General features: G+C 48.6%; 1 protein-coding gene across 2 annotated transcripts; it reads right to left on the minus strand.

The window, feature by feature from the left end:
- Positions 1–18,198: 18,198 nt before the first annotated feature.
- LOC138808459 (calcium-binding protein 1) lies at positions 18,199–48,036 on the minus strand. 2 transcript variants are annotated; one of them, XM_069994716.1, is made up of 7 exons: positions 35,338–35,683; positions 29,460–29,636; positions 24,499–24,529; positions 24,095–24,238; positions 21,982–22,091; positions 21,614–21,761; positions 18,199–18,656 (listed from the first exon to the last, which is right to left on the minus strand). In XM_069994716.1, exons 1-7 carry the CDS (start codon positions 35,380–35,382, stop codon positions 18,631–18,633), a joined length of 681 nt encoding a protein of 226 aa, XP_069850817.1. In that variant the 5' UTR covers positions 35,383–35,683; the 3' UTR covers positions 18,199–18,630. The 2 variants fall into 2 exon arrangements, with proteins under 2 accessions (XP_069850817.1, XP_069850816.1); XM_069994715.1 differs by lacking the exons at positions 29,460–29,636; positions 35,338–35,683 and adding an exon at positions 47,398–48,036.
- Positions 48,037–70,797: the final 22,761 nt, after the last annotated feature.

Raw genomic sequence — 70,797 nt, forward strand, 5'->3', positions numbered from 1 at the left:
AGCGGTTCGATGCGGAAGTGGCGGGTGCAGCGTCCAGGCGGCCCCGGAATCACACAGCTGAATGGGAAAGCTGGCAAAGAGGAGGGGGTAGATAAAAGGAAGGTGGGGGGGGAAGGAAGCGTGGGGGAAGATTTAGGAAAGGGCGCACGGACACGTCGCCAGCATTTCCGGTGCTCCAGTTCTAGCGACCGAATAGGCTCCGAAGGGGGCGTTACTGTCTTTCCCGCCCCCTCTTTTTTCCCACACTCCCAAGAGAGACTTGAGTATAAGCTTATGCAGGAGAAGCAATGGAGACTCTCCCGATCGAAGAGATGCAGTCTTTTTCCCTCAGATGAGGCAGAGAACCTAGCCTATTCCGGACAGGCCAATAAGCACACGTCCGGAGAGCACGAGTCCCTCGAGGACGAGGTCCCGCCCCCACCCCTTAGTGGGGTTCCGGGCGGGGGTGGTAGCGTCCAGGCGGCCGTCCAATCAGGAGGCTCCAACGCAGCGGAAACGCGTGGCTCTGTGTAGGAGGGGCTCCAGGCTGCTCGCGTTTCCACGGTGACAGCCTCTGGCCGGCCTGAGCGCGGTTGGGGCGAGGGAGGGGCTCCCTGGGCCTGGGTGAGTGCGGTGCGGGCGAAGGCCAGCCTGGGCACCCGGGCTGCCAGGCGGTGGCACAGTTCTCTCCCTGCTCCTTGGCGGTTCTCCCAGCGCTCCCCTACCCTAGCCGTCGCAGTACTCAGAACGCTGCCTCGTCTCCCCATTTTTCCAGTGGGAACGCAGACTAAGAAAGGCTGAGTGTTTCCCAAACCGCATCCCCGTAAGTTTAGAGCCCAGGCCAGGCGTGTGCGTGTGTGTGTGTGTCATTCTACAAATACTTATCCAGCCCTTTCTATTTGATTTATCAGATTTATCTGGTAAAATACTGGAAGCACCAAGGGATGGTGGCTCACGCTTGTCAGCTACTCAGGAGGCTGAGATCTGAGGATTGCGGTTCAAAGCCGGCCCAGCTGGGAAGTTGGAGAGACTCTTACCTCCAATAAGCTACTCAGAAAAAAGCCGGAAGTGGTGCTGTAGCTCAAGTGCTAGCCTTGAGCAAAAGCATCTCAGGGACAGAACCCAGGCCCTGAGTTCAAGCCCCAGGTCCGGCAATAAATAAATAAATATACAGAAAGCCCAACTGAAGTTCAGTTTGAGGCAAACAAATGGAACAAGCCGGACACCGGTGGCTCACTCAAGCCTGTAATCCTAGCTGTTCAGGAGGCTGAGATCTGAGGATGGTGGTTCAAAGCCAGCCAGAGCCAGAAGTGGAGTTGTGGCTCAAGTGGTAGAATGCTAGCTAGCCCTGAGCAAAAGTGCTCTGGGACACTGCCTAGGTCCTGAGCTCAAGTATCAGGACCACCACCACCAACACACACACAGTTATTGCTTAGCACATAAGTAGAGCTATGAAAATTCAAGTCAAGTTTGAATTTTAAACTGCCTGTGGTGGTGTTTTTTTGTTTTGTTTTTGCTAATTAATTGGAGATAAGATGGGCTGGGAAGGTGGCTCAGTGGTAGAGTGCTTGCCTTGCATGCATGAGGCCCTGGGTTCAATTCCTCAGCACCACATAAGCAGAAAAAGCCAGAAAGGGCGCTATGGCTCCTGTGGTAGAGCACTAGCCTTGAGCTGAAGAGGTGAGGGACGGTGCCCTGGCCCTGAGTTCAGGCCCCATGACTGGCCAAAACAACAAACAAACAAAAAAGACTCTTTTTTGTTGTTGGTCGTGGGGCTTGAACTCTGGGCCTGGGCGCTATCCCTCAGCTCTTAAAAACCTCCCTGCCTTGGTTGGCTTCTAGCACCAAGATCCTCAGATCTCAACCTCCTGAGTAGGTAGAATTACAGGTGGGAGCCACCAACACTTGGCTAAGCAGTAACTTTTTTTTTTTTTTTTCCTGGGGCTTGGGTACTGTCCCTGAGCCTCTTGGAGCTCAAGGCTTGTGCTCTACTACTTGAGCTACAGTGCCACTTTTTTTTTTTTCGGGGGGGGGGGGTCTGATCATGGGGCCTGAACTCTGGGCCTGGGCGCTATCCCTCAGTTCTTCAGCTCAAGGCTAGCACGCTAGCCATAGCACCACTTCTGGCTTTTTTTTTCTGCTTATGTGGTGCTGAGGAATCGAACCCAGGGCCTCATGCATGCAAGGCAAGTGCTCTACCACTGAGCCACCTTCCCAGCCCTACAGTGCCACTTTTAAGCAGTAACTTTTGTTATCCCTGAGCAAAAACACACCTTAGGCACCCCTGCCACCTATTCACACCAGAGTCATAGATTTTGAGCAATGTGTGACCTAATTACTTATTTAGGACAGTGGCAAATGCCATAAAGAAAAATGGAGAATAGTAGGAACTAAAATGCAGCAGAATTCCTTCCCCCATGGAAGTAGTTCTGATTCCCTATTAAGTATGAATTCTCTGCCAGGGTTCAATCTCCGGAACCACAAAGAAAAAGAAAAACAACTTTATTCTCCAGGCCCTACAGGGATAATATTTGGAGGCTTCCCTTCTTGCTTTCCCCCGGTTTTGGAAGCCTCTGCTCTTCTTTTCTCCCATAGATTCTGTGGCTCCCAAGGGCATCTGCTCCTGCACCTGGGGTTTAATTGCTATACTCCACTCCCTGAAAACTCAATTTTAGAGGACCCTGTCAACATGGAGGCTTAAACAGCTCAGGGGCATGGTGCAAATGGAGAACAGAGGCACAGAAAAGCACTGGGGTTTTGTCTTTTCCAGGCAGGTGGCTGAAGAGTCCACACTCTAATCACCTGACTATCCTAGCTGCAGCAACTCAAAAGTTACATTATTTCAGTCTAGAAGAAATAATTCGAAAAATGAATTAAGCCTAGCTAGGCATGGTGGCACATGCCTGTAATCCCAGTCTTCAGGAGGCTGAGGCAGAAGAAGGATTGAAAGTCTGAGGCTACATAATAAGACTAGTCCTGGATTTTATTTTTTTTTTTTTGGGGGGGGGGTCCAGTCATGGGGCCTGAACTCTGGGCCTGGGCGCTGTCCCTCAGCTCTTCAGCTCAAGGCTAGCGCTCTACCACTCTACCCACAGCGCCACTTCTGGCTTTTTTCTTTTTGCTTATCAAACCCAGGGCCTCATGCATGCAAGGCAAGCGCTCTACCACTGAGCCACCTTCCCAGCCCTGGTCCTGGATTTTAAAATAGAGCCAGGGCACTGTCCTTGAACTTCTTTTGCTCAAGGCTAGTGTTCTACCATTTGAGCCACAGCTCTACTTTCAGCTTTTTTTCTTTAAAATTCTGTTTTTGGACTTTATTGGGGAGAAGGGTCTCACAGACTTTCCTGTTTGGGCTGGCTTTGAACCATGATCCTCAGCTCTCAGCCTCTTGAGTAGCTAGGTTTATAGGCTGAGCAACTGGCACCCAGACACTTTTTTTTTTTTTTTTTTGGTCGGTCATGGGGCTTAAACTCTGAGCTTGGGCACTGTTCCTGCCCTCTTCAGCTCAAGGCAAGCGCTCCACTGCTTGAGCCACAGCTCCACTTCTGGTTTTCTAGTGGTTTATTGGAGATAAGAGTCTCCCAGACTTTCTGCCCCAGCTGGCTTTGAACCGTGATTCTCAGATCTCAGCCTCCTGAGTAGCTAGGATTACAGGTGTGAGCCACCAGCACCCAGCCAGACACAATTTTTTTTTAATAAAATTTTTGAAAAATTAAGCCAGCCTTATTTTCCCATTTTGTGCTGGTTATATTTGAGACAGGAGATAGGGTCTTGTTTCCTTTCTTTCTTTCTTTCTGTGTGTGTGTGTGTGTGTGTGTGTGTGTGTGTGTGTGTGTGTGTGTGTGTGTGTGTGTGTGTGTGTGTGTGTGTGTGTGTGTGTGTGTGTGTGTGTGTGTAGAGAGAGAGATACACACACGTATATATATATACATGCTTCATTCTATGGCCAGGATGACAGTCATGCCACCATGCCTGGTTTCTTCTGTTGAGGTTCTGAGTCTGTCAGACTTTTCGATACTGGCTGGCCTAAAACCTTAATCTCGTATCAAACTCCCATATAGTTCGGTATAGGAGGTAGGATCGATCCACCAAGCCCAGTTACAACATGATAATTTTTCTACCTCAGCTGGTGTCAATCCATGATCTTCCTGTTTTCAGCCTCTCAAGTAGCTAGTATTACAAAAGCCACTGGTACCTTGCTTGATTAAATCTTTTTTTTTTTTTTTTTTTTGCCAGTCATGGGGTCAGAACTCTGGGTCTGGGCACTGTCCCTGAGCTCTTCAGCTCAAGGCTAGCACTCTACCACTTGAGCCACAGTGCCACTTCTGGCCTTTTCTGCTTATGTGGTGCTGAGGAATCGAACCCAGGGCCTCATGCATGTAAGGCAAGTGCTCTACCACTGAGCCACCTTCCCAGCCCCTTGATTAAATCTTTAAGGAAGCCTCAGAAGGCCTAAACTTCCAACTTTCTCTTAGGGCTCCCTACCCCCTCCCCCATATCTTTGTTACTCCAGGAAGTGAGCAAAACACCTGGCTAAGTCCCCAATGAGCTATTCAGATTTCATTCCCATTTGGGCCAATCTTTTTTTTTTTTTTTTGTCAGTTGTGGGCCTGAACTCTGGGCCTGGGCGCTGTCCCTCAGCTCTTCAGCTCAAGGCTAGCACTCTACCCCTTGAGCCACAATGCTTTTTCTTCTTATGTAGTGCTGAGGAATCGAACCCAGAGCCTCATGCATGCAAGGTAAGCGCTCTGCAACTGGGCCACCTTCCCAGACCCTGGGTCAACCTTGAACCAAGGAGCCTGGGTCCCTTTTTTGAGATCCAGGGGTTTGGGATTACAGGCATGTGCCACCATGCCTAGCTAGGCTTAATTCCTTCTCTTCTGTAAAACATAAATTCAGAGACCCTGGAGGCAAGGTGAGCATGGGATATGAGTCAGGTTGCCAGGGTGCTATGTCTAGGTCCACCATTTACCCACTATGTAGCCTAAGTATTGTGAGTTTGTGTCCAGGACCCTGAATTCAAGACTTCATGCCCGCTTGTGACTTGCCCAGACAAGTCACCTTAAACAGCTCTGTTTGCTTCAGCAACAATAGATGACAATCAATTTAGAAAAAAGGTCCAGGGCTGGGAAGGTGGCTCAGTGGTAGAGCGCTTGCCTTGCATGCGTGAGACCCTGGGTTCAATTCCTCAGCACCACATAAGCAAAAAGAAAAAAGCTGGAATTGGTGCTGTGGCTCAAGTGGTAGAGTGCTAGCCTTGAGCTGAAGAGCTGAGGGACAGTGCCCAGGCCCAGAGTTCAGGCCCCATGACCGGACCCAAAAAATAAAATAAAATAAAATAAATAAAAAAGAAAAAAAAAAGAAAAAAGGTCCAAATAATCCCTCTCTTGTGTTTTATAAATTGTGTGATAACTTGTAAATGGAGACTTCTTGCCAGTGTGCAGTCTCCAGTTCGGTGGACTGTTCTTTTGTATGAATAATAAACTCTTTATTTTCTTTTTTCTTTTTTTTTTTTTTTGCCGGTCATGGGGCCTGAACTCTGGGCCTGGGCACTGTCCCTCAGCTCTTCAGCTCAAGGCTAGTGCTCTACCACTGGAGCCACAGCACCACTTCCGGCTTTTTCTGTTTATGTGGTGTTGAGGAATCGAACCCAGGGCCTCATGCTTGCAAGGCATGCACTCTACCGCTGAGCTACCTTCCCAGCCCCTGAATAATAAACTCTTTAACATTTTTTGTTGTTGTTGTTGTTGTTGTTTTGTCGTTCGTGGGGCCTGAACTCTGGGCCTGGGCACTTTCCCTCAGCTCTTCAGCTTAAGGCTAGTGCTCTACCACTTGAGCCACAGCACCATTTCCACCAGCTTATGTGGTGCTGAGGAATCGAACCCAGGGCCTTATGCATGCAAGCCAAGCACTCTACCACTGAGCCACCTTTCCAGCCCTCTTTAACATTTTTAAGTTCATCTGATTTTAGTTTTGAAGTAGTGCCTTGCACAAGCCAAGCCATCAACCAAGTGTTATCCTGAAATGAAGAGATGTACCCTACTCCCTCCACATACTAAAAGGTTGTTTGGTCTGTAGTTTTAGAAATGGCCTCAGAGCTCAGTGTGCTTTGGTTTCTGTTTGAGATAGGGTCTCCCTACACCAAGCTGTCCTTGAACTGGTGATCCCCTGCCTGCACCTTCTGATGGGATTACAGATGTGTACTGTCATGCTCAGCTCCGAGTTTTCCATTTAAACAAAGAAAAAATACATGCTTCCTTCTCTTTTTCTCTTTGTGCCAGTACTGGGGGCTTGAACTTAGGGCCTGGGTTCTGTCCCTTAGCTTGGGCACTGTCTCTGCACTCTTCAGCTCAAGGCGTGCTCTACTGCCTGAGCCGCAGCCCCACTTCCAGTTTTCTAGTGGTTAATTGGAGATAGGAATCTCACGGACTTTCCTGCTCGGGCTGGCTTTGAACCGTGATCCTCAGATCTCAGCCTCCTGAGTAGCTAGGATTACAGGCATGAGCCACCAGTGCCCAGCTTTGTCCCTTAGCTTTTTGACTCAAGGCTGGCATTTTATTTTTATTTTTTATTTTTTTGCTGGACCTAGGGCTTGAACTCTGGGTCTGGGCACTGTCCCTGAATTTCTTTTGCTCAAGACTAGCACTCTATCACTTGAGCCACATGCCACCTCTGGCCTTTTGTGAGAAGTTTATTGGAGATGAGTCTCACGGAATTTCCTGCCAGGGATGGCTTTAAACCATGATCTTCAGATCTCAGACTTCGGAGTGGCTAGAATTATAGGTGTGAGGCACCAGCACCAAACTGCACACCCCTTTTGGCTGAAGGACTCTATGTCCTTTGTGGGTCTGAGACTATACGCAACTGCTACAGGGGCTAGTGAAATTTGTAGTATATTTAACAAGGGATTTCCTGACCAAGCCCTTTCCCTTTGCTTTCTTCATGAGCTCACAGCATACGTAAACCTCATAATTTACTATCCTAGTTACCTGAGGAAAATTGAATTGCTTGAAGACAGGAGCCAGCTGTTCTCAAATGCCAGGCACTGCTCCTAAGAGCAGACATTTCTTCCTACAGAACAGTCTGGTTGGAGACGTGGCTCAAGTATGAGAGGAGCCCTGAGTTCAAACCCCAGTACTATAAAACCAACAAACCAACATAGGCTCATCGGAGAGAGCCTGGTTTAGAGGGAAACTCCAGGACTAGCCAGGAAAGTCAAATTTCTAGCAGCTGAGGAGCTAATACTGCTCAGGACTGAGATGGGGGTTAGGGAAAGAGTCACAGGGGCTTGGGGAGGTGAAGAAACAGACTCATAGCCTAGCTCTACTTCTTAGAGCCATATTGTTTCTAGAAAGTCATCTCTCCTCTCTGGCCTCGGCTTCTTCATCTGTTACTGGATATAACAAAAAGACCCAATATGAAGGGTTATGGGAGCCCTTCACTGAGTGTCTGGAAAAGCTTTTCAAGCACAGTAGCTATTCAAGCCATAAGGAGGAATAATTCTACCTGGCAATCTGATAGTAGAAAATTCCACCATGAAGAACTCAGGCTAAGGAGTCGGGAAAAACCCTGGAACTCAGGGGGAGGGCAATGCCCCCCAAAGGAACCAGAGTTCAAAAGTAGAAGATGGAACAGCTGTTTATGAGCCCCTGGAGGCAATTTCGCCTTGATCCACAACACTGGAAAAGAAGTGTGTCTTCCTGTTACAGATAAAGATCTGAAGAACAAAGCATGCTATTAAATCTTGCCTATTTTAAGTTAATGGGATATCCCTCCCCCGCAAGGATCAGTTCACAATAAAAGTTCAAAAGGTAAACACGGAGAAGTGGGTGGGGACCAGCCTAGCCTTCTGCTTGGCTGGTGTGTATTCCTGGGATGCTGAGGTAGGTGGTCCAGTCCCAGAGCCAATTGTCCTCACCTTGAGCCTCTGGGAGTCAGACCACAGGGGAATCAGAGCCATCCCGAGAGGCAGGGAGCCTGCCCGAGGTGTCTCTAACCTTGGCCCCCCTTGGGCAACTTGAACTCGGTAATCTAGCCAGGTTTCCAACTTCAGGGGAAAGAGAATGGACTTGGCATATGTTTGTTTCCCCCAGGAGGATGTGAGTCACAGAGAAGAAGGCAGCCATGTATAGCATGGCTAAGGACACAGGCAGAAAACACAAGCCCTTTCCCAGCCAGGTGCTCTTGGGAAAATCATTTCCTCCTGCATGGCCTGGGTTTTCTCCCCTGTGAACAAGGCACATTCATCTTCCACCCAGGCAGTAAAACTCTTCATGTTGAAAGTATTCTCAGGACATCAGCTGGGAGGTTTTTTTGGGGTTTGAATTCAAGTCTTACACTCTTTTTTTGCCAGTCATGGGGCCTGAACTCTGGGCCTGGGCGCTGTCCCTCAGCTCTTCAGCTCAAGGCTAGTGCTCTACCACTGGAGCCAAGCACCACTTCCAGCTTTTTCTGCTTATGTGGTGCTGAGGAATTGAACCCAGGGCCTCATGCATGCAAGGCAAGCACTCTACCACTGAGCCACCTTCCCAGCCCAAGTCTTACACTCTTGTTTAGCTATCTTGCTCAAGGCTGGCATTCTACCACTTGAGTCACATCTCTACTTTCTGGCTTTTTGCTGATTATTTGGAGATAAGAGTCACATGGGTTTTCCTACCCAGGCTGACTTCAAACTTGGATCCTCAGACCTCAGCCTTATGAGTAATTAGGATTACAGGTGTGAGCCACCAGCATCTAACATAGGTCAGCTGTTTCTGTTATCCCTCCTAGTTTTGTTTTGTTTTTTTTTTTGGCAGGATCTTGCTGCATAGCCCAGGCTGACTTTGAACTTGTGATCCTCCTGTCTCAGTCTTCTGAGAGTGGGATTACAGGTGTATACCTCCACACTTGGCCTTCTTCTACATTTTCTTTGTATTAAGGATATAATTCACTGGAGTTAGGGACACCATGAACAATCTTCATGTATCTTATTTTGGGAGTTGTGGTGCTTGATCTCAGGGCCTGGTAGCTCTCTCTGAGCTTTTTTTTTTTTTTCCTGGTCTTGGGCCTTGAAATCTGGGCCTGGGTACTGTCCCTAAGTCCCTTTTGCTCAAGGCTAGCACTCTGCCACTTGAGCTACAGCACTACTTCTGGCTTCTACTATGATTAATTGGAGGTAAAGGTCTCATGGACTTTCTTGCCCAGGCTGGCTTTGAACCACAATCTTCAGTTTCAGCCTCCTGAGTAGATAGGATTATAGGTGTGAGCCACCAGCACCTGGCTCATTTTTCTTTTTGAGACTTCATCTACGTAGATCAAGATGGCCTGCTACTCTCTCTGTAGTCCCAATTGACCTAGAACTTGTGATCTTCCTGCCTCAGTCTCCCAGGTGCTGATATTACAGGGTTGTGTCACCACATCAGGTTTCAGAGACAATTTTCATCATCTCCTATAATCCTCTCCTATATGCAGCATCTCCTATAGCTTGTGGAGTTCTATCCCCTCTCTCAATCTCAGTTTCTTTATCCATAAAATGGAGTAAGATAATTAATGGCACACTTACCAAGGCTGCACACATAAAGAAAGCAGCTGCTCTATTCTTTCCAGTCTCCTCCCTACAGCTAGGCAAATGAAGGAAGCAACCAGATGGAATATTTACAACTAACATTTGCACTTAGGATACGAAATAGTCGGTTTACTTGTCGGCAGTCCCTCTAGACCAGAACTTCCTGCCGTGGTGGAAAAGTGCTATATCTGTACTACAAGTGCAGTTGGGTTGGCGGGTTTTTTTTTTTTTTTGGTTGCTATTTGTTTTTTCTTTTTTAATTTTGTTTTGTTTTGTGGCTACTAGGGCCTCAGCTTGCTTAAATACCTCCAAGCTGATTTTTTTTATTGGTTAATTGGCGATGGAGTCACACAGACTTTTCTGCCAGGACTGGCCTTTAATTGTGATTCTCCAGGTCTCAGCCTCCATAGTAGGTAGAATTACAGGCTACATGTGGCCATCTAACACAAAAATTGTGGCTGATGTGCCCCATGGTGTGTGAAACTGAAAAGGCTATCAGAAGGAGTGACTGGGTAAGGAAAACAGTTCACAATAGCTATATTATGATACTCTGGTGGGGCTTGAAAATAATAGCAATGCTTTGGTTCTGGTATTCTGCCTTGGTGGCTCCAGCCAGTGCCAATGAAATCTACATTACATTTTAATAGATTTAACTCTTTCTTTTCTTGTGTGGTACTAAGGATTGAACTCAGGACCTCATCCTTGCTAGACAAGTGCTCTACCACTGAGAAAGTTCATGAAGTTAAACTTCTGGGGCCACGTGTGGCCAGTAGCCATTGGACTGGACAAAGTAGTTGAGACTATAAGCTACATGAAAGCAAGGATCAAATCTCTTTTTACCTTGACATCCCAGTACCTACTAGTGGAGCTGGCAAATAGAAAGTGCTCAGTGTGAGCTGGGAATGTGGCTTAGTGGTAGAGTACTTGCTTAGCATGCATGAAGCCCTGGGTTCAATTCCTCAGTACCACACAAACAGAAAAAGCTGGTAATGGTGCTGTGGCTCCAGTGGTACAGTGCTAGCCTTGAACAAAAGAAGCTCAGGGACAGTGCCCAGGCCCTGAGTTCAGCCCCCAGGACTGAAAAAAAAAAGAAAGAAAAGGAAAGAAAGAGAAAAAGAAAAAGTAAGTGCTCAGTGTTTGTGTACCAAAGAAAGACCAACTAGGCCAGCTTCTGGTGGTTCATGCCTATAATTCCAGCTACTCAGAAGGCTGAGATCAGAGGATCCCAGTTTATTTATTTATTTATTTGCTTCTTTTGCTCAAGGCTAGCACTCTACCACTTCATTCACAGCACCAATTCCAGCTTTTTCTGCTTATGTGGTACTGAGGAATTGAACCCAGGGCTTCATGCATGCTAGGCAAGAACTTTACCACTAAACACATACCCAGCCCCCAGTGGATCCCAATTTAAAGCCATCTCAGGTCGACAAATCCAAGCGATTTTTATCACTAATTAACTAGCAAAAAGCCAAAATTGAGGGTATGACTCAGGTGGCAGAGAACCAGCCTTACGTAGAAAAGCTAAGGAAAAGTTTCAGGCCCTGAGTTCAAGCCCCACTACTGGCATAAAAGAGAGTAAATTATGAGAGAGCCTGGTGCGGTGGCTCACGCCTGTAATCCTAGCTACTCAGGAGGCTGAGATCTGAGGATCATGGTTCAAAGCCAGCCTGGGCAGAAAAGTTCATAAAACTCTTAGCTCCAATAAACCACTTAGAAAACTGGAAGTGGCACTGTGGCTCAAGTGGTAGAGCGCTAGCCTTGAGCTGAAGAGCTGAGGGACAATGCCCAGGCCCAGAGTTCAAGTCCTATGACTGACAAAAAAAAGAGAGAGAGAGAGAGAGAGGAAGAGAGAAAGGGAGAAAGAAAGAGGAGAGAGAGAGGAAGAAAAGAAAGAAAAAAAAGGAAGGACGAGCAAGCAGAAGCAGGAACTAAACAAAAATATCCTACAATTATTCCTCCTCTTTCCCTTCAAGTGTCCAACACTTGTCTGTAAAATGGGGAAATTAGTGTTTCCTATATCATAGGGTTCTTAGGAGAATTAACAAGTTAATTAATTAATATGTGTGAAGGGCTTAAGAGAATGCCTGGCTCATAGCTAGTAAGTGCTTGTTAATTAAAAATAAACCTCAGCCAGGCGTGGTGATTCATGCCTATAATCCCAGTACTCAAGAGGATGACGCAGAAGGATTGCAAGTTCAAGAATAGCCTGGACAATATAGTGAGTCTCTGTTTCAAAAAGCCAACCCTCCCTACCCTAAAACATACACACACACACACACACACACACACACACACACACACACACACACACACACACACACACACACACACACACACACAAAACCCCATTTTCATTTAGACTATGAATTCTCCCCCCTTTTTTTTTTTTAAATAAATCCAGTTATATTTAAGCTAGATGGCAAGGATTATATGACCCAGAGCAGGGAAGTCCATAACAGCTTTATCTCCAGTTAACCAGCAAAAAGCCTGAAGTGAGCCAGGCACCGGTGGCTCATGCCTGTAATAATCCTAGCTACTCGGGAGGCTGAGATCTGAGGATTGTAGTTCAAAGCTAGCCAGGGCAGGAAAGTCCTTGAGACTCTTATCTTCAAGAAACCACCAGAAAACCAGAAGTGACCCTGTGGCTCAAGTGGTAGAGCACTAGCCTTGAGCTGAAGAGCTGAGGGATAGCACGAAGACCCAGAGTTCAAGCCCCACAAATAACAACAACAAAAAAGCCAGAAGTGGAAGTATGGTGCAAGGGGTAGAACACCAGCTTTAAACAAAAAACCTAAGGGACACCACCCAGTACCCAGGCCCTGATACCAGCATAAATGAGCACGTGCACGCACACACGCACATGCGCACGCACGCATGCACGCGCGCGCGCACACACACACGGTTGATCAGAGAGTAGACTCTTGGTTTCTCAAGTCCAAATCCTTTGCCTTTTTCCCAATTCCATAGCAATTAGTATATATAAGGAGACCTCCACCACACAAGGAAATGGTCCCAAAGACCCAAGACCAGAAGAGCCAGAATGGGCAGGAGGGGCAAGGCCTAGAGTCCTTCCTGCCCCTGAGATCTGTGTCCATAAATGGCTGTCACCTTCTACATCCCTGACCTCACAGCCATGTAATGTAACAAGGTTTTGTTGTTGTTTTGTCAGTCAGGGGGCTTGAACTCTAGGCTGGGCGCTGTCCCTGAGCTCTTCAAGTCAAGGCTAGCGCTCTACCACTTGAGCCCCAGCACCACTTTTTTCTTTTTGCTTATGTGGTACTGAGGAATCGAACCCAGGGCCTCATGGATGCAAGGCAAGTGCTCTACCACTGAGCCACCTTCCCAGCCCCAAGGCCATATATTTTATGTGCTCTGCAGAATAAAAATGAAATGTGATGGTGTCTTCCTTCCTTTCATCAATTGGTCAGTCAAGAGGGAGAGCGCTAGCCTTGAGCTGAAGAGCTGAGGGACAGCGCCCAGGCCCAGAGTTCAGGCCCCACAACTGGACCCAAAAAAAAAAAAAAAAAAAAAAGAATAGAAGGAGGCTGGACATGGTGGTGCCTGCCTGTCATCCCAGCTACTGAGGATCCAGAAGTAGGAAGATCACAATCAGGCCAGCCAGGGCAAAACTGGAAGACCCTACTGGAAAAACAAACTAAAACACAAAGGACTCTGGGGGGGTGGGGTGGGAGATTGGCTCAAATGGTACCACCTTTGTCCAGCAAGTATAAGGTCTTTAATCCAATCCTTAGTATCAGGGTGAAAAGCATAGTAGATGGAAAAGCATTCCAGGCATAGGAAATAGAATGTATGAAGCACTCAAACCAAGAGCTCTACTAAGCATAATGAGATTTTCCTCACAACCACCAACAGGAAGGTGAAATTATTGTGAATAGAGAGGCTTAAGGTGTTAAGGTAGAAAAGGAATTTTTCTTTTTTTTCTTTTTCTTGTAGGTCATGGGACTTGAACTCTGGGCCTGGGCACAAGGGAGCACTCTACAACTTGAGCCAAAGTGCCACTTCCAGTTTTTTGGTAGTTTATTGGAGATAAGAGTCTCACGGACTTTCCTTCCCAGGTTGACTCTGAACCACAATCCTCAGATCTCAGCCTCCTGAGTAGCTAGGATTACAGGCGTGAGCCACCAGCACCTGGCAGGAATTTTCTTCAACACATATAACCTATACACACATCCTTTACCTTAAGTGGCAGAGATGAGGTCAGAACCAAAGGCCTGTCGGACACCAGTGGCTCACGCCTGTAATGCCAGATCACAGTTTGATGCCAGCCTGGGCAGGAAAGTCTATGAGACCCTTATCTCCAATTAACCACCAGAAAACCAGAAATAGAGCAGGGACTCAAAGTGGTAGAGTGCTAGCCTTGAACAAAAAAGCCCAGGCCCCAAGTTCAAGCCCTACAAATAAACAAAAAAGAACCCAGGACCTTTTTTTTTGGGGGGGGGAGTCCGGTTGTGGGGCCTGAACTCTGGGCCTGGGCGATGTCCCTCAACTCTTCAGCTCAAGGCTAGTGCTCTACCACTTTAAGCCACAGCACCACTTCCGGCTTTTTTTCTTTTTGCTTAAGTGGAGGAATCGAACCCAGGGCCTCATGCACGCAAGGCATGTGCTCTACCACTGAGCCACCTTCCCAGCACCCCCAGGACCTTCTTAACACCAAAGCCCAGGTGTCAATCACGATGCTCAGAGACAGAGGGGTCTCTTTCTAGGAAAGACAGCCAGCCATTAGCTTGAAGGCAGGAGCAGGTAGCAGGTCCCTGGGAGAGGAGAAAGGGTGAGCCAGATGGGCAGAACAGGATCAGGACTGTGGTCTTATAGGACCAGGGCAGTGCAGGTGGCCGTTGCCGGGTCATCAAGAGCCAGATCCCAGATGTAAGCCATGATTATCTCATCACTGTCAATGAGAGATTTGGACGCAGATATTAGTGAGCGCTACGTCCACTCACCAGTCCCTGTTCCGTGAGAGGAAATCACTGAGATAGGCGGGCACATGGAGGCACTGCAAATCACAAAAATCAGAGCAAAAGTTGTAATAATGCTTACTGTATGCCAGGCACAGTCCAAGGGCTTCACATATTACATTCTTATCTCAGTATTCATTGGCGGGGGGAGTTCAAGGACCCCCACAAATACTAAAATTTGAAGGGGCTTAAGTCTCTCATCTAAAATGGCATTGTAAATCTGGTGTTGGTGGCTCACGCCCATAATCCTAGCTGTTCAGGAAGCTGAGATTTGAGGATACTAGTTTGAAACCAGCCTGGGCAGGAAAATACCTGAGATTTTTTTTTTTTTTTTTTGCCAGTCCTAGGGCTTGAATTCAGGGCCTGGGTGTTATCCCTGAGTCTTTGTGCTCAAGGCTAGTGCTCTACCACTTGGGCCACAGCACCACTTCTGGATTTTTCTGAGTGGTTTACATAAGAATCTTACAGACTTTTCTACCTAGGCTGGCAACGAACTGCATCCTCAGATCTCAGCCTCCCTCCCAAGTAGCTAGGATTACAGGCATGAGCCACTGGCACCCAGCTTGCCTGAAACTCTTATCTCCAATTAGCCACCAAAAAGCCAGAAGTACTCAAATCGTAGAGCACCACCTTTGAGGGAAAAAGCTAAGCACAAAACTCTGAGGTCAAGACCCAGTACTGCCATACACAAAAAAGCATTTGCCTAGCATGTATGGTCTTGAGTTCCATCCCTAGCACTGCAAAACAAGTAAGATAAATATCAGCTGAATATCTACATGAATGAGTGAATTCAACTTTAAGTGGCCCAAGGAGGCAAAGACCTTTCTAGCCAGAAAGAGCTTTTTGAGGATGCTCCACAGCATCATAAAGTATTAAATCAGGGGTATGGGACTCTGGGAGAGAACACTCTTGGGACCCAGCTAGTCCCTAACTCCACCCTCTCCTTGTGGTTTCCCAGAGGCCCCTCAATGCCAGCTGCCAGACCTGTCTCCATGGGCCTTCTTTGTACAAATTGCCTTCCGAGCCACTACATTCAGAAATCTGTGGCGATCTAGCGTCTCCCGGGCAGAGCTAAGCTGAGTGGGGTAGGCGGGGGGGGGGGGGGGGGGGGGTGCTACCAGCCCGTATGTCGAGGACCAGAGCCAAGGGCTTAATCTCAGAATTGGATTATTCTAGTGAATTTGGAGCCCCAGTCCTGCTGGGCTGAAGGACACGGGGATTACACAGGTCTCTGGCTGGAGGCCGGGGCCCACAGGGTTTCCCACATTGCCTGCCAGGTCTGAGAACAAGCATCCTCCACGGCTGCAGCAAGAGCCACTGGCTCTATCCCTTAGCCTGGTAGCCTGTCTCAGCTGCCGGGAAGCATGTTTCCTCCCACATATCTGGGACTTAGGATGGAGTTCTGACTATGGCCCATGGACAAGCAGCACTAGCTAATCCTGGGAGCTTGTTAGGGAGGCAAATTCATCAGCCACATCCTAAATAAAGACTAAGAATCATTGGGAATAGGTCTAGATTTGTGGCTTGAAAAAAATAATCCTCCAGGTAAGGCTGGGTGCAGGTGGCTCACATTTGTAATTCTATCTACCCAGAGGCTGAGCTCTGAGGATCATGGTTCAAAGCCAGCCTGGGCAAGAAAGTCATTAAGACTTTATCTTACAATTATTGTTGTTCTTTTGTGCCAGTCCTGGGGTTTGCACTTAGGGTCTGGGCACAGTCCCTGAACTTTTTTGTTGTTGTTCAAGCCTAGCACTCTACCACCTGAGCCACAGCTCTGCTTCCAGTTTTTTTGGTAGCTAATTGGAGATGTCTCACAGATTTTACTGCCCCGACTAGCTTCAAACCACAATCCTCAGATCTCAGGCTCCTGAGTAGTTAGGATTACAGAGGTGACCCACCAGCGCCAAGGTCAATTTAATCACCAAAAAGGCAGGAAGCAGAATTATGACTCAAGTGCTACAGTGCCAGCCTTAAGTAAAAAAGCTAGGGGACAGTGCCAAGGTCCTGAGTTTAAACCCCAATACTAACACACACACACACACACACACACACGCGCACACACACACACACACACGCACGCGCGCACACACACACACACACACACACACACCAGGTGATTTTTTTTTTTTTGTCAGTTATGGGGCTTTTGTCAGGCACTGTGCCTGAGCTCTTCAACTCTACCACTTGAGCCACAGAGCCACTTCCAGTTTTCTGGTGGTTAACTGCAGATAAGAGTCTCAAGGAAGTTGGGCACCAGTGGCTAACACCTGTAATCCTAGCTTCTCAGGAGGCTGAGATCTGAAGATCATGGTTCAAAGCCAGCCTGGGCAGGAAAGTCTGTGAGACTCTTAGTTCCAATAAACCACTCAGAAAACCGGAAGTGGCACTGTGGCTCAAGTGGTAGAGTGTTCGCCTTGAGCTGAAGAGCTCAGGGGCAGTGCCCAGGCCCAGAATTTTAAGCCCCAGGACTGACAAAAAGAAAGTCTCATGGACTTTCCTATCCAAGCTGGCTTTGAACCATGATCCTCAGATCTCAGCCTCCTGAGTAGCTAGGATTATAGGCGTGAGCCACCAGTGCCTGGCCCAGGTGATTCTTATTCATGGTAAAGAACCAGTAAGTTGGCATATACTGGCTACCTTGCGTATCCAAGTATGTCCCGAGCCTACCCACAATTCTCCTGGGCTCCTTCAACTCTTCATTTGCAGAAGTTAATTGCAATGCCTATAGTGGCTCTATTCTATATGGCCCCATTGCATAATCCCAAAGTTGCCCACATCTGGCAGCCCCAGGAGTATACAATTCAACGCCTTGTGTTTACTCTATATTAATCCTTTTATCAACTCTGCCACATGACACTTGAGGTTCAGAGAAGGCACACAACTGGCCCAAAGTCACACAGCAAGCAAACTCAAGGCCTGAGCACTATATATCCGCTTCCCACCTCAGGAGACATAGCAGCTGTTTTGACACCTGTCTCTTCAAACGGTTAGGACTTCCTCCAGGGAAAAGTCCTTGATGTCACTTCCTCAGGAAAGTTCTCCCTAGAGCAATCTGGCCTCCTAATTCTACCCTGCTTGAAGGTCACACCAGATGTGTTTACGTCATGTCTGTCTCCCTAACCAGTATGGAGTAGGAGTGAGTCAGGAAACGGTCCAGCCCTGTGAGATGCTTCCCCAGCACTCCTCCTCCCTAACTACACAATCACCTCTCCCCATCCCCCTCTTAGAGAAGAGCACCAGGTCTTGGAAGTTGCAGGGTTATGTTACTGAGCAGGACACTCAGTAACTGCATGCAGGGTACAGGGAAGACCAGCCAGTTCTGGGAGTGCAGGTGTTAGTTATATCCAGTGCATCATCTAACCAGGCTCAAGAAGCAAAGCAGTGGCTTATACCTGTAACCCTAGCTACTCAGGAAGCTGAGATCTGAGGACTGTGGTTTGAAACCAACCCGGGCAGAAAAGTTGGTGAGACTCTTATTTCCAATTAGACACCAAAAAGCTGGAAGTGGCCCTGCAGCTCAAGTGGGAGAATGCCAGGCTCCAGTGAAAAAATACAAGTGAGAGATCAAGGCCCTGAGTTCTACCCCCCAGGACCATGCCCAGGCACAGGCACAGACACATATCCCCCCTCCCCAGCCCACAGAGAGAGAGAGAGAGACAGAGACAGAGACAGAGAAGCAAAGACCATCCCTGGTTGTCATTCTCTTGGAAACATGTTTATTGGTTCTGAGATCACAGGGCTGAGGCGAGCTGGGACAGGCATAGAGCTAAGGAGGGCAGCGAGAGGCTCTGCCCCTGGGCAGACATGCTGTGTGGGGTCTGCTGGCGGGCTCCCCCGCCCACCCAGCCAGCAGCGGCTGGGCACATGGCACTTGGCGCCTGGCGTGACCTCTGCCGGCTTGGCGCGGTGGCCTCCTCGGCGGCGGGCGCCCCCTTTCCAGTTGCAGGAGTTGTGAGTCTTTCACAGTGCGGAGGGGTGGGGGTCCGGGGCGGGTACCTCCCCGGGGTGCAGGCAGGCCCCTTCCGCCAGTACATCCTGGGCTCTCGGCGGCTACAGCGGGGCGAGGCGAGTTCCTGCTCCTCTTCGCCCCACCTGTGGGGGCTTGGCAGTCCTGGAGGGGCCCTCAAGGCCTCAGCGGGACATCATCCGGACAAACTCTGGGAGGGGACAGGGGGGGACAGGAGGTGGCAGCAGTCAGGGTCGAGCCGCCTTCCCTACCGCCATTAACTCCCAACTGAATGGGGTCCAGTCCCTCAGGTCCATTCTGCCCCTCCAACCCTTCTTCCACCCAGCGGCCAGGGCTTCTTTCTAATCTGCAATCTGACCTCTGCTCAAACATCCCAAGGCTCCCACGGGCGCTGTCCAGTGTCCTGACATTTCCCACTCTCCCCTTCTGTACTACACCCCCATCTGTTCCAGCTTACTCACACCTCATTTTCAACTCGCAAGATGGTTTGCATGCTGTCTCTCCCTCCCTCCCATCTTCTGTCTCCTCTCAGTTTTCCTATAACAGGTCTCCTTTCCCAAAACTCTTATTTTTTCTTTTTCTTTCTTTCTTTCTTTTTTTTTTTGGGGGGGGGGTGGGTGGGGAGTGGTTCTAGGACTTGAACTCAGAGCCTCATACTCTTCCTTGGCTTTTCTACTCATGGCTGAATTTCTACACTTGAACCACACCTCCACTTCCAGATTCTCACTGGTGAACTGGAAGCTCTTGGATTTGTCTACTCAGAATGGCTTTGAACCCAGTTCCTCAGATCTCAGCCTTCTGAGAGCCTCAGATCTCAGCCTTCTGAGAGGCCCAGCTCTCAGACCTTCAAGACTTTATTTATTTATTTTTGACAGTTGTGGGGCTTGAACTCAGGGCCTGGGCACTGTCCGTGAGCTCTTTTTGCTCAAGCCTAGTGCTCTACCACTTTCTGGTGGTTAATTGGAGATGAGCGTCTCACAAGCCGGGCACCAGTGGCTTATGCCTGTTATCCTAGCTACTCAGGAGGCTGATATCTGAGAATTGTGGTTGTGGTTCAAAGCCAGCCTGGACAGGAAAGTCTGAAAGACTCATCTCCAATTAACCACCAGAAAACCAGAAGTGGTGTTTTGGCTTAAGTGGTAGAGTGCTCACCTTGAGCTGAAGAGCTCAGGGGCAGCAGCGCTCAGGCAGAGTTTAAGCCCCACGACCAACAACAACAACAAATAAAGACTCTCACTGATTTTCCTGCTCAGACTAGCTTTGAACCATGATCCTCAGATCTCAGCCTCCTGAGTAGCTAGGATTACAGGAGTGAACCACCAGCTCCCAGTGTTCAAGACCCTTTTTAAGAACAATTTTTGTTTCACAGCAAAACGGACTGAAAAATATGAGATTTTCTGCACCCACACTCACACATGCACAGGCTCCCCACCAGAAAGATCCCACACAGAGTGGCACATTTGATTTGATGAACACAGGTCTGTGCATACTAGGCAAGCACTCTACTACTGAGACCCTTTTATAAGTTGTGCAGGCTGCCTCTGAACTTACAATCCTCTTTCCTCAGTCTCAAGTAGCTGCAATTATAGGCAGGTACCTGCACACCCAGTTTAGAGTTCACTTTTGGTGCTGCATTCTATGAGTTTGGACAAACATATATATGATGATATATCTCCATTAGAGTAGTTTCATTGCCCAAATCTCCTGTGTCTTGGAAACCTCTGATTTTTTTGTTATCTTTTTTGTTGTTGTTTCTGGCTTGAACTCTGGGTCTGGGCACTGTCCTTCAGCTCTTTAGCTCAAGGTGAGTACTCTACCACTTGAACCACAGCACCACTTCTAGTTTTCTGGTAGTTAATTGGAGATAATAGTCTCATGAACTTTCCTGCCCAGGCTGGCTTCGAACACCATCCTTGGATCTCAGCCTCCTGAGTAGCTATGATTACAGGTGTGAGCCACTGGTGCTTGGCTTGTCTATCATTTTTGTCTTTTCCAGAATGTCATATAATTGGAACCATATACTGTATAGCCTTTCAGATTGGCTTCTCAGTAAGATGCATTTATAGTCCTTCCATGTCTTTTCATGGCTCGATAGCTCATTCCTTTTTATTTTGCCAGTCCTGGGGCTTGAACTCTGTCTGGGCTTGAGCACCATCCCTAAGCTTTTGTGTTCAAGGCTAGTGCTCTACTACTTTGAGCTACAACTCCATTTCCAGCTTTTTGAACAGTTAATTAGAGATAAGAGTCTCATGGACTTTCCTGCCTACGCTGGCTGTGAACTGAGATCCTCAGATCTCAGCCTCCTAAGTAGCTAGGATTATAGGCACCGACGCCCAGCCAAGCTCATTCCTTTTTTTAGTGCTGAATAATATTATGTTGTCTGGATATACGACTTTTTTTTGGTACCAGTACTTAGCACTTGAACTCAGGACCTGTGTGTGTCCCTAAACTTTTTTTTCAAGACTAGTGCTCTACCACTTGATCCACAGTTCCACTTTTGATTTTAACTAGCTAATTGGAGATAAGAGTCTTATGGACTTTTCTGCCCAGGCTGGTTTCAAACTGTGATACTCAAATCTCAGCCTCTTTTCTTTTTGGGTCCGGTCATGGGGCCTGAACTCTGGGCCTGGGCGCTGTCCCTCAGCTCTTCAGCTCAAGGCTAGCACTCTACAACTTGAGCCACAGCGCCACTTCTGGCTTTTTTCTTTTTTGCTTATGTGGTGCTGAGGAATGGAACCCAGGGCCTCATGCATGCAAGGCAAGCGCTCTACCACTGAGCCACCTTCCCAGCCCCAAATCTCAGTCTCTTGAGTAGCTGGGATTACAGGTGTGAGCCACCAGCCACACCTTGAACAAAAGAAGCTCAGGGACAGTGCTCAGGACCTGAGTTCAAGCCCCAGGACTGGCAAAAAAAAAATCAGAATAGTAGAAAGGTGGATGGATGGAAGGATGATGGCTGGATGGATGAGTGGATGGGTGCATAGAGGGATGGACAGATTGGCAAGGAATTCAGTAGAGGGGTAAGAGGAAGGAAGGCAAGGGAATACAAAGTTGGGTTGAATTAATCATGTGCTGGATACACCATTGGAGGACTCCGTAGATGGCCACTGCTGGCTTGCCACTCTCTCACTTTCAAATTCCACCTACCTTCAAAGTCCACTCGTCCATCCCCGTTGAGATCCACATCTCGGATAATTTCTTCTATGTCTCGGTGTCCCACTTGATGACCCAGAAGCTTCCTCATAGCCTCTCGCAATTCACTGGTGCTTATCTCCCCATCACCATTGGTGTCAAACTAGAGCAGGAAGGAGAGCAAGGTAGCTACCTCATGGAGACTGTCAGCAGTAGATCCAAGGCTGAGCTTTACTTCAAAAGCCTCCTTTCCCTCAGGTCCCCTCTGGGTTAAAATTCTCTCCCTGGTCTGGGACCCGGGGCTGGGCTTCTTTTCAAGCAGCTATCTGGAGACTGGAACCCTAACAGCCTGCCCCACCCACCTGTGCTTACCTATTACTCACCTCTCGAAAGGCATCCCGCAGTTCCTTTACTCCAATCATATCTGCTGTCTCTGCCAGGAGTTTAGGTCCCATAAGCTCTACAAAGTCATCGAAGTCCACATGGCCACCCACTGAAGCAAGAAGGGCTAGGTCACTCACAACCCATCCTATCTCCACTTCCAGCTAGGTGTTTGTTAGTTGAGGGCTGCCAATCCCTTCTTTATCTCCTTTTTCTAGGTCAAAGGTATTTGGGGGGGGGGGAGGAGGGTCGGGTGAAGCTTGAACTCTGGGCCTGGATGCTGTCTCTCAGCTCTTCAGCTCAAGGTGAGCACTCTATCACTTGAGCCACAGCATCACTTCTGGTTTTCTGGTGGTTAACTGGAGATAAGAGTCTCACGGACTTTCCTGCCTGGGCTGGCTTTGAACTGCAATCCTCAGATTTCAGCCTCCTGAGTAGCTAGGATTACAGGTGTGAGCCACCAGCACCTGGCTTATAAGACTCTTAACTCTGATTAACCATCAAAAAGCCAGAAGTGGTGGTGTGGCTCAAGTAGTAGAATGCCAGTCATAAGCAAAAAAAAAAAAAAAAAAAGGTAAACTAAGGGACAATACCCAGGCCCTGAGTTCACGCTCCAAAATAAATTTTAAAAAATAGCCGGGCGCTGGTGGCTCACGCCTGTAATCCTAGCTACTCAGGAGGCTGAGATCTGAGGATCGCGGTTCAAAGCCAGCCCGGGCAGGAGAGACCGTGAGACTCCTATCTCCAATAAACCACCAGAAAACCGGAAGTGGCGCTGTGGCTCAAGTGGTAGAGCGCTCGCCTTGAGCTGAAGAGCTGAGGGACAGCGCCCAGGCCCAGAGTTCAAGCCCCACGACCGACAAAAAATAAATAAATAAATAAATAAATAAATAAAAATAAAAATAAAAGAAGTTCAGATGGAGAGACCCAGACGCGCTCAGAGAAGGGCAGAAGAGAGATATTGAAGCGTTGGGTGCCTGGCTGTCACAGGCCATGTCCCAAGCTTTACCCTTGCTGTGAAAACACCAACCCAACTTCCAAGTGGCTCTCAGTTGGTGGGAGAGCCAGAGGGTTAGCACCTACCTTCCTACTTATAACGGTTGTCATCCGGGGACTGCTCAGCCAGTAGCAGGGAATAACCCCCTGCTGACAGAATAGGTGGGTAAGAGGGTCCCATATCACCTCCCAGAGCTCCCAGCACACTCACAGGTAGCTGGTTGGAGAGTTTGCCCTAGGTCTGCTCTTTTCCTTTCTTCTCTCACTTCCTACTCCATTCCAATGCTCTCTTTTGTCCCCCCACAAAACAAATGTCTGTATCTAGATCCCTGTCTCAAGAAAATATAGACTAAAATAGAAAACATCAGTACTGCCAAGAAAAAAAAAAAGAGCTAGGCAATGATGGCTCATGCCTGTAATCCATATTCAAGAGGTTGAGATTTAGAAGGATCAAAGCCAGCCCAGGCAGAAAAGTTCATAAGACTCTACCGTCAAAATAACCAGCAAAAAGCCAGGCTAGAAGCTTGGCTGAAGTGATAGAATCAGCCAAGCAAGCAAGCCAAGTGAGCGTAAGACCCTGAATTTAAACCCTGGCACCAGCAAACACACACATACATGCAAAGGAAAAAAACAAACAATGAAACAAAACAACAAAACCCATAGAACATCCTTTTGATCATTTTTTTTCTTTCTTTGAAATCAGGGCCTGGGTACTGTTCTGAGTTCTTTTGGTAAAGGCCAGTGCTCTTCACTTTGAGCTATAGCTCCACTTCCAGTTTTCTGGTGGTTAATTGGAGATAAAGAGCCTCACAGATTTGCCTGCCCAGGCTGGTGATGAACTGTGATCCTCAGATCTTAGCCTCCTGAGTAGCTAGGATTACAAGCATGAACCACCAGTGCCCAGCTCCTTCTGATCATTTCTTACTGTGAGCCAGCTAGCTGTGGGACTGTTAAAAAAAACTACCTCCTAATTAACTCTTGTGCTCCATTCCCCTTTCACAGGTGAGGAAATTGAGAGCACAGAGCTGGAAGTATTTTTTTTTGGGGGGGAGGGCAAGCAACATTGTCCCCCAGGCCTGTCTAACAAGGAAGGAAGGAGGTGTCTGCAGAGGGACTCACGGTTCATGTTGATCTGCTGAGACAGCTCGATGAGTTCCATCTCAGTGGGCATGTAGCCCATAGTACGCATGCAGTTCCCCAGGTCCCGGCAGTTGATATAACCATCTTTGTCCTTGTCAAATTCTCGGAAGGCCTCTCGGAGCTCTGGGGAAGCAAATACAAGCAGATGTAATTGGAAGCAGGACCAGCAGAGCATCTGGGAGCAAAGGCAGCCCAGGGCCAGCCAGTTTGGAGAGATGGTCTCAGGAGATCCCAGGACTCCAGGGCCCCTCATTCACCTCAGGCTCACTCCTTTGATGGCTGGTACCAGTGCAGGGCCCCTGCTCCCTGTAGAGCCCCAAGTGTCTCTGCCTCTCTTCTCAGTTTCCCTCCCACACCTCCCTTTCCCAAGGGCCAAATTTTACCTTCGATCTCCTCTGGCCGAAGTGATCTGTCCTGAAACAAAAGAACATGTCCTATTAGCCACAGCGGTGGGGGAACTGGAAGTCACAAAATTCTGTCAACGGGGACACTGGATGGAAGGTGATGGGAATGGAGCGGAGGTTTGTCTGGATGGTGTCCTTGAAGGGAGATGGTGTGGCTCCTTAGGCCACAGAGACACTCCCCTGCTTGTTTTGAATCCCAAGGACCCAGCCACTTCCCCAAGCCACAGCCTTATTTCAGACACAAGAATGGGTCAGGCAGAGCTGGTCCAGAAGCAAAATCTGTAAAGAAAACAGGACTGGAAGAGGTCACCACAGAGAGAAGAGAATGTAGGAGGAGCCAAGCAGCAGAAGCCTGCAAGATAATGGGAGGAGATGGGATTGCAGGGGGAGGGGAGGCAGGGACCACATAGGCAGCCCCAGAGGGAGAAGCGGGGGGGGGGGGGGTGCACCCTGCTTCCCGGGCAGCACTCCACCTTCCCCAACTTGGCCCCATCTTCACACCTTGCCCTGTCACAGGACATGGCATAGGACCCTGGAGGCCACTAGTGCCTCTGGCAGCTGCCAGGGTCCAAAGCACATCAGCTTTCAGCAGGGCCCAAGGAAACCCTGAGTCCAGGTGTCAAAACAGATGATGGTGAAATCTCCAAAGATCAGGCCCAGAGGAAGCACGGGGCAGGCTCCAGATAGAGATTACCATGGCCCCAGGGCTGCCCAAGAGGAAGCCAGACTGGCATGGAATGAATATGGGTGACCAGATGGACATGATTAAGTTTCCAAACTGCCTCACAGTGTTCTAGCTCTCTGCCTTGGGGCAGAGAGAAGACAAGGCAGGTGTGGGCACCCGGATGTTTGAACACATCGCTGCAGGCACAGCACAATGAGCTTGCAGAGTGGCTCTGTTGTGCACACAAGCTGTTCCAGCCAATGTGGCCAGGGTGAGTGAGTGCAGACTAACTGTCCACCCACTCTACACTGGCCCCAGAAGAGGAGCACCAGCACTGGGAAGTCCGAGAATGGAGTAGGAAGGGAAGGGGTGCTGATGTTGAAAGTGGATGTGAGCAAGCAGGCTGCAAGCTCCCCAGGTCCCAGGCTGTATTTACAGCTGAGGGGAGGAGGACCAGCCTTCAGGGATTCTTTTCTGGCTACCACAGGAGGCCTTGGTTTCAAAGGTTGCTCAAGCAGTGGCACTAAGGTATGCCACTCCTGTCCTCCTGTCCCCAGACAGGCTCACATGTTCCAAGACTTTTTAAAAAATTAATAGCTTATTTAGTTATTTTTGGTGTTGGTACTGGGGGTGAACTCAGGGCCTAGCAATCCCCCTTGGCTCTTTCTTTTGTTGCTGTTGGTTGTGGGTCCCTGAGCCTCTTGTGCTCAAGGCTAGTGCTCTACCGCTTAAGCCACAGTGCTACCTCTGTTTTTTTTTTTTTTTTCTGGTCGTGGGACCTGAACTCTGGGCCTAGGTGCTGTCCCTCAGCTCTTCAGCTCAAGGCTAGCACTCTACCACTTGAGCCACAACGCCACTTCCAGCTTTTTCTGCTTATGTGGTGCTGAGGAATAGAACCCAGGGCCTCATGAAGGCAAGCGCTCTACCATTGAGCCACCTTCCCAGCCCCACTTCCAGTTTTTGAGTAGTTAATTGGAGATAAGAGTCGCATAGGGATTTTCTGGCCCAAGTTGGCTTCAAACCACAATCCTTAGATCTCAGCTTCATGAGTAGGTAGGATAACAGGCTTGAGCCACTGGCACCCAGCTCCCCTTGTCTGTGTGTGTGTGTGCATGCTGGTCCTAGGGCTTTAACTCAGAACCTAGGTATTGTCTCTGAGCCTTTTTTTCCCTTTACTGCTATAGTGTTCTACCACTTGAGCCACAGCTCCACTTCTGGCCATTTGGTGGGTTAATTAGAAATAAGAGTCGTATGGATTTTTCTTCTTGGCCTGGCTTTGAATCGTGATCCTCAGATCTCAACCTCCTGAGTAGCTAGGATTACAGGCATGAGCCACCAGTGCCTACCTTCCTCTTTTTTTTTTTTTTTTTTTGGGTCCGGTCGTGGGACCTGAACTCTGGGCCTGGGCACTGTCCCTCAGCTCTTCAGCTCAAGGCTAGCGCTCTACCACTTGAGCCACAGCGCCACTTCCAGCTTTTTTCTTTTTGCTTATGTGGTGCTGAGGAATTGAACCCAGGGCCTCATGCATGCAAGGCAAGTGCTCTACCACTGAGCCATCTTCCCAGCCCCTACCTTCCTCTTTTAGTCCTCTTGTATTCCCAGAACTCTTGGAACAGCAAAGCCAGGCACCCGTTCACAGTATGCTTGTGTCCAGAGCCTGGGTATTTTTGGTTCACACACTGTTGTGTCTTTTGCTCTATACAAAGAGGGGTCTGGGTGATGTGATCTGGACTAGAGCTCAGGATGCACACTGGTATGGCAGGGAAGTGGTGTGCACCAACTTGGGGGGTCAGATGGGAGGAAGTAGCTACACAGTCATTTTCCCTCAAAGGAATGAACAAGACCTTGGGCCTTAGAAGTAGACAGTCCCAAAGACTGTCCTAGCTGTGGCATTTTGAGCAAGTCATTTCTCTCCTCAGAGCCCTGGTCTCCTTATCTATAGTGTAGGTTAAGACCAGTACCTCTTTTAAAGGGCCTTTGTAAACATATAAGACAAGACTTGTACTGAGCATGTGCAAGTCAATAAATGCAAGCTACAAATGTTTGTATCTGTAAAATGACACCATCACCCTCTTCCTGTGACTATTCAGTCACCTGAAGGAAGTGGTCCAATACAGTAGCCACTGGCCCCATGTGGCTTTTTAAAACTTATGTTGGAAGACTGGGGGGTATAATCCAGTAATAGTTTGTCCTTAGAATGCTGAAGGCCCTGGGTTTGATGCACACAAAAAATAAAATACGGGCTGGGAAGGTGGCTCAGTGGTAGAGCGCTTGCCTTGCATGCATGAGGCCCTGGGTTTGATTCCTCAGTCCCACATAAGCAGAAAAAGCCAGAAGTGGCGCTGTGGCTCAAGTGGTACAGCACTAGCCTTGAGCTGAAGAGCTGAGGGACAGCGCCCAGGCCCAGAGTTCAGGCCCCACAACCGGCAAAAAATAAATAAATAAATAAAATACCTCTTGCATTAGAATGAAATCGAATGGATAATTCAGCTCACTAGTTGAACTAGTCACATTTAGGATGTGGGCAATACTCACATGTGCCTACTGGCTACTATTTGAGACAACACAGATTTTAAGAACAATTTAATCATCATAAAAACTTTCCTGGGGCTGGGAACGTGGCTTACTGGTAGAGTGCTTCCCTACTATGCATGAAGCCCTGGGTTCGATTCCTCAGTACCACTGACATAGAAAAAGCTCGAAGTGGCTCTGTGGCTCAAGTGGTAGAGTGCTAGTCTTGAGCAAAAAAAGCTCAAGGACAGAGTTCAGGCTCTGAGTTCAAGCCCCAGGACTGACAAAAACAAAACAAAACGCAACCAAAAAACACCCTTCCTGGAAGCTGGGTGCTGGTGGTTCATGCCTGTCACCCTAGCTACTCAAGAAGCAGAGGTCTGAGGATCAAGATTCAAAGTCAGGCTGGGCAGGAAATCGTGTGTGACTCGAATACCCAATTAATCACCAAAAAAGCCCAAAGTAGAGCTGTGGCTTAAGTGGTAGAGTGCTAACCTTGAGCAAGGACGCTCAATAAAGACCAGATGGAGTTCAAGTCCCAGAACTGGCAAAAAAAAAAGGTAAAAAAGAAGTTTCCTGGAGCCAGTACCAGTGGTTCATGCCTATAATCCTAGCTTCTCAGGAGGCTGAGATCTGAAGAGCATGGTTCAAAGCCAGCCAGAGCAAGAAAGTCCATACAACTCCTATCTCCAATTAACTATCAAAACACTGGACTGGAACCATAGTCCAAGTAGTAGAGCACCTACCACTTGCCATAAGTAAGCAAATTGAGCGAGTACAAAGCCAGTTCAAAAGCCAGTTCTGGGGGTGGGGATGGGATGTTCTAGTAGACCATGCCACATACATAGAGTTGTTAGGAGCACACAAAACTACATGAGTTTGAATCCTAGCTCTATCCTCTGGTTTTTTTTTGGGTTTTCTTTGGTTGGTTGTGGGGCTTGAACTCGGCCTGGGTGCTGTCCTTTAGCTCTTCAGCTCAAGGCAAGCATTCTACCACTTGAGCCACAGCGCCACTTCCAGTTTTCTGAGTGGTTTATTGGAGATAAGAGTTATTCAGTGGGGCTGGGAAGGTGGCTTAGTGGTAGAGTGCTTGTCTTGCATGCATGAAACCCTGGGTTTGATTCCTCAGCACCACATAAGCAGAAAAAGCCAGAAGTGTCGCTGTGGCTCAAGTGGTAGAGCGCTAGCCTTGAGCTGAAGAGCTGAGGGACAGCGCCCAGGCCCAGAGTTCAGGCCCCACGACTGGCTCTGCCCCCCCCCCCAAAAAAAAATTTATGGACTTTCCTGCTTGGGCTGGCTTTGAACCTCGATCCTCAGATCTCAGCCTTCTAAGTGGCTAAGATTACAGGTGTAAGCCACGGGCACCAGGCACTATCTCTACCCTCTTGTGAGTGTTACCTACAACCTCAACCGTGCTTCCTCTGGGACTTGGTTTCCTCATCTGTAAAAGGGGGTAATAAAAAATAGCCACCTCTAGGAGTTGCTGAGGCTCATAACGGGCAATGCACCAATATACTCATTGGCACAGTGCTCCAAAGAATTTATCTGCTATATTATTTCTGGCGAGTACGTGTGGGCTCACTTTGTAGCAAGGCGTGGGAAACTTTGGAGAATCAGTTCCTGAGTGGGAGGGGGCCCAGAAGCATTAGAGGTGTCTCCACTGGGGGACAGGAGGTACTGTGTACAGAACCCATCTTCTTCCCAGTACCTCCTCACGCCCTGTGAAGCCAAGCTCAGCAGGCTCCACTGGGCTGAACTTACGTACAGGCTGCCTGTTCTCGAAGCCCTTGCGCAGGAAGATGCAGGCAGGCCCCAGCAGGTTGTGCATGACAGCGCAGTTCTGAGCCAGCATCAGGAGTGGTCCATGGAGCTCGCCACCAGCCTCCAGTCCCTCCTCACTGGTCTGCACCACCACATAGTTGCTCTTCTCTTCCTGGCGCATCTTCAACCAGTACCAAGCAAATACAAAAGAGAGGCAGGTGTCACCTCTCTGCCCATCTAAGCCCTTCTGGTCCTGGCCTGGCTTCAGCCTGGCTCCTGGTCTAGTAGGGACTTCTCCTCAAGAGTCAGGTGGTAGAGTTCAAGGAGTCCCATGATACGCAGCGGCAGGCACCAAATTGGTCCAACAGATGGAGACTCCGATCCTTGATGCCAACAGTTGTTCCAGGAAGAGCTGGGTATGATACTTGTGGTGGGGTACTTGGTCATGCATGCACATTCTCTCTCTCTCTCTCTCTCTCTCTCTCTCTCTCTCTCTCTCTCTCTCTCTCTCTCTCTCTCTCTCTCTCTCACACACACACACACACACACATACTGATATACATATGTACAGAATCACATGCCCAAGTGCATGCAGAAGCTCACACAGAAAAGCTGAACAAGGGAGAGGTGTCTGTCCTCACCAATGAGAAGTGTTCCCTCAGAGTGTCGATGTCCTTTCCCAAAAACATTTCCAATGTCCCAGCTTAACCCCAAGGGCCTATGTTGTGTCTCCCTGGCCTGATCCCAGCTGGATGCTCATTGGAAGGCTAGGGGAGCAATCAGGCTCTGCAGCATCTGTTAGACTGGAGGATGGGAACAGCGGTACCATGGCTGACACAAGTAAGACAGGTAGGGTGTCAGGGGTGAGGACAGGGACAAAATAGATGTGTGCCACCTCCAAATGGGCAGGACTATTCATTCCAGCCCACCAGATTTCTTGATGTAAAGCACCAGCTGGGCCCACCAAGGCATGTCTGTGCTCCCATTCTACTTTTTTTTTTTTTTTGCCAGTCCTGGGCCTTGAACTCAGAGCTTATGTATTGTCCCTGAACTTCTTTTGCTCAAGGTTAGCACTCTACCACTTGAGCCACAGCTCCACTCTTTTCTCTTTTTCTCTTTATGTGGTACTAAGGAATCGAACCCAGGGCTTCATGCATCCTAGGCGAGCACTCTACCACCAAGTCACATTCCAGGCCCCATTCTACTCTTTCTGGTAACCTCAAGAGTGGCAAGCTAGCCAGGCGCCGGTGTCTCACACCTGTAATCCTAGCTACTCGGGAGGCTGAGATCTGAGGATCGTGGTTCAAAGCCAGCCTGGGCAGAAAAGTCCGTGAAACTCTATCTCCAATAGACCACCAGAAAACCGGAAGTGGTGCTGTAGCTCAAGTGGTAGAGCGCTCGCCTTGAGCTGAAGAGCAGAGGGACAGCGCTCAGGCCCAGAGTTCAAGGCCCAGGACTGACAAAGAAAAAAAAAAAAAAAAAAAAAGGAGTGGCAAGCTTTCCAGCAGTTCTCCTTTTCCTCCCTCCTGCCTTCCCTGGCTCCTTGCCCAGGCTAGACTGCAGGACCTAGAGGTTGAGGCAGAGGCCCTGTCTGCTTACCGAATATAGCTGTGCTCCCAGGCCCTGGCTCCCCCTCCTCCTCCCTGCAGGTTCCCATGTAGCTATAAAAAGTCAGCATTGCACACAGACTCCCCTAGGACACAGCAGCATCTAGACATAACATGCTGTTGGCCCCAGCAAGCCCAGAGCCTCTCCAGAACTGAAGTTGGCACTATGTCCTGCACTGGGTAGGGAGGGCTCCTTTTAGCATGGCAGGCTGAACCCCTGAGGGCCGTCTGTATACCCTGCCATCTCACACTATCATACCCCATTTCCAGACAGTTGACCCAGCTGACTGATGGCCCATACCTAGACCAGGTTCAGCCAGTCCTGCCAGTCTGAGCAAGCAGAGCCATCCCTACCCTATTCTCACAGGCTTCCCCACATACTCCTTAGCTAAAGGCTATAGATAAAGACTCCTTTCTAATCCTTTTCAACATCCTAAGATTCTTGTAGGCCCAGAGACGGAGGAGCGAGTCTTGGTTTCTAAAGGAAACACAGTAACTCAGACCCAAGCTGAAGGAACTCAGACCAAGGCTCAAGCTCAGTGAGTGCAAGAAGGAAGTTTTGGAACTCCGTGGATGTCAGACAGACCAAGGATCCATTTGGACTTGATGCCCCAGGGAGGTAAGACCGAGGGCCTCTACAGTACTCTCTCCTACTTGAGGATCCAGGCTGGTGGTAGCATAGATGAAGAAAGTCCTTCCACCTTGGAGGGGATCCAAAGAAAGAGCTTGGGAGTGAGGGATACACTCTCACAAGATGCTGTAGAAAACCAGACTTTTCATTTCTGGCTGAATCTCATGTACTTGGCTCAGAATGAGTGCCAGGCAGGAAAGAGGAGGCAGCAGGTGGCACAGCACTCTGAGAGGCAGCTTAATATGCTGGCTTTGGGCAGTCTCAGGGCCCAGTTCTGGCTCTGCTACTTGCTTGCTGTGTGACTTTGGGCAGGTCCCTTCCCCGGCCTCCACTTTCCTTCTCTTTGTAGTAAGAACAATCTTTTCTCTAATACAGGATTCTTGTGAGAAATCAATGAGCTACTACATATATAAAGTGTTCTGCATAGTACCGGCACATGGGAAGAGCCAAATCAATGCAGTTGCCATAGTGATGAGAGTGATGGTGGTGGTGATGCAACTGAAGAGATTCTGGGTACCAGAAGGCATTCACTTCTGGCTCCAGAGGAAGTAGGGGAACATCTACCAATCAGGAAACAAATGAGAAGGATGAAGAGGAATTCGCTCCCCCGAAGAACGAACCAGTGGTGTGACTGGGGAATTTCCACTGCACTTCTTGAGTATAACACTGCCTGGCACCGAGTTGCCCCGGGAAGCTGCTGTTCTTCTCCAGCCTGTGATGGCACCTGACAGCCTGGTCCTTGCCTAGCTCAGTGCCTGGAGCAGCTCACCTATCACCATTACCAGTTCCCTAGCTACCAATCAGAAAGCCAAACCACAGGCAGACACTGTATCTAAGCACCAAAGGGACTTGTCCTGGCTACAGGAGGAATCGGCATATCTCCTGACCTTAGGACTTTTCTACCAACACAAATTAGCCAAAAGCACACAGGTGGAGGGTCTTGTCCCTGAGGGTGGTCAAGGAAAGTCTGGAAGATGGGTGTTTCATAGATGGGAGGGGAGATTTGTCACACTGAGTGGCTTAAGGACTAAGCCTTAAAGGTCAGATTCAGGAATCTATGAATAACATTTCTGACTTCAGGACAAAGGGGTGGGGGAGAGACTTCTAGAGAGAAATAAAACACCAGTTCTAACTTCCCATGGTACAGGGTCTAAATCCCAGCTCTGCTTGGAATCAGAAAGGCGCTTATCTTTATGGTCAGCAATCTTCTCAGCAAACTAGCCAAGAAATACTTAGTGGAAAAGGGTGAGTAAGGGTAGCAGGTTGTAAACAGTCAGGAAAAAGCAATGCTTACAACTAATGTAAGAAACATGACAGAGGGGCTGGGAAGGTAGCTCAGTGGTAGAGTGCTTGCCTTGCATGCATGAGGCCCTGGGTTCGATTCCTCAGCATCACATAAGCATAAAAAGCCGGAAGTGGCGCTATGGCTCAAGTGGTAGAGTGCTAGCCTTGAGCTGAAGAGCTGAGGGACAGTGCCCAGGCCCAGAGTTCAGGTCCCATGACCAGCAAAAAAAAAAGAAACATGACAGAGAATGAGATGAGTTGTATGATCATCAGCCTGAATCCATGGGCTCAGGGCATTTCGAGCTGGAGGTATGGCAGAGTCTGTACTTAGTATATGTGAGGGGGCTGGGAAGTTGGCTCAGTGGTAGCGTGCTTGCCCCTCAAGCATGAGGGCCCTGGGTTTGACTCTTCAGCACCACATAAGCAGAAAAAAGCTGAAAGTGGCACTGTGGCTTAAGTGGTAGAGCACTAGCCTTGAGCTGAAGAGCTCAGGGACAGCGCCCAGGCCCAGAGTTCAGGCCTATAACCGACAAAAAAATAAAATAAAATAAAAATGTGTGTGTGTGTGTGTGTGTGTGTGTGTGTGTGTGTGTGTGTGTGTGTGTGTGTGTGTGTGTGTGTGTGTGTGTGTGTGTGTGTGTGTGTGTGTGTGTGTGTGTGTGTGTGTGTGTGTGTGTGTGTGTGTGTGTGTGTGTGTGTCCCTGGGTTTGATCCCAGCATACATAATCATCATCATCATCATCATCATCATCATCATCATCTCCCCCATTCTCCTGTTTTCTTCCATTCCTTCTCTTTAAAGCCCAGAGTGGAAAGGTTATGATTACAATGGCAATAATACCATTCAAGTACCATATATGCCAAGCAGGTTAAGATGTTAAGATGGCAGAGAATTTACTGGACATCTAACCCCAGCAACACACACAGAAAAAAAAAAAAAAGATCAAAAGGCAAGGGAACTGAGGCACAGTGGTTAAGTAATTTGTTCAAGGTCATTTGGCTGGAAAGAGGAGACCTGAGTGGCTTGACTGTTAAGCACTGAAGTGTGAGGGAAGCTGGGGAGGAGACAGAAGGATGATGCTTGTTATTAAGTGCACTTCCTCCAGCTCTGACTGGATTCCTTGCAATGGTGTTTGCCCGAGGTCCTCTAGACTACTTCCGATCAGTTCCTGCCTCTCTGAATCAGCCTGGATGCCACCTTGGAGGCAGAAGTCTCTCCTAAGATGATGACGGATTATAGGAGACCGGGGAGACACACAAGCAACCATCAGTCCTCAGAGGGATCCAAGAACAGCAAAGATTAAATGGAATTTGATGTGAGCAGCTTAGCCGAATGAGGGAGATGAAAGGCATGAAAGCCAGAAATGTCCTAAATCAAGGGGCTGTGAAACTCACGGAGGAGGTAGGGTGGGCTGTGATAAAAGGCATCATTTGCTAACCTAAGAGCTTCGTTGTGTCACGTGACCTTCCTCTGAGAAATCATCAAGCTCCTTATCGAGAAACTGAAAGAACTGGAGAAAACCATGCCTAGGATGCCTTTAAATATATTCCTTTAAATGATATCTGAATCTCTTCTATGGCCTGACTATCGGAGGGCTAGAAATACAGATGGAGCCCCATGTGAAGCAAAACCCTGCAGATGCAACTTAGACCTGCATGAAAGACAGCTCTCCCAAAAGGAATTCTTGCGAAGAGAATCATCCTAGCATTTAAACAATTGGTGAGTAACTTACATATACCCCAGCTCTCAACATTTCTGTTGGGCACCCTGATTTCTCAAAGGATGAAACATGGGAACATGGGTCCTAAACCAGGCTGGTCCTTTCTTGAGACTCTCTGAGCTGATTCAAGGATTATCGGGTGTATGAAGAGGGAGGTCCTGGGTCCTGCCTACTGCAATGGAAGGCACTTCTAAACCCATAATGTGAAGGCTTAGAAAGCATCAGAGAGGTGCTCAAAGGACCCTCTGAGGACATGAATGAGCCCCCGGGCCTACCCTGGGAACTGTGTTCCGATCTGTTCAACAAGGGCTGTGCACCAAAAATCCTAAGAATATCATGGATAATCCATAGCTCCAAAGCTCTGTGGTTTCTTTTAGAACTCCCTTGTACAAATTCCCAAACATGGCCTCCCCTGACCCTGCCACCCCCGCCTACCAAACAGTTCTCAGTCCTAACTTTGGCTCCAAGCTAGGGACATAAGAAACTATGACAAGAGGGTCTCAAGAGGTGGGAATGGGGAAGCAGCTCGGGACAGAAACCCCATAAAGCTCAGCAGGCTTGTGATGGACATCCATTCCCAGGCCCACTTCAGGGACCACCCCCCACCAGCCTCAGGGGGTGAAAACTCCAGAAACATACCTTCCTTGAAAGATTTCTCAGTGGCGACTTGACACAGTTTCCCATTCTATGCTGAAGCAGCCCCTCTTGGGATCTCCGGGTCCATGAAGGAGGTTCCTTGTAGGGCTAGGTGACTCAGTGGGGGTCACTGCCAGCCCCAGCCTCCCTCCAGCCTGTGTTGCTCTTCCTGCAGGACTGAGCTGAGCCCTTTCTTGAGCGCGCGTGCTCTCTTACTCGTCTGCCTCTTCTTGCTGTCTGGATCTTTTTTTCTTTTTTTTGTGGTGTATGTGTGTGTGTGTGTGTGTGTGTGTCTGGGTTTAACTTTCTGGGTACTTTCTTAAGGAGACAAAGGCAGAAGGGAGAATTCAGGGCCTGGAGGGGGAAAAAAACCCCACAATCGCCCGGAGAACTGATGGCAGAGGGGCAGAGGGCAGCTGAGCTGGAAAGCTGCCGGATCATCTACATCAGATTAGAGCTGAGTTCGTTCTCTCTCTCCATCTTTCTCCCCTTCCCTCAGCCCCTCCTCTCGCCACTGCCAAATCTGTAGGGAGATTGCTTCAGGGAGGGGGACCCAGGGTGGCATCTGTAGCTGGGAATTAGGCCAGCCGATCTAGAAGAGGAAGCTGGCTAGTTTGGGGGCTCCCCCCCAAAGCCAGGGTGCCTCACAGCTCACAGTTCCATACATGTACAAACACTACACACACACACACACACACACACACACACACACACACACACACACGCAAGTCCCCAGGGAGACGTATGCCTCTTCTTTAAGAGCAGTGAGCCGGACAAACGCCAGCCCTCACAGCCCCTGGGCAATCGCAGCTGGATGGAAAGCAGGCAGCTCCAGTTGGGGGCCGGAGAGATCCTATGACGTCTCCATTACGCTCCATTTTTTACACTTGCCTCATCACTGGAAGGGGATGAGGCTCCAGGGCAGGTGGTATAGCTGAGTTGTCAGCAGAGATCAGCTCCCTCCTTCTGCCTCCTCTGCTGGGTACGAGCTCTCTGGCCCAAGGGAAGACACGGAGGGAGGGGCAGGGTAGAAATGGCACTGGCGCTGGTGTTGGCACAGAGGGCGTGGGCAAGGTTCCCAAACCTTCTCTGCATCCTCTATCTGAATTGTAAGGACAGTTCATTGGCTTCCATGGGGTGCAGGGCAGTGGGTCGCTCTTTATAAACAGTCTTCGTGGTTCCGCAGCTGCAACTTTATAGCTGACTGGTTCTTCTTCATCCCTCCAGATTCTGGCTCTGGTGTGAATTCATCTCAAGCCCTCAGATGTCCCATTTGAGACCTAAAACTGGAGTCAGATTAAGAGTACCGGGAGGAAGCAAACCTGTTTCCCCTGCACCCAGTTTTCTCCAGCAGGGGGCACCAGAGATGGACACGGAGGCAGATCAACCCTCAGGCCCCTGACTGAGGAAGCTTACCCACCATAGAGCCCAGAGCTTCAATCCAGACTGGCTCCTTTCCCTGAGATGTCTGTCCAGTCTGGGGAGCAGGGAAGATGCCAAGAACACTGCCCAGGGGTGGCACAGGTTGGCTCCTTGGGAATTGACAAGGAGGTCTTTGGCTGACTCTCAGTGGTGGTCAGGCTGCTGTTGACCAGAGAACTGATTTTTTTCCCCTGTGTGTGTGTCAATCCTGAGGCTTGAACTCGGGGCCCAGGTATTATCACTGAGCTTTTTTGCTCAAGGCTAGCACTCTAACACTTGAGCTACAGCTTCCTTTCAGGCTTTTCTGGTGGTTAATTGGAGATAGGAGTCTCAAAGATAAGTCAGGTAGTGGCTCAAGCTTGTAATTCTAGCTACTCAAGAGGCTGAGATCTGAGAATCATGGTTCAAAGCCAGACCAAGGCAGGAAAGTCAGTGAAACTTTTTTTTTTTTGTCAGTCCTGGGGCTTGAACTCTGAGGGCCTGGGCACTGTCCCTGTGCTCTTCAGCTCAAGGCAAGTGCTCTACCGCTTGAGCCACAGTGGCACATCTGGTTTTCTAGTGGTTTATTGGAGATTAGAGTCTCACGGACTTTCCTGCCGGGGAACTGTGATCTTCAGATCTCAGCTTCCTGAGTAGCTAGGATTACAGGCATGAATCACCGGCTCCCAGCCCATGAAACTGTTGTCTCCAATTAACCACCAGAAAACCAAAATTGGAGCTGTGGCTCAAAGTGGTAGTGCACTAGCCTTGAGCAGAAGATAGCTCAGGGATAGCACCCAGGTCCTAAATTCAAGCTCCACGACAAAAAAAAAAGTCTCACAGATTTTCCTGCCTGGGATGGCCTCAATCTCCTGAGTAGCGAGGCTTATAGGCGTGAGCGACCAGTGCTTGGGGTGTGTGTGTGTGTGTATTCATAAAGGGCAGGAAGGAGCAAGCAGCCAACATAAATGCCTTCTTCAAAAATGTTTCTTGTGGGAACAGGGCATGAAGGAAGCACTTCCTGGCCTGGGCACAAATCAGGTTCAATAAATAGACTTTCAAAGAATAGGAAGTATAAGGGGTCTGGGGTTGAGTTCTGGCTAGGACTCAATCACCTCCTGTTCCCCAGCTTCATTTTCCTCCCCTGGAAATGGGGCTTCCCCTATCTGGCTAATTAAGTGTAGAGAGGAAATGAGTGCCACATAATAAGGACTTGATCAGCAATTATTCCAATGGAAGAAGTATCATTTGCCCAGTGTTTACATGCCTGGTACTGTGCTTGGCTCTGGAGATACTACAAACATCAGGATTAAGATGCTCCCTGCTGGCCAGATACGGTGTCACAGGCTCTCCTGTAATCCCAGCTATTCACGAGTGTGGGTAGAGGAATCACTGGCAACCCCAAGCCAAAATCCAGAGATGAGCTAAAGTTAAAAGGGCCAGAGGAATGGCTCAAGTGAGTGCCTGCCTAGGAAGGCTGAGGCACTGAGTTCAAAGTCCAGTACAAAAAAAAGAAAAGAGGGGCTGGGAATGTGGCTCAGTGGTAGAGCACTTGCCTTGCATGCCTGAGGCCCTGGGTTCGATTCCTCAGCACCACATAAGCAAAAAGAAAAAAGCTGGAAGTGGCGCTGTGGCTCAAGTGGTAGAGCGCTAGCCTTGAGCTGAAGAGCTGAGGGACAATACCCAGGCCCAGAGTACAGGCCCCACGACCAGACCCCCCCCCCAAAAAAAAGAAAAAGAAAATAAAAGACATTTGCTTTCGTGAAATTTCTAGCAAATAGTAAGGAGCAAGGCCATAATTATTTAATTACATGTCATATAAATGCTATGAGGGGGAAAAACCTAAGAATTCTGAGAATATGAGGCAAGTGACAGGTAATGTGATTTAGTATCCAGGATAAGAAAAGACTTGTAGACAAAATTTAGAGAAGGGGGCTAAGGATGGAGTTGATTGAATGCTTGCTTAGCATATACCAGGCTGGGTTTGAGCCTCAGCACTGCAAAACAGGAAGGAAGGAAGGAAGGAAGGAAAATGTTTTCTATAAGATCTAGGAACCATTTGCAAAGTTTTATTTATTAATTGTTTGCAGCAATCTCCCACCTGAGCCACAGTTCCCCTTCTAGATTTTTACTGGTTAATTGGAAGTAAGAGTCTCAGAGATTTGTTTGCTCAGGGATGGTTTCAGCTCACAATTCTCAGATCTTAGCCTCCTGAGTAGCTAGGATTATAGGCCCCCTGTTATCCAGCTTGTGTTGGTTATTGTCACTTATAAGGCCTTGCTTTTATGCCCAGCCTGACTTTGATTCCCCTACTTGTGCTCCCCCATGTCATTGGGATTGACAGGCACACGCCACTCACCCCAGACATTGCCTCTCCCATGTATAGGAGATCACCATCACATACTCAGCACCCTGGTTGAGATGGGAGTCTTGAAAACTTTTTTTTTTCCCCACTCAGGATGGCCTTGAATCTCAATCCTCCGATCTCTGCCTCTCAAGTAGAGCTAGAATTACAGGCATGTCACCTCACTGGACTGTAAACTCTTGAAAAGATGAGGTCCATCAGGGATCAGAAAGGAGCTTGAGTCAGGCTGCAGGTATAAACCCAGTACATGCTACTAAATGGATGGGAAGAAACATGGTTCTTTGGACAGCTTTCCTGGAAGTTCTCATTTAATAGGTTGAGGTGAACTCCTGACTTTGGTGTTGGTTACTCTACTCCCCAGGGAACTGACAGCTGCAGCCAGCTGTTGGAATGCAGAGCTGGACTGACATGGATTCCAATCTTGCCCTGCTGCTTGGTACCTTGGGCTTCAGAATCTTTATTTATAAAATGGAGATTCTAATGACACTTCCCTAAGCCCTCTAGAGAGGAGCTAATGAGATAACACATGCAAAAGGCTCAGCAAGCAGCTAAAAATTGTCACCTTCCTCTGCCTTGCATAGGTTTTAAAGGACCAGGTGTGGTGGCACCCATTGGTTCAGTAACCAGTCACTCAGACCTGGTGACTCCTGCCCCCTGCAGTCCAACCTGGGGCATAGCACCTGCTTGTCGACCTTGGGATAAGCTTCTGTCCTTGGAAGCTTGACAAAAGAGACCAAAAGCAAGTGCCTATGAAAAAGTCAAAAGCTTAAAGAAAGGGATTGGTAGTTTGCTAAAGTAAGCTTAAAACTTAAGAGCACCAAGCGACCCACGGGTTCCAATCTGAGGCTTCAGAGCTTCCTTAAACTAACTTGAACTAGGCAGTGAGCTGGAGTGGGAGATGGATTGACTTTCAGTAGAAAATAAAATGGGCTGGGCTTGGGTGGCTCACACCTGTAATCCTGGTTACTCAAGACGCTGAGATCTGAGGATGCTAGTTCTCAGCCAACTCTGGCAGACTTATCTGAGAAACTCTTATCTCCAGTTAGCCACCAAAAAACCCCCCCAGAAGTGGAGCTGTGGTTCGAGGGGCAAAACACTTGTCTTGAGCAAGAAAGCCAAGGGGTAGGTAGTGCCCAGACCCTGAGTTCAAAAGCTCCAGTGCCAGTGCCAGAATAAGAAAAAAAAAAAAAAAAAGGAAGGAAGAATGAAGGAATGAATGAAAACAAGGCTGAAAGGTGGGGGTTTCTGTAAGGAGTGAGCAATGGCTCTGGTTTCTGGAATGGAATAACAGGATCAGAGAGATGAGAAGGATAAGCCACTTACTGATTATTCCTGATTAGGAAAGACAGCAGAGCAGGGTGTGGTAGTGTGCCTGTAAGCTAAGCACTTTAGAGGCTGAGGCAGCCAGAGTTGTATTACAAGACTGTCTTTAAAAAATAAAAATAAAAATAAAGCCGGGGGCTGAGAAGGTGGCTCAGTGGTAGAGTGCTTGCTTTGCATGCATAAGGCCCTGGGTTCGATTCCTCAGCACCACAGAAGCAGAAAAAAGCCGAAAGTGGCACTGTGGCTCAAGTGGTAGAGCGCTAGCCTTAAGCTGAAGAGTTGAGGGCCAGCGCCCAGGCACCACAACTGACAAAAAAAATAATAAAATAAAATAAAGCTGGGCACCGGTGGCTTACTCCTGTAATTCTAGCTATTCAAGAGGCTGAGATCTGAGGATCACAGTTCAGAGTCAGCCCAGGCAGGAAATTCTGTGAGACTTTTATCTCCAGTTGAACACCGGTAAACTGCAAGTGGTCTGTGGCTCAGATGGTAGAGCGCTAGCTGTGAGCTGAGAAGCTCAGGGACAGTGCTCAGGCCCAGAGTTCCAGCCCCATGACCAACCAAAAAAATAAAAATAAAAGAGCTGGGAGTGGTGGTTCACACCTGTGATCCTAGCTAGTCAGGAGGCTGAGATCTGTGGATTATGGTTCAAAGCTATCCCTGGCAGGAAATTCCATCAGACCTTTATTTCAAATAAACTACCCCAAAAAAGCCAGAAGTAGCACTGTGGCTCAAGTGGTACAGCGCTCTCCTTGAGCAAAAAAAAAAAAGCTCAAGGACAGTGCCCAGGCCCACAGTTCAAGTTCCAGGCCTAGCAAAACATTTAAATAAACTTAAAAAAAATTAAAAACACAAAAAAGGGCTGGGAATGTGGCTTAGTGGTAGAGTGCTTGCCTTGCATGCATGAATCACTGGGTTTGATTCCTCAGTACCACATAAGCAGAAAAAGCTGGAAGTGGTACTGTGGTTCCAGTGGTAGAGTGCCAGTCTTGAGCAAAAGAAACTCAGGGACAGTGCCCAGGCCCTGAGTTCAAGCATCAAGACTGGCCACACACACACACACACACACACACACACACGGAGGAGGAGGCCAGCCACACACACACACACACACACACACACACACACACACACACACACACACACACACACACACACACACACACACACACACACACACACACACACACACACACACACACACACACACACACAGTGCCCAGGCCCTGAGTTCAAGCATCAAGACTGGCCACACACACACACACACACACACACACACGGAGGAGGAGGCCAGCCTCACACACACACACACACACACACACACACACACGGAGGAGGAGGCCAGCCTCCTTCTGACCAGTTCTGTCAGTTGTATCCTTAGCATTGGGATGCCAACCCAATGTTAAGATACTCGGAAGAAGGTTGGCGTGTAATATAACACAAGAGATACTCCAGACAGACAGGGAGCATGCCAGTGTGGTACTTGCAGCACAATTCCAGCCATTTACTTACTGTGTGACCTTCAGGCAGGTCACTTCCCTCTGGGTGTCCTTATCTCTAAAATCAGGGGTGATAACAGGAACCTGCACAGATGGCTGAGAGGGATAGGATGTGGAGAGCAGACTTGTGCAATTACTCAGTGGGCTCTAGGTGGAGGGCTCAAGCACTCTTGTTGCTTTCCCAAAATAGCTGCAGGCAAATGCAGACATCCAGACATTCCCGAGAATTCAAAACCAACTGATTCCTATCACCTATGGCTGATGCTACCCACAATTTCACCTTCTTCTTCCCTATTCTGAGGTTCCCAGAGTAAAGACCTGGCTGGGGCAGGAATAAGAAACACACAGGGCTGGGAGTATGGCTTCATGGTAGAGGGCTTGCCTAGCATGCATGAGGCCCTGGGTTCGATTCTTCAGCACCATGTAAACACAAATAATTTGTTTTTAAAGGAACACATACAGTTCTCACCTCCAGAGCACAGACCTGGAGCAGGTATAATCCTAGCTACACAGGAGGCTGAGATCTGAAGATTAAGAAGGTTCAAAGCCAGCAGAAAGTCTGAGACATTTATCTCCAATTAACTACCAAAAAGCTAGAAGCAGAGCTGTGGCTCAAGTGATGGAACATGAACCTTGAGTGAAAAAATGCTAAAGGACAGTCCCTGTAATGGAAAGCAAAAACACAGGCCTGAAGCTGAATCTATTAGGACACAGCCATCATGGCCTGGCTCCACATCTAATCCAAGGAAACTAAAACAAAAAAAAAAAAACAAAAAAAAAAACTATTCCAGAGTAGCAAAACTATTTTTTATTCACTTGTAAATACTATGATCTGCCCTCCCCTTGTCTGTTTGTCTGTCTGTCTGTCTGTCTGTCTGTCTGTCTGTCTGTCTCTCTGTCTGTCTGTCTGTCTGTCTGTCTCTCTCTCTCTCTCTCTCTCTCTCTTGTGTGTGTGTGTGTGTGTGTGTGTGTGTGTGTGCGCACGTGTGCACGTGTGCGTGCACCCGAGTGTGCGCGTATGCCAGTCCTGGGGCTTGAATTCCAGACCTGGGCACTGTCCGTGAGTTTTTATGGCTCAAGGCTGGCACTCTACCATCTGAGCCACACCTCTACTTCCAGTTTCTTTGGTAGCTAACTGGAGATAAGAATTTCTCAGATTTGTCTGCCCGAGTTGCCTTTGAACCACAATCCTCAACTCTCAGCCTCCTGAGTAGCTCAGTTTACTAGCATAAGCAGCCAGTGCCTCTTTTACATGCAGAACAGCGTGGAAACTGGAAGGGCCTAGCCAAGTCAGAAGAGATGGCTCTTTAGCTGGAAAGGGCAAAGGATGGGCCAGAGCCACTCGTTTTTATTTGATTTGCCTCCTCTACAAGGGTTTTTTGGAAGCCTAGAGTAAGAGCACAAATCTTCCAAGACCCAGAGCCCACGGACACGCTTGCTCTGAGTTAATTTCTGACAGGACATTATCTGTTCAGGCAGCTGGTTGGCAAGTCCTTAGCTGGGGACAGAAAGAGAACTAGGGACAGTCAGCTGATAATCAGCTTCTTCAAAGCCTTCCTCCTCAGCCAGCTCAGAGGCAGTGTGATTACATAAGGCAGTATGATTATATATTTTGAAATACCTTACACAGACCCTTATTCAGAAAACCATAAAGGTTGGCCTTAGCCAACTCCAGTCTAGCTTACTCGGGAGGCTGAGGATGGCACACGTCTATCATCCCATGTTATATGGGAGGCTGAGATTGTGATGTCCGCTCAGCACAGGGCAGAAAAGTCTAAGAGATTGCAGGGAGGAAGCTGGGCACGGAGGTGTACACCTGTAATCCCAGTGAAAATGCGAAGCCTAGAAACAGGCAGATTGCTGCTCAGGTGTTTGTTTGACTGGTAGTGAGACTCCATCTTAAAAACAAAAACAAAAACATAGGGCTAGATGTGGCTCAGCAGTAATGCATACAGCCCAGCAAGCATGAAGCCCCAAGTTCAAGCTCCAGTACCACACACAAAGAAATAACATATAAAGGCTGCTCTTTAGCTAGTATCCAGGTTGTTGGCTTTTTTTTTTTTTTTTTTTTTTTGGTTCCAGTCATGGGGCCTGAACTCTGGGCCTGGGCACTGTCCCTCAGCTCTTCATCTCAAGGCTAGCGCTCTACCACTTGAGTCACAGCGCCACTTCCGGCTTTTTTCTTTTTGCTTATGTGGTGCTGAGGAATCGAACCCAGGGCCTCATGCATGCAAGGCAAGCACTCTACCACTGAGCCACCTTCCCAGTCCCTGGCATATTTTTTTTTATCTTGTGTAACTTGGTGATACTCTGCAAGGCACTTGTCGATCTTATTTCTCGATGAAGAAAGAGACTAGAGAGAGAACATGAAAATGATCATGCCATTTTCTATCTCAAGCTGGGATTAGAACCATCTTCCAAACCACCATCCAATGCCTCAGCCCCTCATCTACTCTGTCTCCTGGGGCAGCAGAAATGTTCCATGACGTCAATGGAAGAATCTCAATTCCTGTTTCCTCGACTGTGAAAGTCTTATCTTGGTACCTCCAGGACCACTCTGTACCTGGCTTTCCCTGGAGCTCTAACAAGCAGAAAGAAGACACCCTAGGTGGTTTAGGTCAATAGCAACAACAATGATAATAATTAACACTAATGTGTTCTGCTTCATTCACTGGGACCAAGCTGTAGTCACATCACCATATCTCATTTAACCTCCTAAATTCTCCCTAAGGGAAACTAAGATTATTCCTATCTTTCAAGAAAACAAAGAGCTTAGTGAGATTAAGCAATTTACCTATGATCAAAATAAAACCAAACAAAACAAAAAGTAGCAAGGCCTGGGAATATGGCTTAGTGACAGATTGCTTGTCTAGCATGCATGAAGCCCTGGGTTGGATTCCTCATTACCACATAACACAGAAAAAGCCGGAAGTGGCACTGTGGCTTAAGTGGTAGTGTGCTAGCCTTGAGCAAAAAGAAGCTCATGGACAGTGAGTTCAAGCCCCAGGACTGGCAAAAACAAAAATAAAAACAAAAGAAAATAGCCAGGCATTATGTCTATGATCCCAGGACTTGGGAGGCTAAGACAGAAGGATCAAGGTTTGAAGCCAGCCCAGGCAGGAAAGTCCATGACAATCGTATCTCCAGTTAACCATCAAAAAGCCTTAAGTGCAGCTCTCAAGATATAGAATGCCCAAGCTTTGAATAAAAAAGCTAAAAGATAGCACCCAGGTCCTGAATTCAAGCCCCAGCACTGGCACAAAAATCAAACCAAACCAAAAACAATGCTGAAACTTAAGACATGGAAAATATACTTCTCTAAATTTAATTTGCCCTAAGCATATCCTATCTGAAATTTTCTGTATTCAGAATCCCATTTCCATTCTCTTGGTTCCCTATTCTGTCCTTAAGGATAAAATTCTCAAAACAGACTAGAGAAGGGAGGTGAAGACTCATTTCTCCCTATCTCAGGAGACTGGGAGCTGGGACACTAAAGTCCCTGCCTGGCTGAGGGTTTGTTGTGGTGGTGGTGGTTTGTTGTTCAAGCTGGATGCCCTAAGTGGTGTCAGCAGGGAGCTCAAACTGAAGGTACTGAGCTTTAAAGCAAAAACCAGCAGCACCAAGAGGCAAAAAAGCTTCCAGAGGGAGCTGGTAAATATTTGATGGGACCTTCCAGCTCCTCCTGACTCAGGTGACCTTGTGACATTTCAGAACATGGGGCCAGAGAATATTGTTCATCTAATGACTGCCATGTTAGAAGGGACAAAGGCATGTGAACTACAATACTATGAGCTCAGAAAGGGCCCAGACAGGCAAATTCCACAAGACTGGGAAGTGACAATTTCTTTTTTTTTATCCTTAGGAGCAGAGTTAGGTCCCCAGTCCACTAAGTGGTGTAGTTCTATGGCCTTTCAAACTGTTAGATGGTTAAATTCCCAAATAGCCAGGTTGCTGGTTACCTTATTAACCCTTGTCTCTGGGGCAGCAGCTGCCTGAACAAAGTAAGTGGTCAAGGAATATTTGATAAGTGAATTGCTGTGGTTCATTCAACAACGCAGCCGGCTCATTTCTGCCCTCATACTCTACACCTCCTCACCAACACACAAGACACTGCAGTGAACTCCCTCGGCATGCCGCCACGCTAACCCTCTCGGCTCTGTTCAGAATCTCTACTGCTGAGAAAGAGAGAGAAAGCTGTTTCCAGCTCTTTCCGCTAACGAGGGCTCCCTGCAGGAACAAAGCCACAAGCCACTGTCCTATTATACCACCCCAGCAGCCCCGTGCAACCCCGATCCGCGAGCGGCTGCCTTTATGTCTGACCTCCACCAGCAAGGTAGTGTATTGAGAAGAAATGTGCAGATCTGAAGCAACACACACATACACACACGCACAGACACACGGCCACCTTGGAATGCTGATACAGCATAGCAAGCCAGGGGGTTGACATTAGATCCTAGCACAGAAATACTCGAACCCCCATCCCCTGCCCTGCAGCCCCCACAAACCACACAAACACTCCCATCAGACCTCCGCATTACTCCCCCTGCTCTGCTGCGGCAGAACTGCCTCAGTGCCCAGCCACAGACTCGATCAGAGGCTCAGAACTGGAGGAAACCTTGGCTTTGCTCAGGAGTTTGTCTGTCTGTCTCCTGGGCAGCTTGAGTTCCAAACTGTCCAGCAGGGTTGTGTCCACCCAGCTGCTTTGAAATAGCTTCCTGGTGCCCTTGAGAGAAAGGCCTGAGGGAAACACAGAGAGCCACTGGTGACCTCTTAAAGGCTTTTCTGACCCGAGAATGCGCAAGCAACTCAGACTGGGGTTCTCCGGGTGTTAACTCTACTCCCTAGTACCTCACAACGTCTGACCACCATCCTCCTCCAAAACACTCCAAAGTTCCCATTTGAGTAGCGCTTCAGGTCAGCCCTCCAGGCCTACCGAGATGTCTTTTCCTCCTATTTCAGAATCTCCTAACTTTTTCCAGGTCTCTGAGGACATCAAGTCCCCCATTTCCAATTAAGTCTGGGGGACCCCAAGTCTCCCTCTCCTGACCTCCAGACCCCTAGCTCTCTTGGGTCGCTCCCTGGTGGCGCTACCCAGATGCCACCGGAGAAGTGGAATTCGGCGCCACTTGCTCTTACATCCCGGTCCCCCCACGCCGTGACTCCTGAAAGTCCGGGTCGGTGTGTGGAGGTGGACGGAGGCTGGGGCGTCGTGCCCGGCCCGGCAGAAGCCGGGAGCGTGGACAGCGCACGGGGTGCTGAATCAGGGCCCCGGCCAGGGAGGACGGGATGGGACGGGATGGGACGGGATGGGACAGGACGGGACGGGACGGGTCTGCACGGAGCGAGCTGAGCGGGGGCACGACCACCAGACCGGACCGGGGACCCCCAGGGACAGTGGAGCGGGAGCTCCGGCCGCGGGCCCCGGACGAGCGCCTCTTCCTCCCCGGAGCGCGGGGCCGGGGGTGCGGCCCTTACCTGGCCGAAGGCGGAGCTGAGCATGGGGCGCAGCCGGTGGAGGACCGGGTCCGCCTCGGTCCCCGCGGAGGCAGCGGAGTTCCCGCGGCCCCGGAGGCCGAGGTCCGGGGACGGCCCCCGAGCCTCCCCGTCCCGCCCGCGGACCGGCGGCGGCGGCGCTGGCGAGGGCGGCGCGGGTCGGGGCGCCTCCCGGGGCCTGCAGCGCGCCGGGGCGGCCGACCCCCGCCGGGGCCCCCGCGCGCTCTCCTCGCGCGGCGCCGGCCGGCACAGGGGCCTCCGGGAACTGGGGTCCCCGGACGGCGGCGGGGTGCTCGGGCAGGCGCCAGGCAGCCGGCGGCCGGGCAGCCCGGGCTCCCGGGTCGGGCCGTGGCGGGGAGCCCGGCCGCCCCCGCCCGCCGCGGCCGCCGCCGCCCGCAGCAGAGACGTCTTGGACTCGCTCTTGGCGATGTGCGAGCTCATCGCGGCGCGGCCGGCGCTCGCATGGCCCGGCGGGGGCGGCGCGGGGCCCCCGGCGGCGGCAGCGGGCAGGGAGCGGGGCGCCCGGCGGGAGCCGAGCCCGAGGACGCGCTGGAGGCGGGCGCCGTCCCCCGGCCGCTTCAATGCGGCCCCGTCGCCGCCGCCCATGTGACAGTGCGGTCTCCGCGCCCGCCCGGAGCCACGAGCTCCCGGCGGCCGGCCCGGCGCTAGGTACCGATCTGAGGAGGGGGGGGGGGGGGGAAGAGGCGGTCCGCACGCCTGCGGCTCCCCGAGAGCCTACCCCCCCCCTCCCGGCCCAGGTACTGCCACTCCCCGCCCTCGCCCCGCCCTCGCCCCGCCCCGCGCCCCGGGAGCCCGGCTTCCCGGCGGCCCCTGGTGGCGAAGGGGGCGCTGCGGCGCCTGGAGGAAGGGGCTAGGAACTCGCGCACAGCCCCTCGTCACCCTCTCCCCGCAGCATCCCCAAACCCCCTGATCTCCCACAAATGTAGGCGAGGGTGCGCTCCCCTAGGGGAAGGGGATGTCCAATTTTGGCAATGGGACAAAAGAGGTACAGAGCACTTGGGACCCCAGAGGGATGAAGGCGGTGTAGACTACACGCGCAAACGCAGGAGCCGCAATGGCCAAGGAAGGCCAGGCTGAAGGAAAAGTCTCCACTCTATGGCAAGCTTCGTGCAGCCTGCACAGCGCAGCGGGACTCAGCCCCTAGTAAGTCAGCTCTCCCAGCTGAAGCCAGGCCCGGTGGTAACTGGCTGCGTTATCTATCTAGGAGGTGCCCCAATGGTCAAGTCTCAGGTGGGTCCCACTGGCTGTCCCTCCAACTCTCCTGCTCTCCTGTCCACCCCCGCCCCCCCCCCCCACTTTCCTGCCCTTCTGGCTGCTGGTGGATTCATGATCTTGGTAGACAGCCAGGGAGTCACACGGGGCTGGTTTAAATCTCAAATCCCAGCTCTGCAGCTTACCATCTGGGGATCTTGGGCAAGTGTCATCACCTTCTTCGGAGCTTTGCTTTCCCTCTCTGTAAAATGCCAATGATAATTCTAACTTCTCGGTGACATCATGTGACACCATGCATATGAAAGGTCTAGCTAGTTCCCTTCTCTCAGCACCCCCCTTCTGAAACCCAACTTCTACCCTTCTTTAGAATAGAATGTTAAAGATTCGGAGGTGCGAGGAACCTCCGCAACTCTCCCTGTTCTAGTGTCTGGCCTTGGCGTCATCCACAGCCTGCTGGATGCTCAAACTTCTTGGAAGGACATATAGACCCATCCCCTTCTCTGCACTGTCTGCCTCTTTTACTTAAAAAGATGTAAGAATAAAAAGCCTGGTGCTGGTGGCTCAGACCTATAATCCTAGTTATTCAGGAGGCTAAGATTTGAGGATCACTGAAGGCAGCTTGGGCAGGAAAGTCTGGGAGACTCTTAGCTCCAATTACCCAGCAACGGGTAGGAAGTGCAGTTATGGCTCAAGTAAGTGGGAAAACACCAGCCTTGAGTGAAAAAGCTAAGGGGCAGTGCCCAGGCCCTGAGTTCAATCCCCTGTATTGGCACAAATATGCACTAGGGGAAAATTTCCCAGGCACAAGAAGAATGGAAGGACAGACAGACAGGCAGATAGGCAGGCAGGTAGGCAGGCAGACAGACAGGCAGGCAGACAGACACAGACACGCAGACAGACACAGACACGCAGACACGCAGACACACACACACACACACACACACACACACACACACACACACACACACACACACACACACACACACACACACACACACACACACACACACACACACACACACACACTGAGGAAGAAAAGGACAGGATGGGCAAAGAGAGCAGCTATACAGAGCCAAAACTGAATAAGCAAAGTATGGCAAATTGTCCCCCAGTTCGCCTTCTGTAAGGGACTATCAAAGCCACACACCATTTCTTCATTCCCTCCCTCCTTCCCTTTCTTCTTCACTTCCTCTCTTTCTTCCTCCCTCCCTCCTTCCTTTCCTGTACTGGGGATTGAACTCAGGGCTTTTTTCCTTTCACTCACAGCTGGCACTCTACCACAAGTGACATCTCCAGTTCTAGCTTTCTGCTGATTAATTGGAAGTAAGAGTCTTTTCAATTTGTCTGCCTGGAGCTAGCTCCAAACTAAGATTCTCAGCTCTCAGCCTCCTGAGAAACTAGCATCGAAGATATGAGCCACTCTCAGGTTCTTAATCATAAATACTGAGGTAGGTTTTGGGAGTCGGGGGGGGGCAGGTAGAGAGACAGTGGGAGAGCAATCCTAAACTCTCATTGTTACAAATATAACCTGAGATATGTGGGGTGTAAAGTGTTCACCCTCCCTGGTTTGGGGTCAGTCACTGTCTTAAATGTTCAGCCCTCAGAACAGTCGTTTATTTGGTGAGACTAAAAATAAATGTATATCCAATATAAATCACAGGAGATAAAGTACCTTAGCAGGATCTCTCAGAGCTGATGAGCAGCTGTGGGCTGATGGGTATTCTAAATCCCTTCTGTGCCACTCTTGTGTATCTGTCTGAACTCCTCCTAAATATCTCTGGGAAAGCCTTCTGTCAACAGCTTCTTTCTGGAAAAGTTAGCTCATTCATGATTATCAGAGTAAATACAAGAAATCAAAACTATGTGCATGGAGTAATTAGATGTAACACCTGTACACATAGCCCATAGAATACTGTGTATGCACTAGAATTCCATTTCAATTGTAAGATTATATTAATTTGGTTACTTGAAAAAAAAAAACTACTTGTGCAACCAGGCATTGTGCTCTGCGCCTTAGACATAAAGATTCATCCAGAGTCAACAAAATACTTGAGTGCCTAGTATTTCTCGGCACAGGATAGATAGAAGACCAGAGGGAAGGACAGACAGATAGGAAGGAAGGAAGGCAGGCAGGCAGGCAGACAGACAGACACAGATAGATAGATATAGATCTACTTATGTACCTACCCATCTATATAGTAAGGATTTTTTGGTTGTTTTTTTTTGGGGGGGGGGGAACTAAGGCTTGAACTCAGGACTTTGAGCTCTTGCTTTTTTTTTTTCTGCTCAAGGCTTGCATTCTACCATTTCAGTCTAACCTTCAAATATGGTATTTTGCTGATGAACTAACTGGCTTCTAACCTCAATCCTCAGAACTCAGCCTTCTGAGTAGCTAGGATTATATAAGCATGAGCCACTGGCACCAGGCTCATCTAGTGATTTCTTTTGCAGTCTGGGAATGGAACTCAGAGCCTCACATATGCTAGGTAAGTGCCCTAACACTGAGCCTGTACGATCCCCGGTACCAGCAGGTCAGCAAAGAACCAAAGAACTGTCTATCCTCAGCAATTCATAAACACAAAATACATGCATGGAAAGGAGAGGAAAGCTGGTGTTATGAAGAGAAATAAAGCAGGTACGAGTCCAGGACTTATTGGAAGTTTAATTATTAGTGGTACAAGGCCTGGTGTGTGCAGGGCAAGTGCTCTACCACTGAGCTCCACCCCCAGCCCAGAAGGTGCTTGTTAAAGTGACTAGGGAAGGCCTCTGCAGAAGGGCCCTGTGAACAGAAACCAAAATAACGGAGCAAGTGACAGATATATCTAGGGAACGAGCTCTCCTGGCAGAGGGAAGATATTCAAAAGTCCTGAGGAGGAAACAGCTTGGTTTGTTCAAGGAGAAGCCAAGAGACAGGAGGGCTGGAGTGAGTAAGAGGGGAGGTGGTGGAGGAAGAAAGCTGAAGGGAGGGGCTGGGCACTCAAGGACTTTGGGTTTCTTCTAAGCACCAAATGAAGCCACCAGTGATTTTGCAGTAGAGGAGAGAGGAGAGCGGTGTGATTGTCTACAACCGTGAAGCCCACGGGCTGTGTTGCAAGCAAGCCAATAGGCTGGCAAGTATAGAGCCAAGCAACCTATCAGGTGCTGTCCCCAGGTCTGGCAGAAATGACAATGGCTGAGCAACTGGAGTGGTAGACTGGCAGAGGTAGTAAGAAGTCAGTTTTGGAAGTTGTTTAAAAAATGGTTAGGCTGGGAATGTGGCTTGGTGGTAGAGTGCTTGCCTAACTTGCATGAAGCCCTGGGTTCAATTCCCCATTACCACTTAAACAGAAAAAGCTGGAAGTGGCGCTGTGGCTCAAGTGGCAGAGTGCTAGCCTTGAGCAGAAGTAGTTGTTCAGGGACAGTGCCCAGGCCCTGAATTCAAGCCCTAGGACTGGCAAAAAAAAAGAAAAGGCTGACTGTCTTATAACAGGTAGCATGCATTAGGGAACTAGACTGTATGAGGCTATATGGGCTTGCTTATGGGGGAGGCAAGACCACAGAACCTTTGAAAGAGCCGGAGAAAGGAGCAGAGGTAGTGACACTGCAGCTGCTTTGTGAAGAATAAATGAATTCAAAGGGACAGAGGAAGGCCATTCTGGGCAGAGGGAATAGCCAGAGTGGAGGCCTGAGAGTGGATTTGTCCATGCGTGGGAATCATCTAGCGGTTGAAGCAGGTGAGAGAAAAAATAAGGGTTAGGAGACAAGACTGGAAAGATAGTTTAGAACAGACCATGAAAGATATTCAGCAGTCTGTACTTTATGGTACAGGCAATGGTGAATCCTTGACAATTTGATGAGTAATACATAGGATGTCTACAGAAGTATATTTTTGAAAATAATGTTCATAGATTTGGTGGCAGGATGGGGGAAATGTGTGGACTATAAACACAATGAAGACAAGTCCATTTAGTTTCATTCCTTCCACCAAAGTTGTTTTTTTGTTTGTTTGGCTAGTCCTGGGGCTTGAACTCAGGGCCTAGGCACTGTCCCTGAGCTTCTTTTGCTCAAGGCTAGCACTCTACCACTGGAGCCACAGTGCCACTTCTGGCTTTTTCTGTTTATGTGGTACTGAGGAATTGAACCAGGACTTCATACATGCTAGGCAAGCACTCTACCACTAAAGCCACCTACCCAGCCTTATTGACTTTTTTTTGGTACTGGTACTACAGACTGAACTCAGGACCTGGACACTGTCTCTTAACTTTTTCACTCCAGGATGGCATTCTACCACTTGAGCCACATCTCTGCTTTTGACTTTTATAATGTTGTTTGAAGATAGAGTCTCATGGACTTTCCTGCCTGGGCTGGCTTCAAATTGGGATTCTCAGATCTGTTTCCTGAGCATGAGCCACTAGCACCCAGCTAAAAACAATTTACTGTGTATTCATCATGTGCTAAATATTGGGGATAAAGTAGTAAATCAGTAAAGATCATGCCCTTTTTTGTACCAGGGCTTGAACTCCAAGCTTCATGCTCTCAATAGTACCTTACTACTTAAGCCATGCCTCCAGTCTAGCATTTTGCCAGTTAATTGGAGATAGAGTCTTACAGTCTTCTACTCAGGCTAGCATCAAATCTTGACCTTCTGGATCACAGACTCTTGAGCAGCTAGGATCATATATGAACCGCCAGCATTCTACTTGTGTCCTGTTTCTAAAAGAATGTAAATAGGAGCTAGGCACCGGTGGATTACGCCTGTAATCCTAGCTACTCAGGAGGCAGAGATCTGAGGATTGTGGTTCAAAGCCAGCCTAGGCAGGAAAGTCTGTGAGACTCTTATCTCCAATGAACCATCAGAAAACGAAGTGGCGTTATGGCTCAAGTGGTAGAATGCTCTCCTTGAGCTGAAGAGTTGAGGGGCAGCACCCAGGCTGAGTTCAAGCCCCATGACTGAAAAAATATATTTATATATATATATATATATATATATATATATATATATGTATATGTATATAAATAGGAGAAAAGCAGGGTAAAGGGCCAAACTCCTAGCCTGTCCATGGATCTCTTTTTAATATGTTTGATAATAGTATATAGCAAACTCCTTTATAAATAACTGTTCAGCTTGGTACTGGTAGCTCAAATCAATACTCCTAGCTACTCAGGAGGCTGAGATCTGACAATGAAGATTCAAAGCCAGCCTGGGTAGGGAAGTCCAATGACACTCATCTCCAATTAGCTACCATAAAAGGCAGAAATAGAGTTGTGGCTCAAGTGGTAGAGTGTCAAACTTGAGTGAAAAAGCTGAGACTTTGTCCAGACCATTTATTCTCTGTGATGTCTCTTGTCCAGCTTGTTCTGTTCTGCTGTTGTCAGACTCAAATTCTGCATTTAATCTCCCCTTGTTTTCAGATGACAAAAATCTCTCTGCTAGGCTTCGGAAAGCTGGGATTACAGGATGTTCTTATGGCTTTAAGTCCTCTGTGGTGATTGGAGGATGCAGGAAGAGAATGGGGCAGGTGGGGGGGGGTTGAGGCAGTGTACTAAATAGAGGATTCTTTCCAAAAATCTGCCTCTGCATGCAAATGTTCATCACTTAAGAGGATTTCAAGATTTTTCAAGCAAAATGAAAAGGGATGTGGGTTAGAATATATTCACAGGTCAGACTGTATATAAACTCAATAAACAAAAAAATCAAATGAGCAGATAGAACAATAGTACTGACAAGTAGAACCAACTAGATCATCCTTGGGATGTGAATTTCAATTATCAAAATAATGGCAACAGAATTCACTTGTTTTTTGGGGGGGGTTGGGGGGGGGTTCCGGTCGTGGGGCCTGAACTCTGGGCCTGGGCGCTGTCCCTCAGTTCTTCAGCTCAAGGCTAGTGCTCTACCACTTGAGCCACAGTGCCACTTCCGGCTTTTTTCTTATGTGGTGCTGAGGAATCAAACCCAGGGCCTCATGCATGCAAGGCAAGCGCTTTACCACTGAGCCACCTTCCCAACCCCAGAATTCACTTGGTTACAAGGGTAAAGAGAAGAAGGTCATAGATGAGAAAAAGGCTGTTCTTTACGTACCACGGATTGGTCAGAATATTTGTTTTATTTTTGCTCAGCATATTTGTGGGATTTTTTTTTAATTAGTTTTTTTTTTTTAGTTGTACAGGGTTGCTTTAGTGTTGTTGCCAGACTGGCCTGCAACTTGCTTTGTAGACCAGGCTGGCCTTCAACTCACCATCTTCCTGCCTCAGTCTCCTGTGGGGCGGCTGGATTATAGATGTGTGCCACTCTGCTCGGCTCCTTACTCATTAAACCCGATGCCACATGCCCCAGTACTGCTAGCAACAAGACACATATGAGAAGTAGAGAATACACCGGAAGTCACCCAGTGCATCCCCACAGTTTCCATGAGATGAAATGCAACCCAAGTTCAGATGACCTGGCGACACTCCAGCCACGATGGCCTCCTTTATTATCTGTCTCCCCCTCCAGTCTGTACATTCCATGAAAGCAGAGACAAGGTCTGTTTTATTCACTACTGGATATGGATACCTAACACCTGCCACGGGGACTAGCAACTACTGTTAACAGCATAGTAGGCCCTCACTACTATGAAAACATTTCAAATGAAAAGTAGCAAAATATCTTTTTTTTTTGGTCGGTTGTAGAGCTTGAACTCGGGTTGAGCACTGTCCTTGAGCTTTTTTTTGGCTCAAGGCTAGCACTCTACCACTTTGGGCCACAGTACCACCTCTGGTTTTCTGGTGGTTTACTGGACTTTCCAGGCTGGTTTCAAACCACAATCCTCAGATCTTATTCTCCTGAGTAGTTAGGATTACAGGCGTGAGCACCTGGCACGTTTTCGTTTAGACTCAGTGGAGAGAGAATGGAATTCAAAGATGGTTCTGTACACATTGTTTATTGCCCTGGACAGGTCATTCCTATTGGAATGTCTCCATAACCTGGATCCTGAGCTGGGGTGTAGGTGGCTCATGCCTATAATCCCAGCTACTCAGGAAACTGAGATCTGAGGATCTCAGTTAGAAGTCAGCCTGGTCAGAAAAATCTGTGAACTCATTTCTAATTAACCCCCAAAAACATGGAAGTGGCACTGTGGCTCAAGTCATAAAGTACCAGCCTTGAGCAAAAAAGCTAAGGGTCAGTGCCCAGGTCCTAAGTTCAAATCCCAGTACTGCCAAAATACACACACACACACACACACACACACACACACACACACACACACACACACACACACACACACACACACACACACACACACACACACACACACACACACACACACACACACACACACACACACACACACACACAAAAACAGATTCTAAAGGGACCAGTAGTTTTTGCCCTGGGCAGGAGGGTTCCATCCCAAATCATCACCAGCCCACAATGCAGTCTGTGAGCAGGGTGGTTACATCTGTGGCACTTGGAATTGTGCCTGGCCCTACACCAAGCAGACCTACTGGTATTGCATGGTTGGAAACCAAGTGGGTTTGGCAAAGGAAGTACATGTTGCTGCATGAGAGCTAGAGCTGCCCAGAATCGCCTCAAATACAACCCGCTCCACCGACTTCAGTATTAGCAGAGGAATGAGAGATGGATGTGTTAGAAAATGGAGAAGAAAGAAGAGACGGGATTCAGTCACAACAGGTGAGGGCTGTATTACAGCAGCGAGGGGCAAGCAACCTTCCCACAGGACTGGAGGTCGTGCGGGCTTGGTCTTAATGAGGAAACAGAAAAATTTAAAAACAAAAAACAAAAACAGGCTATAGTGTTTTGGGGGGCTAGGGGTGGGTAATTTTGGTTGGGCCCAGAGTAGAATGCTCCACTTGGGGTGAGGGAACTTTTGGCTAGGCCTAGGTGACAATGACCCACCTGTGGTCAAGCGTGTGAGCACGCACTTGGTGTTTTGCTTGACCTGGGGAAATAAGATGGGGATCAGTCCTTCAATATGGGGACTTACTTGCCAGTGGGCATGGAAATACTTCAGTATCCTAACCATCATGATTAACCAGAGCAGGTCAGCTGACTTCCAGACATATGTAATAGTAGGATCACAGGAAATCCAGGCTATCTTGGCTTCTTAAAGTGTCATTTGTATTTTTTATTTTCTTTCCCCTCCCTCCCCATTTCTTTCTTTCTCTTTCTTTCTTTCCTTTCTTTCCTTTCTTTCTTTCTTTCTTTCTTTCTTTCTTTCTTTCTTTCTTTCTTTCTTTCTTTCTTTCTTTCTTTCTTTCTTTCTTTCTTTCTTTCTTTCTTTCTTTCTTTCATATATAGGGTCCCCCTATGTAGTACAGGCAGGCCTTGAATTCTCAAACATCCTGTCTCAGCCTCCTAAGGGCTCCTTTGCAGGTCTCTCTCTCTCTCTCTCTCTCTCTCTCTTCCTGTCTCAGCCTCCTCAGGGCTCCTTTGCAGGTCTCTCTCTCTCTCTCTCTCTCTCTTTGTGCTGGTCCTGGGGCTTGGATACTGTCCCTGAGCTCTTCTATTCAAAACTAGTGCTGTATTACTTTGAGTCACATCACTTCTGAAAAATTCTGGGCTTTTGTTGTTGTTGATTATGGGTTCCTTTCAGACTTTTTGGTATTCAATTGGAGATAAGAGTTTTAGGAAATTTTTCCTGCCCAGGCTGGCTTCAAACTGTGATCCTCAGATCTCAGTGTATAGCCAGTGCAGGTTTATTTTGATGGGATAGGCAAGTAATGACCTCGCAAAGACATCTAAATGTTGTAGTTCTGTGAGAAGGGCAAGAGCTGAGAAGCTTTTCAGCTCAGAGTCCAGAGGTCGTTCTTCCCTTAGCAAAGGTGACGTCACTGATGGAAAGGTAAGCAATTGTTTCTGCAGTCTTGTGACTCACTCTTAGAGATTCCTGTTGGGAGACCTAAAATCTCCACTCTTCCACCTCTGACTCAAACAGCCTGGGCTCCACCAGGCACTGGTGGCTTACCCCTGTAATCCTAGCTACTCAGGAGGCTGAGATTTGGAGATCACAGTTCAAAGCCAGCCTGGGCAGGAAAAGTCTATGAAAGGCTTTATCTCAATCACAAAAAGTTGAAATTGGAACTGTGCCCCAAGCACTAGCCTTGGGCAAACAGCACCCAGTTCCTGAGTTCAAGCTCCAGGACTGGCACCCCCAGGCCAGCTCCCCTTCCTCCCCCGCCCCACTACCCTCCCCCCCTCCCGAAAAAAAAAAAATCTACAGTCCAAACACAGCCTTTAATAGAGGATGGCTTTTAGGGGGGAAAAATGCACCAAATTTTCTGCCCTTTCAACTCAGCTTTGTTCTCTCTTTTTAAAATTTCCTTTCAACATCGCCTATTAATCTTGGAATAAGAGCCGAAAGGCAAGAAGCCAATGGTGGCTGAAGAATGGTAAAGAGCGAATGGACGCAATGCAGGGTGATAAACGCCAGCGAGGGACCAACCCAGCAAAGAGACGCTGCCTGCCACTCTCCGGTACCCACGAGGCTGGCAAGGCGTGCGCGCGCGGGTCTCCGCGTTGGCACCATCTGCCAATTCCTCAGGAGGACAGAACAAACCAGCGAGCCATGAAGATTAGATTATGTAACGCTCCAGGATTGCTGTTTTCACAGAGGAAAACAAATGGAACGAATTGATTTGCTTGTCAAAGTCATGTCACTGAAAGAGACCTGGGTCCCTCTTCTCCCAAGAAGACCTCATGAAAGAGAGAAATGATTTTTCACAGGCTCAGAAAGTACGAGACCACAATCCGGCTCATTCACAAAAATCCATCCAGATTCCAGAGTGGGACCAATAAATCCCATTCTGCTATTCCTGCTTAAAAAGGTGGGGTGTGTGTGTGGGGGGGATTCAGCTACTACCAAAGGGTACCGCCATGGCCAAAGATAGAACTGCCAGCCACCAGGCCCCACACTTGGACCTGCATGCTTTGCCTCAACTCTCTTGCTTTGGGAAAGCAGCATCTAATTTGGAGACCAGTGGAGTTAGATTTACTACTCAGAGCTCTAAACAAGGGCTTTGACATCATGGTGACACGTTCTTAAAAACACATGCATGAAGCTGGGAGCTGGTGGCTCAAGCCTGTAATCCTAGCTACTCAGGAGACTGAGATATGAGGATTGTGGTTCAAAGCCAGACTGGACAAGAAAGTCCATGAGACTCTTATCTACAATAAACCACTCAGAAAACTAGAAGTGGTGCTGTGGCTCAAGTGGTAGAGCAGCTGGCCTTGAGCTGACAGAACCCAGGCCCAGATCTCAAGACCCATAACTGGCAAAAACGAAACAAAAACAAAAACATGCATGATACTGTGGAGATGGCGGTTCATGCCTGTAATCCTAGCTACTCAGGAGGTTAAGATCTGAGGATCAAGGTTCAAAGCCAGCCTGGCAGGAAGTCCATGAGACTCTTTTTTTTTTTTTTTTTGGAGGGGGAGGTCAGTCCAGGGGCTTGAACTCAGGGCCTAAACACTGTCCCTAAGCTCTCTTGTTCAAGGCTATCTTACCACTTTGAGCCACAGTTCTACTTCCAGTTTTCTGGTGGTTCATTGAGGTAAGAGTGTCATGGATTTTCCTGCCCCAGCTGGCTTTGAACTGTGATCCTCAGATCTCAACCTCCTGAACAGCTAGGATTATAGGCGTGAATCATCAGTGCTCAGCATGTGAGACTTACCTCAATCCTCAGAACTCAGCCTCCTGAGTAGCTAGAATTACAGGTGTGAGCCACCAGCACCTGGCTTAGATTAGGATATTCTTATCTCCAGTTAACTAGCAAAAAGCCCCAAGTGGAGGTTTGACTCAAGTAGTTGAATGTCAGCCTTGAGCAAAAAAAGCCAAGCAAGAGCAAGAAGCCCTGAGTGCAAGCTCCATTACTAGCACCAAAGAAGACAAAAGAATATGAATGTTGGGTGGGAGGTAGCATGGCTCAAGTGGTGGAGCACCGGCCTAGCACATGTAAGGCCCTGAGTTTTGAAAAATGAAAAGTAAAAAAGCATCAGTAAAGAAGATGCAGAAGGGGGCTGGGAAGGTGGCTCAGTGGTAGAGCACTTGCCTTGCATGCTCGAGGCCCTGGGTTTGATTCCTCAGCACCACATAAGCAAAAAGAAAAAAGCCGGAAATGGCGCTATGGCTCAAGTGGTAGAGTGCTAGCCTTGAGCTGAAGAGCTGAGGGACAGCGCCCAGGCCCAGAGTTCAGGCCACACGACCGGACCCCCCCCCAAAAAAAAAGAAGATGCAGAAGCCGGGCACCAGTGGCTCACGCCTGAAATCCTAGCTACTCAGGAGGCTGAGATCTGAGGATCATGGTTCAAAGTCAGCCCGGGCGAGGAAAGTCCATGAGACTCCTATCTCCAATAAACCACTAGAAAACCAGAAGTGGCGCTGTGGCTCAAGCAGTAGAGCCCTGGCCTTCAGCTGAAGAGTGCACGGACAGTGCCCAGAGTTCAAGCCCCACAACCGACCAAAAAAAAAAATAAAATACAATAAAAAATAAAAAAAAGATGCAATGCATTCTGCACATTTCCTGAATTCCTTTGCTATTGCCACAAATGTTTCTTGATTTATGCAGGAGATTGGAAAAATAAATAAAAGAACCCCCAGCCTGCAGCCACAATTGTATCCCCAAAGGTTTCTGCCTTCCTAAGATACCAAGATTGAAATATCAAGTCTTTATTCAACATGTAAATGAGATGGACTATATATACCAGATCCTTTCCACATTTCTGCCCTTCTCTGTCCTGCTCTGTGCCCTGGGGTGCTGACCTACATGAATTACATCAACTCGTTCCTTTGCCCTCTGGCTTTCAGATGGGTCCAGCCAAAAAGGAGGGCAAAGCTAGTGACTGAAGGGTAGACAGAGGGTCAGGGAGAAGAGTCTATTCTCTTAGCTTTTCTCCTTGGCCAAATCGCCTCAGGTAGCTTGTGTCTTTGGGTAAAAGGTCACCCATTCTTTCATAAGCAGCCCTTTCCACAAAAAACAGAAACAAAAAAACTTCTTTTTCTCCTTCTGCTCCACTCAGATCTAGGAGCAGGGTTGGCTGTTATTACACACACCCCTCCATTTGCACATATCCTTAATGCTTCCCCGCATGCCCCGTCCAAATCTCATAAATAGTTCCTTTATTAAATCCTCCAATTACCTAATTTAAGTGGACCATCTGCTTTATACACAGACCTCGTCTGATACACCTACCACAAATGTCAGTCTTTTCTACACCATGTTAGGCCTTACACACACACACACACACACACACACACACACACACACACACACACACACAAGCAAAATTAATAATACAATTTGCTATCACTTCATGCAGTTATTCTGCGATGCGCTCACCCTTTCCCAAAGCTATAATAACAACTTAAAGATAAAAACTTAAGTCCTCTTTACAGCATAATTGTGCAGTAGGATTTGTATGCACTAAATATAACTTCGAGAACAAGCTTTTTTTATGCTATCAAAATTCATGTTAACAACTATAAAAAGAAAACTCTACAAGTGATGCCCCGGACTTGAGAGTAAGCAGAAAATACCTTCCAGTATTTAAATCAATCCAGTAAACATTTGGAAGTCTACTATGTGGCTGGCAAGGTGGTGATCTAACAAAAGGGGAACAAGAGGCATCAGGCCTGCTTTCTGGAATTGTTTCAAGGTCACACCTATAACTCTAGCTACAAGGGAGGCTGAGATTGGGAGGACTGTGATTCAAGGCCAGCCTGGGTGGGAAAGTCTGTGAGATTCCATCTCAACAGAAAAAGCTGGGTATGTGCATGAGCTGGTCAGTCAGCTACAAAAAGCCTGGGCAGGAAGTGAGCCCTTCTTCTTAAAATTAATGGATCAAGCCTGGCCAGGCACCAGTAGCTTACGCCTGTAATCCTAGCTAGCTACTCAGGAGACTGAGATCTGAGGATCATGGTTCGAAGCCAGTCCAAGCAGTTAAGTTCATGAGTCTCTTATCTCCAATTAGCCACCAAAAAGCTGGAAGTGAAGCTATGGCTCAAGTGGTAACATGCCAAAAAAAAAAAAAAAAGGCTCTGAGGACCCACACACACACACGCATGCACGCCAGGTGCTGGTGGCTCAGGCTTGTAATCCTAGCTACTCAGGAGTCTGAGATCTGAGGGTCACAGTTCAAAGCCAGCCAGGGAAGGAAATCTATGAGACTCTTGTCTCCAAATAACCCCCAGAAAACTGGAAGTGGTAGTGTGGTTCAAAATGTTAGAGTGCTCGCCTTGAGCAAAAGAGCTCAGGGACAGTACCCAGACCACATGACTGACCAAAAAAAGGAGCTGGAGCTGTGACTCAAGTGGGAGAACACCCGCCTAAAAAGCACCAGGTCCCTAAATTCAAACCCAGTACCAAGAAAAAAAAATGTAGATGCTGTCAAGTATGGTAGCATACATCTGTAATCCCAGCATTCAGGAGACTGAAATAGGACAATCTCAAGTTTGAGACCAGCCTGAGCTACATACACAGAAAGACCCTTTCTCAAAAAAAAAAAAAAAAAAGCAGGGGGTGTGGGAAGAGGTATTGGAGATGTGGCTTAAGGGGTACAACACCTGCCTTTCAAGCAGGAGTTCAAACCCCAATACTGCAAAATAAGAGTTCAGTGTGAACTGCACTTCCATAAATCAAATCTTAGCTTGTAGGCTCCCATGGAGGTTACGATTTTACTATTTGCATGCTAAGTTTGATCCCTGAAACCAATCAGAGTGTGTGACTCACCTATTCAGTGTCCTTCCAATGACATTTAATCTGTAGTCTGCAGGGAGAATGTGGCCCCTTCCGGGCCCTTGAACTAGCAGAAACTGTCAAATGGAGCTGAGAATAATGATAAGGGAATTGCCATTTATAGATCACATATAAAATGCTAGGCAATTTGCATCTGTTGGCATATTTAACCCTGAAAATATGCACATTTCCATCTTTCTCTTATTTTCTTCTAAATATTTTTTTTAAATCAGCGTGGCAGATGTGGAATTCAAAGCTGATGTGTGTATGGTTGTGTGAGTGTGCATGCACATGCGTGCGTAGGCTGGTACTGAGGCCTGAACTCAGTGCCTGGGTGCTGTCCCTTAGCTCAAAAGGCTGGTGCTCTGCAGCTTCAGCCGCTTTCTCCTTGTCTTTTTGTGGTATTTAACTGGAGATGAGTCTCATGGACTTTACTGCCTGGGCTGTCTTCAACCCATGATCCTCAGACCTCAGCCTCCTGAGTAGCTAGGATGACAGGCATGAGCCACCGCTACCAGAGGTCCAGCTGGAAAATCCTTTTCTTTCTTTCTTTCTTTTTTTCTTTTCTTTTTGTTTTACAAATAAGACAGCAGCAAAAATATTACTAGGTATAGGTGTAGGACTTTAGAGAGGGCCACCTTTCCTGGCTTCAGAGCTCCTCAGAGCCTGGGGATTAAGCCCCAAATCCTTCACACATCCTGTCACCCATCCCTTCTCTACCATCCAGGATTTTTTTTCCCCTTAGAAGGCCTTTGTGCTCATGGCTGCAAGCTCTCCCCTCCAGATTTAACTCACCCTTCTGGTTTCCGTTCAGTTTACACTTCCCAGGAAATGTCTGTCTCCCCAGCTGGGCCCAAGTCCCCGCTTCTTTATTGCCAAACATCAGAGAAGGATGAACACTCATTTGTTGTCTGATCGCTGAGAGATGAAGGCCGCCCTAGGGTCTGACCTGCTTGATGGTGCCCGCTGGCCACTGTCTCCCTTGGCTGGGTGGCCATGGTTCCCAGGAGCCTAGCAACACTGCCTTGAAGCATGGGAGTGTCAAGTCAACAGAACTTGAGGTTCTAGAAGGTCTTTCCTCTCCAGCACACACTTGGGTGGCTCCAAGATGGGAGCTCCAGCTGGGGACTGGACAAAGAGGTCCACCAAGGTACCAAAGGGGACTGGGTATTCCTTGGACTTCCCATATGTAGAAGGAGCTTGGCCGTGAGACCTTGGATGTGCAGGATCATTCGTGAGGTTGAGGTGGGGGGTGGAATACCTTGAGCGCCTCCCAGTGGCAAGCAGGGTCCAGTGTCAGCCCAGTAACTGCAACATGGAAGGTTTTGCATAGAAAGGATTAGTGTCCATTTTTTAGGTTGGGAAAACTAAGGCCCCTGTGTTTTTCAGAATTTAGCCAATAGTTGGAAAACCGGTGGCTCACACCTGTCATCCTAGCTATTTAGAAAGGCTGAGATCTAAGGATTTCCAAAGCCAGCCTGAGCGGACAAATCTAACAAAGACTGGTCTCCAGTTAACCAGCAAAAAGCCAGAAGTGGAGCTGGGGGCTTAAGTGACAGAGTGCCAGCCTAATTGAAAAAGCTACAGGACAGTGCCCAGGCACTGAGTTCAAGTGCCAATACTGGCATTAAAAGAGACAGACAGACAGATGGACAATGTTGCTTGCCCCCCCCCCCCATTACTTATGGAAATCAATTCTCATGACATAAATGTACAAATGCCTATCAGAAGCCAGGTGCTGTGCTAGGACTTGGGGTGTATCCAAATATGTTAATAAGCTCTGAAGCTGTCAGGGATTGTGCTAGAAACCTGGGCAAGGTTGGACCCATTTCTCCTTAAGCACAGGTGAGATCTAAAAACAGGCCTGGCATCCCCCACCGCAGCCTATGATTGTGTAGACTTCCCTGGTGGGAAGGCAGCCTGCTGTGGGTTTCTTGCAGCTGGCTCTCAGGGAAGTGGAAACAGCTTGCTACAGGTAGGGAATTCACAACCCCCAGAGCCCTGAGCATCTCCATCCTTCAACAAGAGGAGGGTCTGCTGTGCCTTTGGGTATTTCTACAACTGGCACCACTGAAAACAAAAAAAAAAAGCAGCAGCAACAGAAAAGAGGTGGGTCGCTGGAGGCTAATGTCTGTCATCCTAGCTACTTAGGAGGCTGAGACCTGAAGGATCATAGTTCAAGGCCAGCTGGTGCAAAAAAGATTGAAAGAGTCCATCTCCAACATAATCAGCAAAAGACCAGGGATGGAGAAGTGGCTCAAGTGGTAGAATGCCAGCCTACCAAATATGAGATTCTGTGTTCAAAACCCAGTACTAAGCTGGGCACCCGTAGCTCACACCTGCAATCCTAGCTACTCAGGAGGCTTAGATCTGAGGATCGCAGTGCAAAGCCAGTCTGGGCAGAAAAGTCCATGAGACTTATCTCCAATTAACCATCAGAAAATAGGAAGTGGTGCTGTGGCTCAAGTGATAGAGCACTCTCCTTGAGCTAAAGAGCTCAGGGACAGCGCCCAGACCCAGAGTTCAAAGCCCCATGCCCAGCCAAAAACAAAAATAAAAACAGTACTGCTGAGAGACAGAAACAAGACAGACAGAGATTACACAAGATGCTTTGTGTGCAAGGCATCTACTCCAAGACCTTAAATTCAATTGTAAGATCACTGTGCTTACTCAGAGGCTTGAACACTGTCCAGTGAAATCTAATCTAAGAGAAAAATATTGAATCAGATCTTAGAGGGTAAGGTCAGTTTGAATTTTGTCAGCCACTGTAAGGACTTTCGTCTTTGTTTCAAATGGCATTGGAGAACTGGGGAGAAGAAAATTGGGATTATCTAAACAAATTTAAAAAGACTACCTGGTGGGCTGGGAAGGTGGCTCAGGGGTAGAGCGCTTGCCTTGCATGCATGAGGCCCTGGGTTCGATTCCTCAGCACCACATAAGCAGAAAAAAAAGCTGGAAGAGGCGCTGTGGCTCAAGTGGTAGAGCGCTAGCCTTGAGCTGAAGAGCTGAGGGACAGCGCCCAGGCCCAGAGTTCAGGCCCACGACCGGACCCAAAAAAAAAAAAAAAAAAAAAAAGACTACCTGGTGTGATCATGCATGATGATAGTCCCAGCAACTTGGGAGACAGAGGCAGGAGGAACTCACCTTCAAGACCAGCCTCTGCAAAGACAGTGAAAACATCCTATCTCAAAACAAAACACAAGCGGGACACCATTGGCTCAAGCCTGTAATCCTAGCTACTCTCAAGAGGCTGAGATCTGAGGATCACAGTTTGAAGCCAGCCTGTACAGGGAAGTCCATGAGACTCTTATCTCCAAGAAACCACCAAAAAAAAACTGGAAGTGGAGCTGTGGCTCAAGTGATAGAGCACAGCTTTGAGGGAGGAAAAAAAAAGGCTCAGGGACAGCACTGCAGTCCTAAATTCAAACTCCAGGACCAGCACAAACAACAGTGATGGGGCGCATGGTAGAGCACCTGTCCAGTATGTGCAAGGTATCAGACTCCATCCCTAGTACGGACAAGATTAAAAGAAAAAAAAAAAAAACTGATGCTTAGCCGGGCACTGGTGGCTCACACCTGTAATCTCAGGAGGCTGAGATCATCTGAGAATCACAGTTCAAAGCCAGCCTGGGCAGGAAAGTCTGTGAGACTCTGATCTCTAATGAACTACCAGAAAACCAGAAGTGGTGCTGTAGCTCAAGTGGTAATGTGCTAGCCTTGAGCTGAAGAGCTGAGGGACAACACCCAGGCCCAGAGTTCAAGCTCCATGACCAACCCCCCCCCCCCAAAAAAAAAGACTGACACAAGCTTCATTCATTCATATTCATTCATTCACTCAGAACTCCTAGTTCCTAGGTGCTGTCATCAGACTGGTGACAAGCTAGATAAACCCAAAATGACAAAGGCGACTGAATGGAGAAACCCCAGCAAGGATAGGGGAGTCTCAGCTGTGACCCTCCCATCCCATCCCCTCCTCTCCTACAGCCTCACCCCTGCACCCTGCAGCCCAGGAAGAATGGCCCCAGGGAACTGCAGTGCTCTGTGCTCCCCAGGCTGAAAGAACCCGCAAGTTATAAATAGCATCTTCAACAGCAGGGAATGGAGCTCCAGCTCCTCTAGTCCAAATGAGTTGAATGCACAGTGCCACAGCCCCCAACCCTACAGCCCTGCTCCCCACCCAACCATTCCACCTAGGTACCTTCTCTTGACGGATGTGGACCTCTACTTCTCATCATGATCCTTTCTCACCCCATCCCTCTCCCCTCCTCCAGACTCTACTCCAGCATCACTCAAGTCCACTGAGTCAACAGCTTCCAAAGGCAGGGCTATCTACTATTTCAAAGCTTGTGATTGATGGACTGTTGGGACCTACCTGGATTTCTCGCCCCAGTTCTGCTACTTCCTGTGATCTTGAGCAAGGTGCTACACTGCTGGGAGCTCTATTCTCCTCATTCATAAAATTGGGCTGGGAAGGTGGCTCAGTGGTAGAGCGCTTGCCTTGCAAGCCTGAGGCCCTGGGTTCGATTCCTCAGCACCATATAAGCAAGAAGAAAAAAGCCGGAAGTGGCGCTGTGGCTCAAGTGGTAGAGCACCAGCCTTGAGCTGAAGAGCTGAGGGATAGCACCCAGGTCCAGAGTTCAGGGCCCACAACCGGACCCCCCCCAAAAAAAAATGGGCCTGGACTGAGTGTCTGTGGCTCACATCAGTAATCCTATTTACTCAGAAGCTGAGATCTGGAGGATCACAGTTTGAAGTCAGCGTGGGTGGAAAAGTCTGAAGAGAAGCCATCTCAAAGTGACCAGAAAAAGTCAGGCTGAAAGGAGTGGCTCAAAAGATAGAACACCGCAGTGGTAGAGTGCTTGCCTTGTATGCATGAGGCACTAGGTTCGATTCCTCAGCACCACATTAAAAGAAAAAAAAACTGGGTGCTGGTGGCTCACACCTGTAACCCTAACTACTCAGGAGGCTGAGATCTGAGGATCATGGTTCAAAGCCAGCCCGGGTAGGAAAGTCTGTGAAACTCTTATCTCCAGTAAAAACCACCAGAAACTGGAAGTGGCCCTGTAGCTCAAGTGGTAGAGCACTCACCTTGAGCTGAAGAGCTGAGGGATGGTGCCCAGGCCCAGAGTTCAGGCCCCACGACCGAAACGCCCCCCCCCCCCAAAAAAAAGCACCAGCTTAACAAGAAAGCCAAGAACCCACAGGGCTTGGATTACCAGCACAGAAAGAAATAAAATTAAAAACTGGTTGCCAGTGACTCACACCTGTAATTCTAGCTACTCAGTAGGCTGAGATCTGAAGATCTGGGTTCCAAGCCAGCCTAGGCAGGAGAGTCCATGAGACTCATCTCCAATTAACCACCAAAAGGCCAGAAGTAGAGCTGTGGCTCAAGAGGTAGAGTGCTACTCTTGAGTAAAAAACCCTCTAAGACAGCACTCAGGCCCAGAGTTCAAATTCTAGGACTGGCACCAAAAATAAACAATTTTTGTTATTGTTGTTTGTTTGTAGGGCTTGAACTCAGGACTTGGGTACTGTCCCTGAGTTCCTTCACTCAAGGATAGCACTCTGCCACTTGAGTCACAGCACCACTTCCGGTTTTTGATAAGTAATTGGAGAAAAGAGTCTCATGGACTTTCCTGCCTAGGCTGGCTCTGAACCACAATCCTCAGATCTTAGCCTCTTGAGTAGCTAGGATTACAAGCGTGCACCACCGGTGCCTGAAAAATATTTTTTTTTAAATGGAAATCGTAGTAGTAATGTTACCTACTCTATGAAATTGAGATGAGGCCTGAATGAAATAACACTGTGTATGCAGCCCGGAGTGTGTGCTTATAGTACCTGCTCCATTAATAGAGTGACAGTCTCTGTGCTCAAGCTTATAATAATCCAGAGGGAAATGACAGTAAGGGAGGAAACAAAGGCATACATCTGTTACACTGCTAGCCTTATGTCCTGGAAGTTTAGCTCCCTGGCTTACGCTGTGGTACCTCTAGTCTTCAAAACCCAGTGAGTCGGGCTGGGAAGGTGGCTCAGTGGTAGAGTGCTTGCCTTGCATACAGCGCCCAGGTTGAGTTCATGACCCATGACTGACAAAAAACAAAAAACAAAAACCAAAAACCCAGTGAGTTCTCCACATTCACCTTACATAGAAAGAACCCAAGGCTCAGAGACAGCCAGGACCTCGACCTTCTCCAAGGCCACACTACACCTGGTCAGACACCATCTGATATCAGCAGAAAGGTATAACTGAGTCACCAGAGGCTGCAGGGCTGTGTGTGGCCCACCTACGCCTGATGTGCCTGCCACTGGGTATGAGAAAAAAAGTGGCTCTTGGCTAGAGCTACAGGGGAGGCTGAGATAGGGAGGATCGCTGTTCCAGCTCAGCCCAAGGATATTAAAAGAAAAAGTCCAGGGGCTGGGAAGGTGGCTCAGTGGCTCAGAGCGCTTGCCTTGCATGCCTGAGGCCCTGGGTTCGATTCCTCAGCACCACATAAGCAAAAAGAAAAAAGCCACAAGTGGCACTGTGGCTCAAGTGGTAGAGCGCTAGCCTTGAGTTGAAGAGCTGAGGGACAGTGCCCAGGCCCAGAGTTCAGGCCCCACAACCGGACCCCCCCCCAAAAAAAGAAAAAGTCCAAGAGATCCCCCATCTCAACAGAAAAAGTTGGGTATCATGGTTGTGACCTGTCATCCCAGCTACATGGGAAGAATAAATAGGGAGATTGCAGTCCAGGAAGAACTGGGGGGGGGGGGTGGAATTAATACCCTACCTTAAAAAAATAATGGAAGCATAAAGGACTGAAGGCATGGCTTAAGTGGGAGAGCTCCTGGTCAGTGTGAGGTCCTGAGGTTTGAACTCAGGACCATCAAGAAAGAATGAATGTGATGGTAACAATTTGGCTTCATTGGCGTCTCTCCATCTACCACACTGGAAGTTCCATACAAGAGTAGAAAGGAGGGGCTGGGAAGGGGCTCAGTGGTAGAGTGCTTGCCATGCATGCCTGAGGCCCTGGGTTTGATTCCTCAGCACCACATAAGCAAAAAGAAAAAAAAAAAGCCAGAAGTGGCACTGTGGCTCAAGTGGCAGAGCACTATCCTTGAGTTGAAGAGCTGAGGGACAGTTCCCAGGCCCAGAGTTCAGGCCCCATGACTGGACCCAAAAAAAAAAAAAAGAGTAGAAAGGAGAGTTGGGCGCTGTTGGCTCACGCCTGTAATCCTAGCTACTCAGGAGGTTGAGATCTGAGGATCGTGGTTCAAAGCCAGCCTGGGCAGGAAAGTCTGTGAGACTCTTATCTCCAATAAACCACCAGAAAACCGGAAGTGGCACTGTAGCTCAAGTGGTAGAGCACTGTCCTTGAGCTGAAGAACTGAGGGACAGTGCCCAGGCCCAGAGTTCAAGCCCCACAACCAACAACAACAACAACAAAGAGTAGAAAGGAAGCCAGGCACAGCGGCTCACGCCTATAATCCTAGCTACTCAGGAGGCCGAGATCTGAGGATCATGGTTCAAAGCCAGCCTGGGCAGGAAAGTCTATGAGACACTCTGTCTCCAATTAATTTTCCAGAAAACAAGAAATGGCACTGTGGCTCAAAGTGAGAGAGCACTAGCCTTGAGCAAAAGAGCTCCAGGACAGCGCCCAGGCCTGGAATTCAAGCCTCATAACTGACCACAGAGGGCTGGGAAGGTGGCTCAGTGGTAGAGCGCTTGCCTTGCATGCTCGAGGCCCTGGGTTCGATTCCTCAGCACCACGTAAGCAAAAAGAAAAAAATCCGGAAGTGGCGCTGTGGCTTAAGTGGTAGAGCACTAGCCTTGAGCTGAAGAGCTGAGGGACAGCGCCCAGGCCCAGAGTTCAGGCCCCATGACCGGACCAAAAAAAATAAATAAATAAAATAACTGACCACAGAGAGAAAGGGGGGGGGCGGAGCAGAGAGATAGGGAAGAGTGTCCAATTGGGGTTGGGACATATGTGGGTTCTGTCCTGGTTCTGTCATTGCCTAGCTGTGTGACCTTGGCCAAGTCACTTTACCTCTCTGAGCCAAATTTGCTTCTCCATTCATTTGGCAAATACACATTTGCCAACCATGGGCCAGACTCTGCTGTAGATGACAGAAACAGACTCTGTCTGTATGGGGCTTTATTTTGCTTTATTATCTGGGGGGGGGGGGGGCAGCTTTTATTTTAGGAGTGAGGTGGGGATGGGGAGTAGCAAGACATAAAAACAAGCCAGTCATTTCCGAGGGGATCTGGTAATGGAGAAAAGGCAGTGGTGAATGAAGTGGTCAGGATGACAGTGCCACGGGTTCGAGACCCTAAAGGATAAGAATGGCTGGCTGTGAGAAGCTGGGGTAGCCAGGACTTGAGAAGAGGATGCACTTGGACTTGGGGGTTGTGGAGCTGGGGGTGATGGGAGGAGAGGTAGAGAGGGAGGTGTGAGGTCACGA

The sequence above is a fragment of the Dipodomys merriami genome, unplaced genomic scaffold (assembly GCF_024711535.1).
Source record: "Dipodomys merriami isolate MVZ:Mamm:240054 unplaced genomic scaffold, mDipMer1.0.p SCAF_45, whole genome shotgun sequence".
Lineage (NCBI taxonomy): Eukaryota > Metazoa > Chordata > Mammalia > Rodentia > Heteromyidae > Dipodomys > Dipodomys merriami.

Coding starts and splice junctions, on each gene's coding strand:
- LOC138808459 (XM_069994715.1), bottom strand. CDS start 48,021: ATGGGCGGCGGCGACGGGGCCGCATTGAAGCGGCCGGGGGACGGCGCC. Junction 22,092..24,094: donor TCAGCAGATCAACATGAACC/GTGAGTCCCTCT, acceptor TTCTTGCTTCAG/TGGGTGGCCATGTGGACTTC. Junction 18,657..21,613: donor TGGACGAGTGGACTTTGAAG/GTAGGTGGAATT, acceptor GTCCCCTCCCAG/AGTTTGTCCGGATGATGTCC.